Genomic DNA, 72089 nt, shown 5'->3' with positions numbered 1-72089 from the left:
GTTCTGATACTTACAACGTTTGAAGGTACCATGAGCACCATTTGGGGTGGAGGGAAAATAAACACAAAGTTACAAAATGCGTCCCCTTGTTAAGTTATGCGATAAATCATAGTTATATTACTTGTAATAGCTTGTAGCAATGGTATCAGAACTTAGATCCTAAGGTAACATACATTTTAAAATTTGTAGGTAACTACATGCTTACATGAAAACTAAGTATAAAAGAGCAACTGTTCAGCTGTGCACAATGAGCCACTCATTATTTTAGTCTCAGCTCCATAGAACAACAGAATAATGGAATTCTTGTAAAAATAAATATGCTATATAATGAAATGTCAATGCTTTTCTTTAAAAAATGTTTGCTGTACTATGTTAGGTGTTTTATTTTAACTTCTGTATGTATGATTATGGCATTATTGTTTTTGGGAAACTATAAATACACCCTATCCACTCGATCATAAATGGTAATGGAATGTGAAACCTGTGAAAGCTAGAGTCATTTCTAACATCTTAATGGAATTCAGTAATATGAATCAGACTCATGCATCAAAGCAAGGCACAAATGGCAATGACAGGGTCCAGAAAACCTTGAATAATGTGTTTAGCCAAATAGCTTAGTACTTGTATTCTTTTACATTTATCTATCAAAAAACGGATTGCGAGACCTGCTTGCATTATAGTATAACTGTGGTTTGCCTTCTTTAAGGTATATCAAAGCCTATCCATGTCAAACACATGATGACCTTCATTTAAATCTCAGCCTATGATGATACAGCAATGACTTTTACAAGTTCTAAATGCTTTGCACACAGGAGACTAGCTCAACTCACATTGAGCTCTACAGAATAATTGGTGTGTTGTAAGTAACCCAGGCTAAACAATCAACATTTTCACATTTCCCTGAATGATGAGATAGCTTGTCAACTTTATTAGAAAATAAAATTGGTAAAAACTTTTTCAAGTAACACAGTAAGGTCTACACATGCCTAACAATATAGTTAAGATACCATCACTGATAACTCCAAACCTATGTTGAATCACGTTTCTTTGAAATTTTGAATTGAACCAAAATTGTGAGCAGCCACTGATTGGGCTTCCTGCAGAATGGTATCCAAACAAATTTATGAAACTCCAGAGCTTTTTTCTAGTACAAGAACTGCTCACTTTATTTAATTGTCCCTTGACCATAGAATGGAAAGTGGCTATAGTAAAACCTTGATGATTATAACAATTTTTGTCCAATTTATAGTCTTTCTTGTTTGTGAGAGTTATATGAGAAACTTGTCATTGCTCGGATCCAAAGCTTCATAGAGCATAAACACTTTTAGAACTGCAGAAGTCTGTGCAGGTAAGCATGATGGGGCAGGGCAGGGGCGATGTAGGCAGACAACGGAATAGGAAATATTTATTTATTTAATTTTCCCTATTCTGTCATCTGTCGAATCATCCCCCTCATACCCCCCATTAGATGCTATCAAGGTGAGGTTCTTCCAATGACAGAGCACAGCTGTAGTATGGAATGTCAAGTAGAGATTATTCTAATATGTTGGATTTACAAGCCAAGCTAAACACCATCAACCACTCCATTCTTATCTCTAGACTACCTGAAGTTGGAATCAGTTTAATTGTACTTCACTGTTTTACTGTACTATTGTTTGCATGTCATTGATTCTATGTCATGATAGTAGTATCGGGGATTCAAAACATGAGTTTGGTATACCTCTTCATTAAAGTACTTTTGATTTTCACCTTTCCTCCAGATTTATACAAATCTATCTACGTGCCAAGGAAATTATATGATTGAAAAGATCAAAACGTTTAGGAGATTCTATGTAGAATGGGCATTGGAGGTTTATGAATGATTGAAAAGCAATGGTTTCATGTATTGAAGGTAAGAAGAGAGAGACTAGTTTGATGGGCCAGGAGGGCAGATTTATGAAGATGTCAGGCAACGCAGCACACACCTAAAGCTGCTGCGCTGCATTGTATGACAAGAAGAGAGCAGGAAACCACCATATCTACAGAGATATGACACTGTTCTTCTCTCTTTCTAGCACTAGTGCACAATCGAGCAGCCATGCATCACACATACACCTTTGCACTATAGTGCAAGGGTGCCTGCATGAGCCTAGCATTGGTTTTGTGGTTGAAGGGAACCATTCCAGTTAAATATACCAGTACAAAATACTGTGCTTAAACTAATTGTAAAACTTTTCCTACTTTGTATTTGTGCTCGACAGTGCAGCACACATGTAAAGTCATAAAAGAAAGGAAACATAAAAATATTTCACTATTTAATTCCAGCTTTGTGTCTGCACTATTATGTGGTGGAAAACCCTGTCTACTATTGTTAGTCAATAAGGTTTCGTGTCAAAAGGCATGGGTGGTAGCATGGGAACTGAGATGAACAAATAAGGAACTCTAAGCGTGCATAGTCACAGTATACAGGGTATGGTCTGAGTAGCATAGAATAATATATCCTCATTGTGTGGACCTTTTCACAGTTTGCTGGTATTCAATTGTGCTATTCAAAGCATGATAAGCAAGAACAATATTTATTTGACTTGCATAAAGGAAGATCAGCAGAGAAGATGCTGCAGCTCGTAGTAAGGGGAAAAGCCTGTCCATTAGAGATCAGTGGGTATTGTGAAATCACACCACCACCAAAAAAGATATACGGTAGAGAGATATGTCTTTGGACAGGGATCCTCCTGTTATAGACCGGAGGGCAGTGGTGCAAACTCTGCATGTTTTTCACCAGAAATACAGGCACAGAGAAAATATCATGAATGGAATAAACCATGCAGATAAAGGTGAGGAGGGAATAGAGCCCCAAGTACAAAACAACAGTGGTTGCCTGGAAATCCCAGGCAAAGACAGGTCAGAGTAATATACTAGCACAGAGTTTTCTGTTATACTTTCAAGATTTAAACAGTCAAGTTAAATCCCTTGGGAACCAAGTCAGGTTGACTTCTGTTGGAGTCTGGGCAACACCGCAACTGGGAGCAGATGAAGAGAATGGCAGGTGGCCTCTACTGTGAAAAGGATAGTAATCTTTGTAAAGTCCCTGAAGTCCCATCACAGGACCACACCTCACCCAAAAGTAACTCACCCCTACTGGTATAAAGCCTCAAGTCTAGCAACAATGAAATACTAAGAGTGGTTCCAGGGCACAATACTGACAAATGGTAGGATGGACAACAGGTTCATGACAGACATGGAGCAAGGGAAGTCATCCTAACACTGCTGTGATTGGGCCCAATGAGGATCCTAATACATTAAAGCACAGGCAACAGGCAAAGAAGTAGAGCTCCTCTGGAAAATCTCAGTCATGGAATTAGCAACCCGTTGTGTTTCACTGAATGGGATGTCAAGGTCCCAGCACTGTAGCACCCTAGAGCTATGCTGGAGATGAAGAGTGTTCTCCTATAGACATACAATAAATATTCCACTTAGGGGAGAATATCTATTAAAAGGAGGCATCCCAGCAGGTGACTGAAGAAATACAATAGATGGCAGTGATTGAAGAGGATTTAGTTAGGTCTGTAGGAGGAATTTGTGGACTTTCCATAGACTCCTAGTAGAGAAAAAAGGTATTGGGTCATCTTCTAGTTAAGAAATTGGCAACTTTTTAATTTAGTCAATAAAGTTGAGCAAACTAGGCAATGTCTGCACAGTGTACACTTCTAAAGTGTGTCTCCACCACCTAGCTATAAATATCTTATGTAAACTTTATATCAGAAGAATGTTCCTACACATATTTTCCAAGAATTCTTCTCTTCCACTTGTTTAAAACTTGATTGGCTATATGAGGTACATGAATTTGGCAATGTTTAGTATGAAAAGTATGCAATACAAAAGGGGATGATAGACGGAGTGCCTGAGCAAATCAAACACTCACCCCTAGTCAACTGATCTGGGTTTAATCCATCAGCATTCTTTAGCTCACTCCGCCACCCCAGTTCAGACATGGCCATATGCAAATCTGTCTGACCCTGTGCCTCATGGGAACAGTCCAGCCCGAACTGCCAAAGCCATGTCTTCCCTGGACCAGAAACAAGCATCCAGAAGTAAGAAAAGTAGGTGTACCTGAAAGCTGACCACATTATCTTTAGCTACAGCTGCATTCTAGTTAAACCTGATATAAGTTGAAATCCACAGGTTTGACATTCATGCAGAACCCCGTCTGTCATCTGATAAGGCAACAACTATAATATATGATTGAAACATACTTCGACCTTTTACTACTTCACTGCAAAAACACTTTTGGCTGACATTTATGGAATTTAATGATATCTCCTGGTAAAAAGCCAAGCTAACATAGACTTACCAGCAGTAATGTGACATTTGTTAATTTGAGGATTTCCTTTTCCTATACTGCTTTTCAGTCCATAGGCCAATAGAACAACACAACTGCCAATACTGGACAATAATTTGAAATATTTGTCCTGACCTTTATGAATAAAGCATAACAGTCCGTGTGTGATTTACGTCACTAGTTTATTGATTCATTTTTACACTAGTGGAACATTAATATTTATACATATATCATTAACTTTTTATGCATGTACAAACAGATCTAAAACAATGCAATGAAATACAAAAAGAACTTCAATATATAATACATTTAAAGTTTTACAAAACATCCAACCCACAATCTGGCCAATCCATTCATTCTTCATTCATACATACAAATATATCACAACAAAGACAAACTTTTGAACCTATTGTCAGTGATGGATTCTCTGTCCATATAGATGGTTTTGCGTCTTTTATTTTATGGTCAGCAGTCTTATTTGATTAGACTAATCCTTAGGAAACAAAGCCTTGTTATCCAAACCAACTCCCCAATTAATTCTATTTGACAATAGGCATCAAAACAGGTCGACGCGTTTCGAACCCCCGATTGCGGGGTTCTCCTCAGGACCAACACTCTGTACAAAAAACAGAAAAACATAAAAAGTGCTTATTTAACAACTGCTACTGACATCCAAGTAAACAAAAACACCAACATCTGTCTTCCAACTACCCTACCTTATTGATATTTGACGCAATCCATTAGTGTTGGTGGGTTTAACACAGGTCACACTAGACACTCTAGACAAAAAACACATAAAATACGCCCGGTCAAAAACTGTTTTAAAATGTCAGTCTAACTTACATGCCAACACACATGGCAAGCGCTCACCTTGTTAATTGTATCGGTGCATTTCTAGGGGAAAATAAGAGGGAATAAACACAATGACAAGCATTAGTCCTGCTCGCAAACCGCCTCATTGATCATATTGGGAGCGAGGGTTCGTAATTGAGCAAAGCTTACCGGGTCTGGGCGCCGCTCGAATCCAAGCCCAGTGTTTATAAGTGGCGGCGTGTATATATTGGAAACCAGTCCTGCAATGGAAGGGACCGAAGTTGTAATTAAATAACATCCTAACTCCACAGGAAAAATTAAAAAACAGAGAGGACGATAAACGGCTTACCGCAGCTTTGCTTTTTCTCTCCTCTCAACGTGTGCGCAATGTGTAACGCCGACGTTCCTTTGCTTTGCCTATACCTATTGGTTAAAATGCCGGTCACATGGCCAAGTCACTCGCTCAGCTGGGAGCGCCCTTAAAGTGACAGTGGTCGACATGCCCAATGAAACTTTATTTAAAACGCACATACCTTGTTCAAAACAAGGCTGTTGGAGCGTTGTTAATAATGACATAAAACTGGGGACTCGGGCGAGCTGCTAGTTGAATAACTCGCATATTGGTTGGTCTCTGGGTTAAATAGAACAACTATTATTGGATATTTCAAGCATTTGGTAGAAATACGAGTGAAGATGGGCAAAACAGTGTGGATTCTGCCGGAGGCTGATATCAAACTAGAAGGTGTACTTGATAAATACAAAAATACATTTAGTACACATCTTTGTTACCCATAAATGTCAATTGCATCTGATCATAAGATGCTTCTTTCATGGATTCCCTTTGAAAATCTCTGAAATCTCATTTAACCCTGTTATTGCTGTGTTGTATTTCATTATGAGTAGTGCTTCACGTTGATTCAGTTTCGCCTCTGTGTCACCACCTTGTGGATCTTTTTCAATTTTAGAGATAATTGTCCAGGGTAAGTCCTCCTCTTTATGTTTATTTGACAGCCAATGATGTACCAGCGGTGCATTCGGTGTCTCCTTTCTTAACCTAGACTTGTGTTGCGTGATGCGCTGTCGCGCCTCCTGGGTGGTCTTCCCTATATATAATTTAGGGCACGGACACATGATGCCATATACCACATTTTTTGTCTGGCAGTTTGTAAAAGCCTCATGTTTCCAGTGGATTCCATCAAATGTAAAGACTGACCCTTCAGTCGTCTGTGAACAGCACGAACGGTTCCAACATCTGTGGTGACCTACCACAGGAGGGAATCCCATCATCTCTCTCAAAGTTGTTTTTTGTGTAGACGGGGCAAGGCTGCCCTCACAATGTGGTTCGCAACGCTTTTTTCTTTTTTAAAGGCAAAAAGCGGCGACTCCCCGAAGTCACCATGCAAATCCTTCACTAGATGCCAATTTTGCATCACCAGCTTGCGTAGTTGGTTAGCATTAGGGCCAAAAGTTGTCACACAAACAATTCTTTTTTGTTCCGATCGTATTTTGTTTTGTAACAAAGTTTCTCTCGGTACCCACCAAGCTCGTTTTAATGAGTGCCTTTGCAGTTTCTTTGGGTAGCCTCTTACTTGTAATCGCTCAGCCAATTCGTTGGCATGGCGAAAATATTCCTCCTTATTTGAACAATTTCTCCTTATTCTGAGAAATTGTCCGAAGGGCAAATTTTGTTTAAGGCTTCTAGGGTGATGGCTTGCATAATGGAGTGCTTTATTGCGGTCCGTCGTTTTCTCGGAACAATGTGGTTCCCAACGTGCCATCCACTGCATATACTTTCACGTCCAGGAAAGTAATCTCTTTATTGGAAGAAGTAAAGCTCAATTTAATATCCTCCATTCTCTCGTTGATCCATCTCACAAATTCATCTAATATTTCTTGTGTGCCTGACCAAATCATAAACACATCATCGATGTATCTCATATATTTTGTGATGTGTTTGGCATATGGGTTGTTATTGTAAATACATTTATTTTCATAGAGGCCCACAAACAAAACTGCCAATTCCGACGCGAAGGGGCAGCCCATGGCCACCCCCTTGATTTGAAAAAAGAAATCTGAGTCAAATTGGAAATAGTTTTTCTGTAAAGCAAATTTGGCTAGTTGAACTATAAAAGTCGTGGGAACACTTGTAGGACGTTCCCTTTGTTCTAGAAAAAGTTTGATGGTTTCCAATGCCTGTTCCTGGGGGATCTGTGTATATAAAGAGACTACATCCATAGTCACTAGTAGTTGCCTTATTTCGTCAAATTCCAATGATGATATTTGATTTAGGAATGCCGTCGTATCTTTTAAATGTGCCGGGATCTCCTCAATAAACGGTTTAATGAAAAAATCGATGTATTTTGACACTGGCTCAATCAATGACGCACACCCCGAGACTATTGGGCGTCCCGGAAGGTCCATTTCATCCTTGTGCAATTTGGGAAGGACGTAGAACATTGGTGTCCTTGGATATTTGTTTTGAAGGAAAGCAAATTCTTTAGGTCCTAAGATTCCAGAGTCTAGACCTTCGTGTAGAATGGAAAAAAGCTCTTTTTGCAAGTCATCCATGGGATTTTTATTGATCCTCCTGTAACAGCTTGTATCATCTAACTGACGTCTGACTTCCTTTTTGTATCGGTTAATATCCCAAAGTACTACCACCCCACCTTTGTCCGCCTGTTTAATCACTAGCGTTTTATCATTTTTTTATTAAAAATTGCCTCTTTTTCCTCTTTTGATATGTTATATTTGGCATAATGTTTTTTATTTTCCAACGCTGCTATGCCCGAAAGTAATGTTTTTTCAAATGTAATTACTTCCTTAGGAATTTTAAATCCAGGTGGACAAAAGGATGATTTGGTGCGGAGTCCAGTGACCTCCATGTTCAATGGTTCAGGTACATCTTTAAAGAATGTCTTTAAGCGCATTTTCCGGCAGAATTCCAGAGTTTCCAGCAGGATCTGTGTATATAAAGAGACCACATCCATAGTCACTAGTAGTTGCCTTATTTCGTCAAATTCCAATGATGATATTTGATTTAGGAATGCCGTCGTATCTTTTAAATGTGCCGGGATCTCCTCAATAAACTGTTTAATGAAAAAATCGATGTATTTTGACACTGGCTCAATCAATGACGCACACCCCTAGACTATTGGGCGTCCCGGAGGGTCCATTTCATCCTTGTGCAATTTGGGAAGACAGATGTTGGTGTTTTTGTTTACTTGGATGTCAGTAGCAGTTGTTAAGTAAGCACTTTTTATGTTTTTCTGTTTTTTGTAGAGAGTGTTGGTTCTGAGGAGAACCCCGCAATGGGGGGTTCGAAATGCGTCGACCTGTTTTGATGCCTATTGTCAAATAGAATTAATAGGGGACTTGGTTTGGATAACAAGGCTTTGTTTCCTAAGGATTAGTCTAATCAAATAAGACTGCTGACCATAAAATAAAAGACGCAAAACCATCTATATGGACAGAGAATCCATTGCTGACAATAGGTTCAAAAGTTTGTCTTTGTAGTGATATATTTGTATGTATGAATGAAGAATAAATGGATTGGCCAGATTGTGGGTTGGATGTTTTGTAAAACTTTAAATGTAATATATATTGAAGTTATTTTTGTATTTCATTGCATTGTTTTAGATCTGTTTGTACATGCATAAAAAGTTAATGATATATGTATAAATAATAATGTTCCACTAGTGTAAAAATGAATCAATAAACTAGTGACGTAAATCTCACACGGACCGTTATGCTTTATTCATAAAGGTCAGGACAAATATTTCAAAAGTAGTGTCCAGTATTGGCAGTTGTGTTGTTCTATTGGTATATTGGGCTTAGCTTTACTGGGTCAGAGCCACAACCCTGTGTTGTTCTACTTATTTCAGTCCATAGGCAGCATTGGTATATGGAAAAGTGCCATGAATGATTGTTTCTAACGATGACCTTATAGAGATGTTCGGTGGAGGCCTGTTGGTCTTCGATAAATTTGCATTTATTTTTATGCCATTATTTGTAATGTCATTTCAAGTATTCACTGTTCACATTTAGGAAGAATAAATAAATTAACAGGGCTGCCTCCGCCATCACATCAGAGCTACGACGGACAATAAACTGCACCCTCGAAACAGGCATGTTCAAGAAGCCATCGGACCTCAGGAACTACAGACCCATCTCTCTCCTACCCTTCGCTGCCAAACTCACTGAGAGGATTCTCAACATCCAGCTCACTAGCTTCATTGAATCCAATGTGATCCTTGACACATCTCAATCCGGCTTCCCGTAGCATTCCAGCTTTCAGTCAGCCTACGGCTGCATGATACACACAAGATATACCTCACACATGGATACCACATCCATTTTGTCATAGAAGAATTTGTTCATATTGCAGGCATTTTTTTTAATTTGTACATACTGGTTCTGAGAGTGGATAGGCCTATTGTTTGAAAGAGGTTAATATAGTTCCTGTGTGATGCCAGGATTTTTACTGATCCCTGCTGTTGCAGAGGCAGCAGAGCAATACAGTAACTGGATATTCCATCATCGATTGAAAGTAGTCTACCAAAGCATACTTAAGTCTTGGGGTAATCCTAAAAGGTTGAGTCAATATACAGTACAACACAATTACCACAATTCTGATGAAGATGTGAATTTCCAGTGAAAGTTATATATTTGTAAAAACATATATATACATACAGAAATACTTCAACATGTATAGATATATGTGCAGTACATATAGTGATAGCACAATGAAAATGACACTTGCTAAGCTACAAAATAACATTCGAATACAGTTACAAAACTGGCCAATCAAGGTAAACATAATATATAATGTTCAATGTCAATGACAACAGAATACAATTGGGAAAAGTTTTAACAAAAGAATATTGGATGCTAAAATAGTAAAGTCAAATGTTCAGAAATAAAAAAGTGGGAAGATATGAAAAAAAATTGCTTTATTCGATTCAGTGATTCAAAATCATAAAAGCGTACATGTTAAAAACACTTATTACAAAATACTTCTTATGATAAAAACAAGTCCAATTCAAGATAATTAATTTTACCAGTAGAAAATGCAATATATTACACAAAAAGTAAATTGCACTCAGCTCATAGTGTTATGAAACTTTACCACAAGTTTTAAAAAACAGTTCAGTACATGAATAACATGATTTTCTTCCAGCCGTTGCAATTTAAGGAAGGCTAGCTTACAGGTTCAGATCCCCCATGTCTTAAGAATAGGTAGTAAGTATGCCCTGCGTGGTGCCTGATAAAATTTACAAAATAGCATGCAATGTATGTTTGATTGATGGGAAATATCACCGCAAGGACATACAAGCTTTGACATGGACCAATTGTTACAATCAGGGAATGTAACCAATCGAAAGAAGGTATCTAACCTAAAGCGGGTAAGCAACATGCAGGCGTAGGGACTTCTAACTAATGTTAAATATTTTTGCAGCGCTTCGTGGACGGTGATTTGCTGGTATCTAAGAGTAGTGTGTTTTTCTTTTTCGATGTTCCACCTAGAAGTGGCAAGGTGCTCCGAGGCCTTCTTTTTGAGCTGACCTCTTGAAACCATCTCCATAGTGCTTGGTCTTAGGAAAAATTCCAGATGGCCAATCTCCTTGAACATGTTTCTCACATATTGTAGCCATTTGATTTTAAAAGCTCTGTCTAGAGAAAGGCAGTCAGTTATTAGATCTCTGTTTAGAGAAATTTCTGGAGTGACCCAAACCTTATGCCAGAGAAGAATCGGAGAAATCCTAATGGTATCTGTTATGTAAGAGATACCTGCTTCTATGTGCAACATGTACGTGGATGTGGTTTTGGGCACCCCCAGTAAATAGGTAAGGAACTGATTTTCACAGCTTTGTATCGCCTGTGCTTTTTCAATGCCCCATAAACCAGCACCGTAAGTGGCGGTTGAGACGCACTTGGCTTTATAGATATAAATTAAATCTTTAGCTGGCTTCCCCCCCAGTTTACTAGCAAAGTTTCCCAGAGCGCTGATGGAGCGTAAAATAGCTAGTTGCCTTGCATTAACCACTGGTTGCCAAGAGCTTCTCCTGTCGAAATTCACCCCTAAGTAAGAGAATCTATCTGTAGTTTCGATTCTCTTATCTTCGAGGAAAATTGGACAGGGGGCCCTTTTTCTGCCATTCCCGCAGACCATTGTATAGGTTTTAGATATGTTTATTCTTAGACCACAGAGCTTCATATAGATGTTAAATTTGTTTGCGGTCCTCAAGCCCAAGTCTGGTCCTTGACATGAATGCTGCATCATCGGCGTATAATAGTAATGGAATGGGGTTCCTTGATTGTGGGGTAATCGTGCTGGAAGTCCCTACGATATAGTCCAATAGAGTTGATATATAAGGTGAATAGCAGGGGTGCCAGAATGCACCCCTGCCTAACACCCCTTTCTATGGGGAATTTGTTGGAGCACTCCCCCCTGTGGCCAAACATCACACTTGCGCCTGCGTCTCTGTAAAGTTCCTTGATGTATGTTAAAATTTGACTGTCGATCCCCATGTCGCTGAGTGTTGACCATAGGAATTCGTGATCGACACAGTCAAAAGCAGAACTTAAATCTATAAAAGAAATAAAAAGGTTCCTGCTCTTTGCCTGAGTGTATTTTGAGATAAGGAGGCCAAATTTATACATTGTTCCCTTTCCTGGGCTGAAGCCGTACTGCAAGTTGGAAAATATTTGTTTTTCCTCCCCCCAGGTTTGTATCCTATTTAAGATAATTCGGCCTACCACCTTTGCCAGTGCATCCAACAATGAGATTGGCCGGTAGCAAGTAGGGTCGTTCTTATTGCCCTTTTTGTAAATAGGTATAACTATTGCGTCAGACCAGGTGGATATGAAGCTGTGTTGATTTGCTTTGTTTAAAACATGGGTGATCATTGGGGCCCATAAATCTATCTCAGCCTTGTAGGCATCTATTGGCACGCCGTCCGGGCCCGGTGCCTTGCCCGACGAACTATCCTTTATGCCTTTAATAACTTCCTGACAGCTGAAAGTTAAAGTTAATGGGAAAGGACTAGAGTGGTTACCTTCCAGGGGGTTGTTGACCCCATCAATGGAAGCAGTTCCGTTATTACAAGAAGTAGATCTGCCGTACAACTGTTTAAAATGAGCAACCCAGAGATCACCTGTGATTGCTATATCAATGAGGTCAACTTCTTTAGTTTGTAAGAAGGGGACGTTTACCACCTTCCAGAAGGCTGTGTTATCTCTTTTAGACGATGCGTCTATCAAGGCTACCCATACCTTATTTTTTAGGGTGGCTTTTCTCATTTTTATTGTACTTTTATAACATTTTCTTGCTATACGAATTAAGTCAGAGTTTTTTGGGGTTGTCTGCAACGCCTTTTTAAGATGTGTTAGTGCTTTAGTGCACTTGCTATCAAACCACCTATGGGGATTTGAGGCCCCTTCCGATGTTTTCTTGTCAATAGGGATTTTGCTGTGGCTTGTATCTTAGAAAAGGAGTTCATAACTCTTTCTGGAGCCTCTTCTTGTGTTAGACAGATCGTTATGTCTTCGGTGTTTAGAGCAACTAATTTTTTCAGGAAGCCCAAAGGCTCCACCATCTCCCATTTAATTGTGTAACCATTTTTTGAGGCTAATCTTAACTCTGGAGTGTATAGCGTATTGGCCACAGCCCTGCCTGTCAATTTTTTGATTTTAATGCTAAAAACTATGAGGTAGTGGTCAGAGTGGGGGGCCTGACCCATTTCCCAGGTTACTAACAGCCCAGCATGTGATGCGGAAATTAATGTAAAATCAATTATAGTATTGCACCCTCTCCCATTGAAGGTAGGTTGAAGTGGTATACTCGGTCTACAAGTCTCATTTATGAAAATTAAATTAAAATAAAAGAGTATATTGTTATGGGTAGAACCGAGTTTTGTGTGATTGAAGTGGGTAGGGGAATCTTCCTCGTGATCGGATAGGCCGCACAAACCCATCGCATCGTGAGGACAGATCGTGCAGTTGAAATCTCCCACCCAGAACATGACATTTTCTCCTACCAAGTGATCATATAGGGAGATTAAGGCCAACAAAAGCTTATTAAGTATAGGCTCCCTCATGTCTGATGGTATATTATTGTAAAAATGTAATATTATCCCATTATGGGAAGGGCCCAGTCTTAACCTCAGTATCTGATAATACTCGGTCGCCAGAAACTTATTAACTTCCATTCCCCCGGTAGTGGAAACGAAAGTGTACAGACCCCCCTTATTACGGCCTTGTGGACTTGGCACTGCAGGGGTATGAAACGTTTGGTAGCCGCTAATGTGATGTGCCTCCAGAGACCATGTTTCCTGCAGGCAAATAATGTTGTGCCCGGTAACAACATCTAACCAATGTTGATAAATCACTTTATCGGCTAGGCCAGCCACGTTCCAAGAAAGAAAGCTGTAAATAAGATCTCTTTGTTTAGGGGTTTCGATTAATGGGACAGATTTTCCTTGCTTTTCTTTTAATATATGTGATGGATAAAGTTCAGGCACGTTCTGGAAGAGTAAAGATGGATCGTCCCTAGCTGCCAGAGTAACTGGTTGATTATCATGTGATGACAGTTTACCAGTGGGGGAGGATGAGACCAAAAGCTCCCCCTGTCGCTAAATCAGATCTAAACCTCCCGCACTGACTGGGATTTATTAACATTGGTGGACATGATCTTTCCAAGTTATATGCTGCGATGCTTCTCTCGGGTCAATCCAGATCATTTAAGAGAGCATTGTATCGGTTTGTTAGAAAAGGTCGCCAATATGGTAAGTTAAGACCTAACTGGGTTGTCTCTCTCAAGCGTGTTAATGGCCCTTCAGCGTTCCCATAAATCGGGTAGGTGGGACATCATTGAATCCCATTCAATGAGTGGAAGGGGTGGGAGTTATCTCTGTGGAACCTAGGGACGCCGCGCTGACCGCGGGGAACAATCAGTGCCTCGGGATAAAAATAGGTCAGGGTTCAGGACGCTATGCTACTACACCCCTGTCTCTGATACTAATCGGCAATGTGTTGAACCACCCTTCGATCTCTAAAATTAATAATAATTACATCTCCAGGGATGTCTTAAGGTCTAGATCCTACCCACGCTAATCTTCTAACAAACACTATCTCTCCATCTATATGGGGGGGCAGAGGCCTATTTTGTCTGAGCCAGTAAATGGCTTTATTTTTTAGCTCAGAATATCCTTCCTTCATTCCTTCTGTGAGTTCTGGGACGCCTGTTAGGACTACTACGTACAGGACTGCCTCTGGTGGTAAATCAATGTGGCATCCTTTAGGTCTAGTGGATTTATCTGGGGGATGAGGCTTATCTATGTCGGCGGCCTTGGTGTCTGATGGACAAATTCCTGATGTGTGGCTGTTTGATGAGATAGTAGAGGGTAAGACCACTTTCTCAGTTTTCTCACTGGGCTTATTTGAATCAGGTAAAAAATCTTTGCAAGGCCTTACATTCCCAGTTGGCATGTTGAGACCGGATGGGGTATTTTTTGTGATAGCCTTTCTTGTTGTTTGGTGTTCGCTATTGTTAGTATTCACATTGATGGCTACCAGTCCTTTTAGAAGATGTGAATTAAGGGTAGTTTCTACCACTAAGTTGTTCAATTGGTCGCCCAACCTTTTTACCCTCTCTAAAACTGGGAGAAGTAGGGATCTTACTAGATGTTCTATATCTTTCACTGTACAATGGTTCGAGAATGGTTCAAAGGATTGATTTTTAAACAAATTTTGCGTTACCTGGGGCTTTGGTTTTGGGTTTGGTGGGGGTGAATGTTTCTGTTGTGTTTCTTTAAGGAGATTGGTTAGCGGGCTTGAGCCTAGTCTGGGTGCTTTCGTTTGTCTGCCCCGGTGTAAATTTCCCCCTCTCTTCCTTTTCAGTATTGTAACTGGCCTAGCTGGTTTTTGTATGGGTATGCTCTTTTTGTTTGCAGGGGTCGCATTAGGCAGCTGTAGCAGGGAGGGTTCCTCTACAGAGAAGTCCAAGGAGGGGTCCAAATTTAAGACGTCATGATTAGGGTTCCTTAATGGCACTTGCGATAAAGGTGGAGAATTATCCTGAAAGAGCAGGGGAATACTAGTATCCCTCGATGAAAGAAGCCCTGTCCTCTGGGAGCTATGTATGGGAGGAGAGGGTATCTGTGTTAATGGGCCTAGTGAGGAATGCTTATTTTGTTGCAGCTCAAAGGACAAGCGGGACTCGATAACAGAAATGTTGTCATCCAGGTCCAAGACCGCCTTAGATAAAAAGGCATCCAGGGTGCCTCTGACCTTCCCCCCAGGTGAGTTTTTCCACCGTTACCGGGCTTCGAAGTCATTCTCAAGTTTGCCAGGTACAGTTAATCTTGGTGGATAGGGTAAAGTTACACTAACAGGGTCCAAATGCTTGAAAGATAGAAGGAATTGGTGAATTTAGATCTCAAAAGTAGGGGACAAAGAGGGGGGGCCCAGCCCAGCCTCGATCAACCTCGGACGGCCTCAGACGGCCCGACCTTTGCCCGGGCTTAGCCCAGCTAGTCCAGCGCGCGTCCCGCTAGCGCGGGAGACGCGATAACTTATATAGAGGAAGGAGATGGGCGGGAAGAGGCCCCGGCTGCAGCGGTGATTGTAGCGCTGTGCAGGCTGGTCCTCGCAGCCCCACCCGCGGTAGCAATCCTCTGTCAAGAGCCCAAATCCATCCACGTTCACAGCATCCTGGTGATTCCTCAAGTTCCAAAGTCAATACGCAGGGGTAGACACGAGAGTTGTAGAGAAGCAGCAGGGCATCCACTGAGTTACGGCTTGCGAGCGGCTCCCGCGACGCGGGGGCCGCGAGCCGTTAAGAGGCTGATGGAAGGAGGTGGGCAGGAAGAGGCCCCAGCTGCAGCGGTGATGGTAGCGCTGTGCAGGCTGGTCCTCGCAGTCCCACCCGCGGTAGCAATCCTCTGTCAAGAGCCCAAATCCATACACGTTCACACCATCCTGGTGATTCCTCAAATTCCAAAGTCAATACTCAGGGGTAGACACGAGAGTTGTGGAGAAGCAGCAGGGCATCCACTGAGTTACGGCTTGCGAGCGGCACCCCGAAGATATGCTGATCATCTGTTTTTGTTATGGTATGCAGCCTCTTGAAAATGTATATTTCGTGGCTAGGGGATTTTCTGGACTGCACACCCATGACCTCACAATCATAGGGGACTGATCTTAGTACTGAGACGAGATTTGGCAGACAGAAATCATACCCAAACTGACATGTGTGGTCTAAGCCCATAGGCACAATGGACAATGTCCCACATAGTCAAAGTCTAAACACTTGGAGCAAACAGACCCTCTTAAAGCTGTGTCAGCCTTAGGTTGGCCTTCGACCAAACCTTTTGCCTTACTCCTCCATATTTTTCTGATCTAATTTTCGTTGCCCTAAGGATTCTGTGCATTATACCACTGTTAACCAGTGCTAAAATGTGTGTGATCACTCCTTGAAACATAGCAACATTGGCTTATCCCCAATTGGGCTATTAGACTTACTGATAAGTCCCTTATGAAGTGGCACTATATGTACCCAGGGCATGTAAATCAAATTATTTCTTGCAAACCTGTCTTTGGCCTGCCATTAAAGCTTGTATGTGCAGTTTGGAACTGCCACATCGACCAGGCAAAATAAACCTTATGCCAGGCCCAAACTGTGATCTCTACCCTGCCTAGTTGTGTCATCCCAGTACTTTGTCCTTGGAAGTGAGCCTGAAGGTGCTCTGCCAAAACATTTGTGGATCCTGCAGAACCAACGTATCCCCTCTGCTATATGGAGCAACCCTGAAGAGAACGGATACATTGCCTCTGTGGAGACATTCCCATTGCAAGGACCTTGCATTCCTGCCGCTGCGCGCAGCCTCATCAGATCTGCTGCTGCTTTGTCAATTCAGGCTCTCACTTTGCAAGTTCCTTGTTGATGGCATTCTCAACAATGATACAGGACTTCACATGGTTTGTGATGTGTCCTAGACGCAGGACTTCACACTGTAAGCCCCACGTCAACGGCCTCCTCAATGATGACTCAGGACCTTGCATTGCAGCCTTGCAGCCCCCCAAAACCGATGCTGTGCGGCACATGTCCAACACGGACATCGCATTGCCTTGTCTGAGGGATGCATCATCGACACAGGACCTCGCATTGTTTCTTAACCGGGATTTAAAGCTTTGGTGTTCTATGGGCTAACTGGGTCCCTCCATTGCGGCCGACCTGAACATGTGACTTTTCCCCGTCTGGAGCGACCAGATATCCCCAGTGCCCCTATTTGTTTTTTGGCACTCTTTTCACTGAAATATTTAAACTTGCATATCTCTGATTGTACTAATTGGATTTTTTTTTGGATTTTGTTTTATTTATTACACATTATTCTATTTTTCTTACTTGTTTTTGGGTTCTCATTGTGCTGTGCACAAATACTTTACACATTTTCTCTGAGTTAAGCAGGACTGTTCGGTGCAAAGCTACCTGAGAGTTGAGTACAGGTTAATTTAGAGTTTGCATGTGACTGTGCCTGAGAATAATTGTGGTTGCTGCTTGAGTAGGGTTTCACCCCTCTCAACTAGTAATCCAGTTTCTTACACAGCCTGTATACAAGTCAACCATATTGTTATTGTTTGAACTGCAGTTGAGGTAAAAAATATTCCAGGAGAGAAAAACAAGTTCTTTATTAGAGTGGAGAAAAGATGGGTATATAATCTGTTCCCCAAAGCTGTACATTTCACAGTGAGCTGCGTATGGAAAAAGAATGTCTGAGGGTAGTGTTGGGAAAATATCTGAATTATTAGATGTTTGCTAGAAGATAGATAGCCCTTATGCACTGAAAGTGACAAACAATAAGGCATGGGATGTGTCATTCTATGGTATGGTACTAAAATACTAAGATTATGAGACCATTTAAAGATGCATATCCTAAAGCACAGCTTAATGCAATATTTTGATTTGAATTGAAACATCCTGTAGGACAGCTGATTATAGCTGATGTTTACAGTCTTTCATTTCTAACCAACATTCACAAGGGATCTGACATGTCTACCCTTCCTCAGTTAGTTACTGCATCATTCTGGCAAGCATCCCACAGAAGAGGATAGTGTTCAGTGTGTGCTTTCCCCTGAATGCCCAGAGTGTAAAAGTGGATGGAATCTTAGAGAAAGCAAAAGGTGAATCAGAGAAAATGGCTGCATGGTACCAGGCCTCTTGGAGTAGAGAGTGCACAGCTGGAGTACTATCTCACACTGCAGCTTTCTCTATCTCTCTCTCTCTCTCTCAGGTCAGTCGGCAGCAATAGCAGTAATTAATTCCCTTCCCTCCTTCTCTGGGTTTCCTGGAGCAATAGATGCCACTTTTATCTCCAAATCAAACAAGACTGAATGTTAATAAGACTACAGATGGTATAAGTGATTACAGATGGCTAGATGTGACTAGCGATGGGTAGATGTGACTAGAGATGAGTAGAATTGGTATCAGAGCTTTGAGAGTAGGGGAACCATGGGTACAGTTGATCATCACCGGATGTATGACGTTATAACGCATACTTTTACCACGCATGCCTTTACAACGCGGTATTTACAACGAATACCTTTACAACGCATAGTGCTTTGGGGTGCTGGATAGTGAATAGTTTAATTTACTATTCCAACTCCAGTCCCCGTGGACACTAGGGAAGGTGTTGGATAGTAAATTAAACGTATTCCCTATCCTTGAGCGCCCCCCAGCGCAATGCGTTGTAATGGTTGTCGTTGTAAATACCGCGTTGTAAAGGCACTGCGTTGTAAAAGTTGTGTCGTAAAGGATGTTTCCCATCATCACCACAGTAGGTTTATATGAGTATTTTTAAATGTTTTCTGTAAACCTCAGTGTAATGGTTTAAACATATTTTTATGCGCGATCACTTTTTGTACACCTGTTGATATATCACACAGACACAAGCCCACCTAAAAATTGTGCACAGAAATCAATAATTCCAGACGTTATTATTCTATTTTATCGATCAGACCATGCACTTTACTCCCAATAATGCAATTGTAAATACGAACTTCACTGTATAACTGTTAGGCCTGTCATCCTTGGTGTGGTCTCCGCACAACATTTTGCCTTCACTACTCCTGTTCTCTGAATTTTGTTTCTGTCTTCATTAGGACTCTGTGCAATTTACCACTGCTAACCAGTGCTAAAGTTCTTGGGTTCTCTCCTTAAAATGTGGCTTACACATAAATGGCATAGTTCATTTACTTAGAAGTGCCTAGCATATGGTACCACATGTACACAGGGCCTGTAATTTAAATGCTATTAGTGGGTCTGCAATATTTATTGTGCCACCCACTTAAGTAGCACTTAAACCATGGATCATGCCTGCTATTTCAACTTGCAGTGCAGTTTTAAAATTGCCAAATTGACCTGGCAAAAAAGCCTATTGCCAGGCCTAAACTTTTTGTTTTAAACCACAAAAATCACCCTTAAGGTAGGGCCTAACAATCCCATAGAGCAGGGAGAATTGTAATTGAAAGGTAGGATGTCTTTTCAAGTTTTACATGTCCTGTTAGTGAAAAGTCCTACAATCTTTTTATTACCTTGTTACATTTATTAAGTACTAACCTCTGTTTGGGAACAGATGGAAATGGTTTTCAATTTAAAATCCTATTTAATGGTAAAGTCCCGAAATAAGCCACAGTTACGAAAATGGCACTTTTTAGAAAGTCGGCATTTTCTTGTCCTCCTAACCTTTTGGTGCCTGCTGCTTATGTCCAGCATAACATGACTATGAATAGATTGGCAGATGGCCTTTGAGTACTTCTGCCAGACAGTGAGACAGAGGGAAACTAGATGTTGGCAGAATGGGTCCTCCTACCAGGATGTGTGGGGCAGAGTTGTACCCTGTCCCACTTACATTTTAAAGGGCTGCTTCCAACACACACAGAAAGGAACCTGACCCCAGTCATTTGTCAGTCCAGACTACTTGGAGCCTTTGTAAGGGAAGAAAAATCCAGAACCAGATGTGACTGTTGACAAGATGAAGCCACCCTTCGAAGGCTGGCACCAAGTATAAATATTGTATCTCCTGAACCACCTATTCAAGATACTCCTTGACCTGTGGAAGACTTAAAAAGGACTGCCTGGTATTACAGAGGACTGCCATGCTGCTTGTGGCCTGCCTTGTTCTGCAAAAGACTGCCATAATGCTTGAGGGCATTATTGCTGCTTGAAGGAGAATGGACCATCCCTGTGAAACCAGGACTACCAGAGTGACTCCAAGGGATAGTTGGCTAGCCTCCTGTGTGAGCTACAGGTATATAACAATACAACAGGCCTTGGCCTTGCACTTGGCCTCTGCTGGGGTGAATCCTAACCCCCAAAGTAGTGCCACCTCAGACCCTGGACCCTTGGAAGTAGTGTTAAATGGACTGTTCCTGCCTAACTCTAATGGTTGGGAAATTCAAACCCAATGTTATGAGGGCTATAGATAATGACATATGAGAGGATACCAAACACCCCAAGAGGGTGCAGACCTCCACTGGTGGGCAGACACCTAGGTTGGCTAGTGAGATGTTTGGGGAGAAGGTTGTCACAGTTAACATGGGGCTACCTTAGTATCCCTGGGAGTCAAGGAAATGGTGCCCAAAGCCCACATGCCTACCAATACTTCCAAGTACAAGCAATGGGACACCATCAATGGGCAAAGGGTGGAGACTTTGAAGGACACAGTAGCAAGTATGAATAGTATAAGTTGTTTTCTGGTATCCCAGAGCAGGTAATCCCTAATGTGTATCACAAGGTTGTGGTAACAGACAACTGTTTCTTTTAATTGGGAGGGGTCTCGGGTTCCTTGAGAGTAACTGTCAGTCCTGCCATACCTGAAGATTGTCTTATTGTTAATGACTTAGAGCATACTGTCTGGAAAGAAGTGGAGCTCAGGTTCCACCTGAATATGTGAGGGTTGTCTGTGCCGTTATGCCTGACCACACGGTCCCAGACTGCCCATGGGGGCAGTCAAGGCCCAGGTAGATGCTAAGAGGAGAAAGAAGGGGGCTCCCTGACCAGCAGAGGTGTACCATGTTGGATCTGGACTGCTCCAGGACCCTCCGCTACCACGATTGGGAATTCAGTCGTGATACATCGCCACTGCTATAGAAATAACAGTAACCTGGTCCTGGTGATGGCCTGAACACTGCAACAGGCTGAAACTCCATTGTCTTTTACAGCGAGAGTGTCAGCCCTATTTCCTCACGGATACCCATCTCGACTCCTATTGTATTTATTATCATTTATTGTTTGGGTATCCCAACTATGTGATTCTCACAATCATTTGTGTTATTTTGTTGTGCCCCTTCCTGTAGCTGTACATTCTTCCTCACGTGTCATTTGCACCGTCACGATTTTTCACAAGCACTTGTGCACAGTATTCCACAGGGCACATGCCATTCAATGTAAAGCAGTGTCACTCTAACATATGTTTGAATATATGAAGTTAAATATGACAAATATATGTGCATTTACTAAACTCTATTCTATGTTGTCAAACATTTCCAGTCTCCCTGGTTTCTCCTTTCACTCCCAGCAATTAATTGTGCTGCTTGAAATTGACCTTTAACTTACACCCTTAGAGACATTGTTGTATGTTACACACATACATAATCAATGCAGTGCCACTAAGTTAAGCTTTTGTGGCAAACTACCAGAGTGTTAAACACAGGTTGATTTAGTGACTTTTGTGGTTCATCAGGACAATGATTTTGATTGTTTCTTCACTATGATTTTCAAACCCCTCAATCAATAACCCCATTTCTTACTGTCATATAGAGTTACTAGTAAAAAATGGGAACAGATTTATTTCTATTTTGTATTCATGTGGTATAGAAGTGCGTAACCTGCGCCCAGGGGCGCTGAATCCATGCCACATTCTTGTAATATCTGTATTAGATACATTGAACCAGTGCTGGAAAGTAGGGGTATTGTAATGGATCCCGGTTCCAGCAAGTATTTCTGGGCCAGAACTGAGATCTGACCAACCCTGGAAAATATGCTGAATTAGTCTTGGTATCATTTCTCAAAACCAGGACACAATTCAACAGCGCCTGCATGTTGTCTGTATTCTGTTCAGTGCAGCAACCTGCAGACAGAGATGGGAAATTCTTTTTTTTCAATTTTAGTGCAGCCCAAAACGAAGGCCTGATTTAAAGGACCTTCAGCCTTTCTTTTGTTCAAGTATCCACCTGGCTGGGTGCCATCTGGAGCCTAACTCCTAGATTCCAATGCAATGGAAGGGATCAAATGCAAAAACAACAGTTGATGGACAGAATGCAGAACAATGTCATGCATTCACCCCAGTACAGAGATCTGGGCCTAAATCCATCGTTTTTTTGCACTCCACACCACCCCAGTTCAGACATGGCCATATGCAAATCAGCCTTGACCCTGTGCCTCATGGGAACAGTCCAGCCCGAACTGCCAAGCCATGTCTTTCCTGGACCGGAATCAAGCCTCCTAGGACCGGTTTCTGGCTATCAGCCGTCTTCAGCCAGGATAGCTTGACTCCAATGGTGTGGAGAGCATGGGACTCACGTCTGAGCATTCCCATCCCACTCGGGGTGACAAATGCAAATACAACAGTTGATGGACAGAATGCAGAACAATGTCATGCATTCACCCTAGTACAGAGATCTGGGCCTAAATCCATCGTTTTTAGTGCAGCCCAAAACAAAGGCCTGATTTAAAGGGCCATAAGCCTTTCTTTTGTTCAAGTATCCGCCTGGCTGGGAGCCATCTGGAGCCTAACTCCTACATTCCAATGCAATGGAAGGAAACAAAAGCACATAGCTTATCACTTCACAAGTACTTTAGCGAAACAATAACAGGTTTTTTGACTTTGTTCAACCCCCCCTACATAAGAGATGTGCATGCAATGTCATAGTGCAAAATGAGAAAAAAACAATAAGAATCTAAACCCATTACTTACAGATGCCACACAGGTCCTTGATGCCTTTGACCCCTCGACGACCATCCACGTCAGACGCCGCTGTTGGACGGACCGGACTGATTTGGAGTTTATCCGCTCCTCTACAGTAGATAGATTTAGGGAAGACGATCAGCATAATCCTTCACGACGTCAGCCATAACAGCAATCCTTACATAGTCACTATATCACAACGTTGCCATTGCCGGAGTTGTTTCAACAAAGAAGAAGGAGGTCCACATTCGAGTCATTAAGGAATACAATTTAATAGTATCTATTTGCCAATCCCAGTTTCAGCCATAAGGGATTTTTTAAAGTATCTATATCAGGACAAAGAGGATAACATTACTCATCAAGCAGCCATGTGTTATTCCACGAGTTTCTAAGTTGTGGTAACCTCCTGAAGAAGGCGTGTGATACGCCAAAACGCGTGTCAAATTTAATAATTACTACAAGAAGATCAAATTCTATATGTGTAATACTTGTATGATTTGTTGGCGTTGCTCTTTTAACATTATATGTATAATTTTTACAGACTGGACGAAGCAGAAATGTATTACTTATGTCTTTTTAACTTGTAAGGTTACTTTGAATTTATTATTGTTTTTTAACACTAGTGAGACATTTGTAGTCACCATTCAATAAAAACTATAGAATTTGTTATATCTTTTTTTCGTCTATTTCTGACTTACTCTTTTTATATTGATATATATATGTATGATTTCGTAGTTGCCTAGGAATTGATTTCCACAAATGCATTCACCCCAGTACAGAGATCTGGGCCTAAATCCATGGTTTTTAGTGCAGCCCAAAACAAAGGCCTGATTTAAAGGGCCATAAGCCTTTCTTTTGTTCAAGTATCCGCCTGGCTGGGAGCCATCTGGAGCCTAACTCCTACATTCCAATGCAATGGAAGGAAACAAAAGCACATAGCTTATCACTTCACAAGTACTTTAGCGAAACAATAACAGGTTTTTTGACTTTGTTCAACCCCCCCCTACATAAGAGATGTGCATGCAATGTCATAGTGCAAAATGAGAAAAAAACAATAAGAATCTAAACCCATTACTTACAGATGCCACACAGGTCCTTGATGCCTTTGACCCCTCGACAACCATCCACGTCAGACGCCGCTGTCGGACGGACCGGACTGATTTGGAGTTTATCCGCTCCTCTACAGTAGATAGATTTAGGGAAGACGATCAGCATAATCCTTCACGACGTCAGCCATAACAGCAATCCTTACATAGTCACTATATCACAACGTTGCCGTTGCCGGAGTTGTTTCAACAAAGAAGAAGGAGGTCCACATTCGAGTCATTAAGGAATACAATTTAATAGTATCTATTTGCCAATCCCAGTTTCAGCCATAAGGGATTTTTTAAAGTATCTATATCAGGACAAAGAGGATAACATTACTCATCAAGCAGCCATGTGTTATTCCACGAGTTTCTAAGTTGTGGTAACCTCCTGAAGAAGGCGTGTGATACGCCAAAACCCGTGTCAAATTTAATAATTACTACAAGAAGATCAAATTCTATATGTGTAATACTTGTATGATTTGTTGGCGTTGCTCTTTTAACATTGTATGTATAACTTTTTACAGACTGGACGAAGTAGAAATGTATTACTTATGTCTTTTTAACTTGTAAGGTTACTTTGAATTTATTATTGTTTTTTAACACTAGTGAGACATTTGTAGTCACCATTCAATAAAAACTATAGAATTTGTTATATCTTTTTTTCGTCTATTTCTGACTTACTCTTTTTATATTGATATATATATGTATGATTTCGTAGTTGCCTAGGAATTGATTTCCACAAATGCATTCACCCCAGTACAGAGATCTGGGCCTAAATCCATCCTTTTTTTGCTCTCCAAACCACCCCAGTTCAGACATGGCCATATGCAAATCAGCCTTGACCCTGTGCCTCATGGGAACAGTCCAGCCCGAACTGCCAAGCCATGTCTTTCCTGGACCGGAATCAAGCATCCTAGGACCGGTTTCTGGCTATCAGCCGTCTTCAGCCTGGATAGATTGACTCCAGTGGTGTGGAGAGCATGGGACTCACGTCTGAGCATACCCATCCCACTCGGGGTGACAAATGCAAAAACAACAGTTGATGGACAGAATGCAGAACAATGTCATGCATTCACCCCAGTACAGAGATCTGGTCCTAAATCCATCGTTTTTAGTGCAGCCCAAAGCGAAGGCCTGATTTAAAGGGACATCAGCCTTTCTTTTGTTCAAGTATCCGCCTGCCTGGGAGCCATCTGGAACCTAAATCCTAGATTCCAATGCAATGGAAGGGAACAAAAGCACATAGCTTATCACTTCACAAGTACTTTAGCAAAACAATAACAGGTTTTTCGACTGTGTTCAAGCCCCCCTATATAAGAGATGTGCATGCAATGTTATAGTGCAAAATGAGAAAAAAACAATAAGAATCTAAACCCATTACTTACAGATGCCACACAGGTCCTTGATGCCAGTAAATAGATCATCCTGGTACATTAGATGGATTGCAAATTATTAACTGAAAGTAACAACATGATCTCAGTGTCAAAAACAGGTAGCCCACTTACTCATATACAAAAAATACAAATCTGTGATCTGCATGTTATGTTACTAGTATTTATTTAGTGCATATACAAAGGGTCAGTTTCTTGGTGCCTAGGTAACAGAAGCATAACACGCTGCTCATGGCTTGTCCGCCATGTTTTTAAAATTTGCTTGAATCTCATATAGCTGGGGTTAGATCTGGGGTTAGATCTAATCTCAAAAGGGAAGGAGTACCAAATGCGGTGAGCGAGTACAGAGAGTCTGGAACCACCCAATTTATTTTTTTTTAAAGTGGAGATTGTGAGGTGTCTCATATGGGTGGACCTTAAATTATGTTGGGAATATATTTTTAGATTTGGGCAGAAATAAAGCCAGGACTTCTGCTGTAGAGAGATTTAAACATAATGTAGCCAGTATTAAAGATGGTTTGCTGTTCTACCGGCAGCCAATGTAGTTTTCTCATCTAGGTGTGATGTGGCAGTGTCTAGGCTGTTGGAAAATGAACCCGGCTCTAAGGTTTTGTGCTAGTTCGAGTCTTTGGATGAGTCCTTTTGAAAAACCTAGGTAGAGAGGGTTCGCGTAGTCTATGCTTGAGATGACTAAGGCGATGATGACCTGACAAGGGCTTTAAAAGTGAGAATTTTGCTGATTTTCCACAATTGCAAGAAACAGGATACGGTTACCACTCCTAATTGGGGTTTCATGGACGAATTCTTGTCAATGAGGACTCTGAGAATGTTTTCCGAGTTCTGGGCCTGGGGGTGAAAGCCCATTGCGTAGGGCCTGGATGAGGTATTCCACAGATTTTACATGTTTTTGGTTATAAAAATATCTCTCTTGTTAGAATTGAATTTTAGTTGGTTGTTGTTCATCCAGTTGTGGATGAACAACATGGTATTTTGAAAGGCTTCCTTAAATTCATTAGAGTTATCGATAATAAAGAGCAGTTGCATATCGTCCACATAATTCGAGATTCTGATATTCATTTTTTGTTAGGGAATGGACTAGGGGACGCGTATACAAGTTTAAAAGATGGGGGCACATAGAGGATCCCTGAGGTACTCCACAGGTTAGTCGAACCTTAGGTGAGCTGTAGGGAGACAGACAGACTATTTGAGAGCAGTCCTTTGAGAAGCAGATAATCCAGTTGAGTACTGTGTCATGTCAGCATGCGGCCCCGGTACGGTCAACCAACAGTTTGTGGTCGACACTGTTGAAGGCCGCTGATAGGTTGTGTAGGAACAGTATCTGGGTGATGGCCCTATTGGCTTCCTTTCACATATCATCCAAAACTGAAAGGATGACCGTGTTGGTGGAGTGGGCTGGCTAAAAGCCTGCCTGTTTGGGGTCAAGGAAGTTAGATTCCTCAAAGGTATCAAGCAACATGTGCCTCTAATACCTTTCTTAATAAGGTAGCAAGAAAATAGGTTGGTGATTTTGCATGTTACATAATGTACTTTGCAGAAGGCCCATTACCTCTCTAGGCTACTTTATGAGTCAAAACTGTGACTGTACGAAACACTTAACTCTGACAGATCTGCATTAACCACCAGACGTATCTTATCGCTATTATAATGCTCTCAAAATTTCTTGGAATACAAAGATCTCTGCAGCAGTAGTTCTTAACCCTGTAAAATATTTTTAAATGCAGCTTATTTGTGACCAATTAAGTAAACTAGAGCATATTTGCAGTCACATTGGCTTTGTTGCCAATTTCCTAGCAGCAGAAATAAAGAAATGAATGTATAAGTTGACTATCAGACAGTGCTTTTCAAGCCCCATTCGTCATCACTACATCCCCTTTGCTCTGCCACAACTTGCCTCAATTTATGGGTTCCTAGAGAATTTGTTTTCCAATTCCAGCACTTCATTACACTGAAACTTAAATGCTATCAGTTACATAGTCCTATAGTTATGAGTAGTCACATTGGAGAAAATGTGACTTAACGGGCAGAGTGGCGTCCATTGGAACTGTGGGATCCAGCTCGAGTGGTGGGCACGGTCCAACATCCATGATTCTGAAAAAAAATACCTAATCTCCATGTGTCTTTAAAAATGTTACATTACGGCGCTCATGTAAGGGTTCTAATATCCTTGGGCCAATTTCGTGCTATATAAAACTGTAAAAAATACAGCTGTTTTTAATCGTAAAAAGCTTGTCATAAATTCAGTCGTGCAATACACCCTTATTTGTTCTATTTCCGCATAACTCACGTACACCTCTTCTAATTCTGCAGTGCCTCACATATTCTGAGGAAGGAAAGCTCCGTGGAATTGATTCTGCTCAGTGTGACATTTTGATCAAAGAAATAATTATACTACTTGATGCTCCTCTACTATATTTGTTTAGACAGTCTCATTTTCCAAATCATACACTTACTTCAGGTCCACCTGTTTTTGAAATTGAAGAAACATATTTCAGGTTTTAGTTTCCTTTGGTAATCTTTCTTGACTACAAGCCTTTGGCATCAGGGACAACTATGAGCATAGAATCAAATTCGGATTTGGCTCAGTGTCTATGAAGATCTGTGTGTCTCAATTTTCAAAAGTTCAAACTCCGCAACAAAATAATGTAAAGGCAATTCTAACAAGAAATGATAGGGCCACCTGAAAGCAAGATGAAGCAGAGTTTGTTTCCAATGTAATTAACCTGTAATGAATGCATAGTAAATTAAACATTTTGAAACTAACTCTCACTCGTGCTGTTCCCTTCCTACCCTTTACAAGGCTGCAAAAAGCATTGCAGTCACAGCTCCCCCAGCTATAACTACGTTATCACACGTTCCAGAGCAAGGAAGGCGTAATCACTACTACAACAATCATTAAAAATTAAAAGCAAGTAGGGATTATGTGTGAAACCAAAACCTGTAATTGTTGAGTGATTGCATTTTAAACTGTTAGCCCATTTTCATGTATTGTTGCTAAAAGATAAATGTCTTTCAAGTGAAAATAATAGAAAGTAATCAGTGATGAATATCTCAGTTCTTGGAAAACCGTGTCCTAAATGCAGAAGAAATACAATTGCGTCGGAATGTACTTTTTTTTCTTTTCCCCACAATAAGTTTGTTCGGTTAGACTATATTTTTGTACCTAGATTTGTAATGGTCCGGGTCAAGATGCACGTTACCCCATGTATAACATCAGATCATGCCCCTGTAGTTATGGGCCTTCCTCGCTTTAACTTTGTACGGACACAATGTTCATTTACTTTTTCTAAAAAAATTGTTAATAGAGGAGGATTACATATGCCATATTCAATTATGGGCCAAACAAATTCTTGAATATAATAGGGGTACTGGTTCTCAAGCAATGGTCTGGGACTGCTTCAAGGCCGGCATAAGAGGGGAAACTTGTAGCTATGGTTGGACTCAACAGCGTAAAAGGAAAGAATTAATTGAAAATTTGATTTTAGATTCAAAAACGGCTGAGCAAGACTTAATTTCAGTAATTAGCACTAATAGTGCTGGTCAGACTGCTCAGACCAAGGTCGCTTTCTGTAAGGCAAAGATTAACGGTGTCTGGAGTGAGGACATAGCAATCCAGTACAAAATCAATAAAACTGAGCGATACGAGTATGGAGAAGCCGTGTGCAGATGCCTAGCTCAAAGACTCCGGGGCCAACAAGTGTCTCAGAGAATTGAGGGGCTGTTAGATAACCAGGGACGTTCAGTGGCCTCTATAGAGGGTATAATGGAGATATTCCAGCAATATTACAAGGAACTTTATACTTAAGATGTGGTACCCAAAGATCTGATTGAACAATACCAGTTAAGTATAGATCTACCTGAGGTGGGAGATATGATAAGAGAGGAGCTAGAGGCGCCTATCTCTATGACAGAATTACAGTCCGCACTTGAGGACTTGGTACCTGGGAAAGAGTCCGGAACTGATAAACTGCCTTTAGAGGTATATCGCATTTTGTTTCCGGTAATAAAAGATGATATGCTGGCTATTTTTATAGCGGCCTAGATAGGTAACCCCCTGTATCTTGGGACGATGCAAATATTGTTGTATTTAAGAAGAAAGATAAGCCTGCTGAACTGGCTGGCTCTTATAGGCCTATATCGTTAATAAATGCCGATGCCAATGTATACTCTAAAATTTTAGCAACCCTGCTAGTTCAAATCGTCCCTCTTTTGGTGTCCCGCCATCAACATGGTTTTTTACTTGGGAGAAGTACTGTCAATCATTTGCATAGAGTTGTTGCCGTGCTAGATTATGCTAGAGTGTTTCATAAAAATATTGGTTTAATTTTTCTAGACGCTGAAAAAGCGTTCAATCGCGTTGCCTGGGCTTTTCTCTGGGCAGTAATGCGCAAAATGGGGTTTGGGCCTCAGTTCTTGCTCACTCTCCAGACTATGTACAAGCGACCTAGGGCAAAGATCTGCACGATGGGTCATGAATCTGCCTATGTATACATCACGCGTGGCACAAGGCAAGGATGCCCATGTTCACCGCTACTGTTTGCGATGTATACTGAACCTCTGTTGCACATTCTTGAAACTTCGCAGGCCATACAATCAATGGTGGTTGGGAATTATTTTGTACGTGCGCTAGCCTATGCTGACGATGTAGCAATAGTTACATCTGATCCGGAGCAAGTGTTAATGGAAATTGAGCATGTGACTTCTGAGTTCAGGAAATCATCTGGGTATAAATTAAATCTTTCAAAAACCCAGATCGTTTGTATCCCAGGACTATGCCCCGGCGATATCTGGGGATTAAGATAAGGATGTCCTTTCAAGAAATTGTAGCCATTAACTGGGCGGACATATTGGGTTCAGTTAAAAGGCAACTCGAAAAGGTAGAATGTTTACATCTATCTTTGGTTGGGCGACGGAATGTATTGAAGATGTGCATATTACCTCGGGTTCTTTCTTTTTTTCGGACAGTACCACTAGAGCTGTCACATAAGAAATTAATGATGCTACAATCCATTACCGATAGGTTTATCTGGGGATGGAAGAAGGCCCGGCGGGCTTCAAAATATATGACGTTACCACTTTCCAGAGGGGGATTGGGGTGCCTAATTTTGTTTTCTATTATTTAGCCTGCCTTTTACAAAATATTGAAATTTTGGTAACCGGTGGTGAGTTAAGGCCATTCGAAACCCCCAATATTTATTTGATAATATTAGGGGACCGCTCGCGACATTTATTGCTTACATTTATCGAGCAGAGTTATTATAAAAAAACTAGATTTAAGACCGTACTCGCTGCATTTAAAGGGATGAGATGGGTACGCAAGGCTATCTCCCTTAATAGAATCAATTACTATACCCCTCTTGATTCTCTAGAATTACTTCCATTAATATTCTGGGATGCTAAGATGAGGACATGGCGGGATAAAGGGATTCAACGAGTTGGGGATGTTTCCAATTGTGGTACCATGCTGTCATTTATGGAGTTAAGGGACAAATATGCAATCTTGCAGAACGATTTCTTTAAATATTTGCAGTTAAGGGTTTTTCTTAAGCACCCTGAAACAACCCCCTATAGTAGTTAATGATTTATTTGAAGCTTTGTCCAAACGTGCCAGGATTGGGACACTGTATAACATCTTGCTTGCAACACAACGTGATGACATTGCAGCACACAACGCGAAATGGAGTACTAGGCTCAGTATTGCTGGCCCGTTTGTTCAAGAATCTATTGATTTGGCTTCCACAGTTATTCTGACTGCCAATTTACGGTCCCAGCATTATAAAACTTTATTTACTTTTTATCATACGCCTACTCAAATGATGAAGTGGGGCGATGCTCATGCAGGGAACTATTTTAGGTGTCATATATCGCATGCTGACATAGTGCATACATTTTATGATTGCAGTGTGTTAGCACCTTTTTTCTCAACAATTGAACAGTTTTTGTCATATCTTACTAATGTAAATGTCATGGTAACTAAAGAGATGTTGTTGCTTGGGCTATGTAGAAATGGTAATACATGTCAACAATACTATCCATATAGACTCTTTTTGTTAATGGCCATGTCAGTAGCTCGCTTATGCATCGCTTCAATGTGGCTGAAAATGGAGGCGCCTTCGTATGAAATGTGGAGAGCGAAGTTTTATAATGTTTTTTATACAGGATTTAATCTTTACCATCTTAAGGCACTGAAGAAAAAACAACCAGCGATTCAGATTTGGCAGCCCATCATACAGCATATGGAAAGTGTGTGATTTGTCAAATATTTTTTTCCTTGTTCGGATTAATAACTGTATCTTGAGTATCTTTGTTTAGCCAATTAATTCTCAGTACTGTCTTGTTTTTGCTTTGCTTTCCCTACAGCACACCGAATATTGTGTTATCTATGTAAGCTTTGAAATTTTTGTGTTTAACGCTATGAACTGAATAATAAAAAATAAAAAAAATAAAAAAGAAATACAATTGCGCAATATTAAATCCGAAACGTCTGTGCAAGGTTAAAGCTCTCCGCCAGCAGGGGCATAACTGAAATGATGCAGTCACTCTGCAGAATGTGAAGAGGGCCTCTTGATTGTTCCATGTCTCACAGATCCCGGCTCGGCGGGGTCTTGAGTACTAAAAATGTCCATGGACTCGACAATTCTCGCTCCGGTGCCCACTCGATTCACGGGTTCACACTCTGCGACTCTGGGCAATAGCTTGCTTAATCTCCACAACGGCCCCTCGCGGCGGGATGCCTGGCTTTCACCTTGCGGATACCCTGCCGGGGTTATCTCACAAGGGAATACCAGGACGGGTTCCCTAAGCAAGCGCTTAGAAACCGCTTGGTGATTTGCGCTATATAAATTCCTGTACATTTACATTTACATTTACAGATATTCATTTGCCTTCGGGTTTAATTGGACTCCACAGATGGATTGGGGCTCCTGAAAGGTCCCCCTCCCCTGCCCTGCCCCCACCACCCCCCGCAGGGGCTGCAGACCTTGTGTTATGCCCCTGTCCACTAGATCCCAAACAGAAGCAGCATTCCCATTAAAACGTTTACAATTATCATGAGACCTCTTATAGACAAGTACAACAAGGTAATGGATGGAATGCTTGAATTCATCTCCATCACTGTCAATTGCTTGGGCCTGCATCCCAGTCCATCGTTTATTCACCCACTATGCCACATCAGTTTGGAGCAAGTCATATGGAAATCAGTCTTGACCCTGCTCCAATGGGAACTGTCCAGCCTGAACTTCCAGACCATGCGCTCTCTGAACCTAAAAAGAAACAATCTAGGTTTGGTTGTGCCCTGATAAGGGCTCATCAGCCAGGCATAGATGGATTCCAGTAGCACAGGAAGCAGGGGACCCATGTCTGGGCATACCTGTCACATTTAGGACATCATCTACAACAACAACAAGGTGATGGATAGAAAGCTTTAACTAATCTCAGCCACTAGCAACTGCTCAGGGCCTCATCCTAGTTCATTGGTTTCCACCCACTGTGCCACCTCAGTTTGGACCAATCAATATGCAAATTAGTCTTGACCCTGCTCCAATTGGAAATGTCGAGCCTAAGCTGCCAGACCATGTTCTCCCTGGACCGGTAAATATGCAACCTAGGACAAGTTACTCTCTGATAAGTGCTCTTCAACCAGGAATAGGTTGATTCCTGTGGCTCTGTTAACTGAGGTGGCATGATGTGCAAAAGAATGATAAACTGGGAATGCAGCTTGGAGTAATTACCAGTGGCTGAGATTCATTCAAGCATCCCATCCATCACTATTTTGTATACCCTTATAAATAGGAGCAGGCATATCTTACTGCCCAATTCCTCGGAGACTCTAGTAAATGCAACCTTTGCTCCAATGGGTTTTTATTTATGTGCATTTGAAAACTGCATATAGGACATTGTTCTGTTGTGTTCGAACTTAAAAACAGTTCACAATCGTACACCTCATTTAGATTATGGTGTAATTCAAATGTTATCAACATTTTCATTGGTTTCTATGACTTAAAACATCCTTAAAACCAGACGTAGGTTATCTGGCTTCTGCAAGCTTTACCACAAGTACAACAAATAATTATAAAAAAAGTAAACTCTGAAAGAGTTTCTTTTCTCAATGAAAAAATGTTAATGATGCACATGAGTTTTCTCTTTGTAAATAGGGGTCATTGTAAATTTTTCCTGCCATGCATTGTGGGGTAGATAAAATGATTGACTGTCTCCCAGCCCTCAATAGGGAAGAGCAACTGTCATTGTGACCACACTGGCCCTTGGTGGATGGGCTACCAGGACAAAGGTTTACCCTGGGCAGAGGCTGTGGAGGAACCATTGGTGTAAAAGTAGAACACTTCTCCCACTCTAAATTGAACCGTGAGTTTGGTGGGGTAGGCAACTGCAGATTTACAGCCATGCTCTAAATGAGGCCAGTTTTATAAATTCATCTGACAGTTACTGGATGCATGAAACCCATGTATTATCAAACAATGGTAACCAATACTGAAAAAATTCCCACAAGACCTATATACTTTTCATTATAAACATGGTTTACATATATTTACTTTGCTCATGCACAACAATAACATAAGAACTAATGAATTTCATTTTAGTATTTTATTTCATCATTCTTTTTTCATTTGTATTTCTTGTAAATTCATAATTCTTTGTTTATTCATTTTCATTTTTCATTTCTTAAAAATATTTTTATCTTTTTTTTGGTATATATTATTTTGTGAAAAATACATGTTATAACAAATACCAACAAAGTTATTACAAAAAAGGGAAAGGAAGAAACCCTGGATTATGCAAATACAATAAATACAATGCCAATCATACACTCACATTCATTCTAATCCTATTGCCATCTACACATTCCATACAAAAATGCAGTATCTGAACAAATCTTGATGTATTCCGGCAGAAATAGAATTTTTGCCTAAATTTATAACCATAAGATGTCAATTATGGGTTCCACGCAAGGTCGACGCGCGTTTCGGTGGGTTCTGTACCACTTTCCTCAGGACCTTTTGCCATGCAGTAACTCGAGTGCATAGTCGATGTGCAGAAGCAAGACACCACATTATAAGGTGAGCAACAGGAATCGGTAAATCTCGTCTTGGGGGTCGATCGAGTGTTCCCCTATAGAAACGTTCTGGCAGTATTTTATCTATGGACGTGTATCCTGATTAGGCTGGGTCATAATATAGAGTACTTTTGATTAGGCTGGGTTATAAAATAGAGTACTTTTGAGCACAGTCACGAGCTAGTGTCCTTATTGTATTAAAAGTTGCGGGTACGAAACGCGGGTTACTTATAGGTGAATATGACAGGCAGGTTAATCTGATTATATCCTAGTGCTTGGTACTTAGGATGTGCAGTCTTGTCTATACATTACGGGCTTATTTGGATGGCAATTATTTTTGCTATCTGTATGTACGAAAAGCGGGTTGTTTTTAAAGTATGGACTCTTGGTTACACACGTTTCATCAGCATTCACATATTACAGATAGCCAGTGATAAGATGAGACGGCCAATATACGGTTGGCCACTGATAAGATGAGACTGCTAATATATATTTGCTATAGCTCTTTCTAAAAACAGATTAATAATATTAATATATGATGTGCCGGATGATAAAAGGTAGCTGAAGCTGTACAATATATATAGGGGACCCTAAATATATATGCTCGATTCTTTTACACCTATTAAGAGTATGAGCTAAACAAGAATGGCTACAGAACAACACCATAAGTGTGTTTTGTTTTGAATTTGCAGGTTGTAGGAGTGACCACAGTGAAAATTACGATCTTGCTGTAAAAAGAAGAATTTCTAATTTGCTATCAATAAAACTACTTACAAGTTTGTGTTTGAATAATAAGCTTGGTTTTCAATAATAAGATATAGCAAAAGCTTCGATCTTTACACAAGGGTGTTAAAAAACTCTTGGCTTTCCTATTGTATGTATCATCCTTTACAGGAACGTTAACAGTGTGACTCCATTTCAGTATTTTAACTGTGATGAGACATTCCCATTAGGATTGAAAGGACATTAATAAAAAGGATACCCCTGTATGGCACTATTAGAAATATAAAAGGTAGGTCCCTTAGGAATTAAAATAACATCAAGTAGAATGCAATAATAGAGCTCTTATAATCTTTTTTGCTCTCACATTTCTTAGGAATTTATATTCCTTGATGCATTCTGAGACCATTGAGATATTGAATATTGTCAACTGTATTCTAAAGAAGACTGTAAGGCACACATCTTGCGAAAGAATAGTAAGTTCAGATGTCTGTTACTTGAGTACTGAAGCATGCCACATTGGTTGCTGGCTTCTAACCATCACTTCCTCCCTTTGCTTATAAAATCCCTTTCTCCCCAAAAATGTTTGGAGTGAAGAGTAGTAACTTATAATGACAAATTGTCGGTAACTTTATGACACTCTTAGTGTTTATATCTTTTCTTTTTCCTTCACGGCTTGGTTTCACTCCACTTGGTGTTGGCTTTTGCTTAAACTCTGGATTCTAATCTATTTTGAATCACTGAGAGAACTGAATAATTCAGTCTATTATTTCACTTTAGTCAGTTTGGAGACCGTTGTATAGTTGTGTGGCCATTAGTGAGCTCAAACGTAAAAGTGTGCTAAATGGTTTTTAAAAAAAAATATGATGCTTTAATTATATGCACAACAACTTTTATGTTTTTTGTTTTAAGATTCCATGGCTTTTCTTGTGTAAAGAATGTTTGTATCTGCATAGGTCCTGAGGAAGGTGGTACAGAACCCACCGAAACGCGCGTCGACCTTGCGTGGAACCCATAATTGACATCTTATCGTTATAAATTTAGGCAAAAATTCTATTTCTGCCGGATTACATCAAGATTTGTTCAGATACTGCATTTTTGTATGGAATGTGTGGATGGCAATAGGATTAGAATGAATGTGAGTGTATGACTGGCATTGTATTTATTGTGTTTGCATAATCCAGGGTTTCTTTCTTTCCCTTTTTTGTAATAACTTTGTTGGCATTTGTTGTAACATGTATTTTTCACAAAATAATATATACCAAACAAAAGATACAAATATTTTTAAGAAATGAAAAATGAAAATGAATAAACAAAGAATGATGAATTCATAAGAAATACAAATGAAAAAAGAATGATGAAATAAAATACTAAAATGAAATTCATTAGTTCTTATGTTATTGTTGTGCATGAGCAAAGTAAATATATGTAAACCATGTTTATAATGAAAAGTATATAGGTCTTGAGGGAATGTTTTCAGTATTGGTTACTTCTTTTCCCCTCTTTTGCCTGACCTCAAAGTAAAGTCAGAGGGGTCCGCTCCTATATGTATCTACATTCACGGTTCTTTAACTGTGGGATTTTTGTGTAAAGAAGATGGTTTGTGGTTGCTAGTTTGAGCTGATTGATGGTGGCATGGTTTTTTGGTCTTCAATGGTGGAGGTTTATCTGATTTCTTTTTGATTAATTTCTTAAAGGTTACTATTTTTTCTTATCATTTCTCCTACCTTTTCTTCGTTTTCTCTCTCTTAACCTTAGATCTTTCTTTTATCTTAGGTGCTCTATTGGGTTGTATCACACCCCATTGTTTAGAAATATCACTATATCATCAAATTATATTCTATATCCTACAAAGATGGATGGTTTGCAAACGTTTGGTTTCTCGGATGAGGAGTTTTCCTCTCTGATGGGCCAAGTGATAGACAACACTACCCCAAACACTATCTCATTAGGTGATAATAGTGAGTGGCAAAATCTCCTAAACATGAAGAAGAAACTTAAAAGCATAGAATCCCATGCGTTCTACATGTTTGAATATCTCAAGGTGGGTATTATACCATCTGGACTGAGGGTCCGTAATGCACCTGCTCTATTCATTGAAATTCGCAAGTTCCTGGAGCGGTGGTCATTATTTTCTAACCGCTGCTCCAGGGACTGGATGATGTTAATCATCGAAACTGCAAGGGATTTGATGAAAAGTCTTAGTAAAGAGATCCAGGACTTAGAAGAAAAATTAAAATCATCTGATGCGGTAGATGAAGCTAAAAATAAATTGGAGAAAATCCAAGCAGAAATGAAAGACTTTGACACCTATTTGACAAATAAAAAATCTGAAAAATTACGTAAAGACATAAGATGGTTTACGAGAGAAAAAATATACCCATATTTGAATCCTCTTTATTACCAAGGAGGTACTCAATCTAATTACACACCAATGTATACTAACAGCTACAGAAGACAGTATACAACTTTTTCTGATACAGGTTCCTCTGAATCAGATAATGATAATTTTCATGATGATGGGAGGCCACAATGCAACTCTGTGTCCTTCAGAGGCAGACAACAATCACAAAATAGCCATAACCGTGTTTTTTTTTTTATCCAGGGGCCATTTCAGGGGACGCAATGTCCATTGGCAACAAGACAGAGGGGGGATCATCATCAGATGAGCCCTCAACCTCAACAGCAATATGTAAAGACCAGGAACCAGCAATATTGGTGGTAGAGGAGGATACAAATTTAATTGTATCAGTTAAGGAAGATGCCCTACATATCTATAATCTGTAATCAGTCGCCTTTAATGATGAGGAATTATCTCTATTGAGCGGAGGTCTATCTTTTGTCCCATGTACAGTGCCGAACAAATTTAAATTACATGAGGACTTATTTGCCTTCTTCAGGAAGGTGAGACTGAGAAAATACTTTGCGGACAGATTAGAGATAGCAGAAAATGAAAATCTCTCTAAATGTAAACCAGCATCTACCTTCACACCGACACTTGATATGGTGGAACCTGAAGTTCATATTTTCGAACAAAATTTTTTGAAGGATTTGCCCGTTTGGTAAAAAAACCCTAACAAACCTAGATTCAATTTATTAAAAAGCGAAAAGCTGGCTTTAAAAAGAATGGAAACCAACTCGGATATTGTGATTAAACCCTGCGATAAGGGTGGGGGTATTACTATTTTGAATAAAACAGACTATGATGCAAAAATGTTGGAAATGTTGTCCAAACCTGAGCACTACAGGTCCGCAAATATGAGAGAGATCACTAGGCTTAAAACGGTAATTAGTGAAATCACACTTAAAGCCTTAAATGACGGTGATATCTGTGAAGAGGAATTTATTTTCCTTAATAAGTAATGCCCCATCACACCTGCATTATATGGGCTTCCAAAAACCCATAAGAATGAGCAACAACCTCCAATACGACCAATCATCTCCACGATAGGCTCTAGTACAGAACATCTTTCAAAATAAGTGGACGCATTTTTGTATCCTCTGACTCAAAAATATGCGTCATATATCAAGGATACTGGAGATGTCATCTCCAAGATAGAAAATACACCGTTCAACCCTTGCACAGAAATCCTAGTGACGCTTGACATTGAGGCGTTGTATACCAACATCCCTCAGTGTCAAGCGTTACAAGCGGTGGCGACGCTTTTACAAAGATATCCTTAAACAGACCAGATGAATTTATACTGAAATGTTTGGAGGTTGTTCTTCTGAACAACTTTTTCGACTTCAATGGCTCTCTGTTCATGCAAATTAAGGGCACCAGCATGGGGGCATCTTGTGCCCCCAGTGTGGCGAACACGTACATGGGGGAATGGAAACTGAGGAATATTTTTAATGAGGATGCTCCATTTTTTGAAAATGTTTTTTATGGCGTTGTTTTATTGATGATATTTTTTTTGTGTGGTGAGGTGACGAAACTGACCTAAAGGAATACATACTTTAGTTAAATATGAGTGATCAAAACCTTAAATTCACGGCGAACTATAGTACTAGCAAGGTCGAATTCCTAGATATTCTGATTGAGGGTGATAGTGGCAACCTTCTAGTCAGCTTATATAGGAAACCGACAGTGAAGAATACTATTTTACAATATGGGAGTTTTCACCCCAATTGTCAGAAAGATTCCATCTCCTTTGGGGAATTTCTTCGCATTCGCCGCAATTGTTCCAACGTGAATGATTTTCATTTCCATGGGGAAGCCCTAAAAAAGAGACCTATGAAGCGTGGGTATCCCCATCGCTTGGTACAGCAACCTTTCAAAAGAGCAAAATATTATAACAGAGATGCTCTATTGAATGGAACTCTAAGAGAATCTCATGAAAGAATTACCTGTGTGATCAACCATTTCTCCCTCAATTTTATGCTGATGAATATCATCAATAGAAATTGGAGAATCCTGAACTCGGATGAGCATGAAACCCAGCTCCCACAACCACTAATAGGGTATCGAAGAAATCGAAACCTAAGGGGTCGATTAGTTCATACCAGGAATAAACCTAACTTGTTTGAAACTCAAACTTCTCTCACTGGTCTACCTATTATTTTTGGGAAACCACAGATGTGGCTCATGCCATGCATGTGATGCGGCTGTTGTCACGGAATCACTCTGCTATAATAACATCAATGTTAGACTTAGGTCACTCACTAACTGTAGGAGTAGTAACATCATTTATATACTGTTTTGTCCTTGTGGATTATCCTATATAGGAGAAACAAGTCGTGAATTCCGACATCGATTTAGTGAACACAAATCTGCAATAAGAACGAAAAAAGTCTCTGCACCTGTAGTCAAAATTTTTTAGAAAAACAACATCATGAAAATGAACTTAAATGGTGTATTTTGGAAAAAGTACAAACCAAAATGGTCAATTGAATGAAACAACTCGTAAAAAGTGAGAGACATTCTGGATTTTTCATCTGGACAGCATAAAACAAGGATTAAATGAGGACATATCTTGGTATGTGACAAGATAGGTGACAGGTAAATTTCTCTAATTGGGAAGTTAGTGTGTATCTATTCCCTATAAGCAACAACAACATACAATTATGGAGGGTCAAAAGGGGATTTAAAGACCACACTCTGATACAGCCCCAGCAGTTCTACAAAACAAAAAGAGTGTCAGAGGGTCTGAAATAACAAGAACAAGAGCGTTGAATGTACAGCTACAGAGGACTTACAATACCATGCTAGATATGAAATTATAAAGACAAGGGTCACCCTTATATAGAACCCAAAAAGTGATCATATGAGGATGCCCATCAGTCACCACACGGAACCGCCCTTCATCATTTGGGTTCCTTCTAAGACCACTGATGGTGTTATCAATTGTGTTTCTCATGGAGGGCTAAGATTGTGAAACCCTCTCATGATCAGATAGATTAACGTGGTCTTACTACTCAACTGTGAGGATGTTAAGGAGGGGGACTGATGTCGTAGTGCGAAAATTAGTGAAAAAAAGGGGAAAATTGTGTGTGAGATAAAATTGGATGGGGGGTGCTAGACGTGACTTTATTCTGTTGCTTTCCACTCTACCAATGTTAAAAAGTAGACAAGAACAACCCAATAAATCTTGCATTATCTGAGGAATTCCAGGGTCAACATGTATCTGCAATATTTGACAAAAGTTGTTATTGCTTTCATCAGGACCACTATACACTGTATGCTACTACGAACTGGTGCTCTTAAAGAAAAAAGTGCTCAAAATTATAAATAAATTTCAAACCCGATACTTGGATCACCTGTAACCACTAGATATCTGTATCAGTAATTTCACCCTTCCAAGTTCGAAATTGCTAGGAATAGTGAAAACATGGAGTTGTTAAATGGTAGTCTTGCAGGAAAAACATAACAAACTTGTACTTGTATAAACATACTGGATTTCAATTATATAATCCCAGTAGGCAATGACTTCTGCTCGGGCACAATCATAGAAACAACTTATATAGTGCAAAAAATCTCAACCTTGGGTCGAGTTTTCTAAATAACCAAAGGAGATTAGCATCTTACCCCACTCGGAAGATGTATGTACCTCACCCCACCTGGCCACGGCTCAGGGTAAAGGGGAAGCACCGCTCTGTAAATAGGGGCAAAAAACAGCAAAGCTGTGAATGCCACTTGTATCTCATATTTACAAACAGTCACATGAACGTGCCGGAAGCCCTCAAAATCCCCAGTTAGTATTATAGGGATTCCAATGAATTGTTATGGTGCGTTACCACCAAGGGACCTTTTATCTTAGTACTGCATATTATTACAACTCACCTCAACTAAAACTAAAAGTTAAGGCTGAACTGGGAGGGCAAGGCAAAAAGTTGCTGGTGTGTCATGTTCCCAGCGTAAACTCTAATGATGTGGCCAATTCTCCACTAACATTCAAAATCACTCGCTATTTTTAATGCCTCTCTCCGCTGTAAGTATATGCGGATACATCTTGCTCGCAGCGCAAACACACACACATAAACGTATAAACGGACCCCCTACCTCTCCGTCGGTACTTCTTTTCGGCGTCTGAGCCAATCGGGGAGGTAGGGGAGTCCGCCTCGGCTGTCATATATAACGCGAAGCGTTATTGGTCAGGCGTGTACCACGTGGGTGAATGCGTGCGGCGTGATTGGCTAGGCATCGAGCCAATCGGTCCACAGTACTCTCGTTATCAAAAAAGGTAAACGAAACGTAAACAAACAAAACGGGGACTCAGTATGTGTTTGTGTTACAAAATAGCTTAAGCAATTTGGCACAACATACATGAAATTTAGTGATGTGAAACAATATGTGTAGTACATCACTTGGTTATTCCACATAACGCCCAGCTTGTTGTGGAGACATCTTGTGCTGCTAACTTGTGCTGCTAGATTGTTATTCATTTCACCACAGTAAATGTAACTACTATAGCTAATGAATGGTGAGTGAATACCCCATATTGTTGTTGATAGGTACAAGGGTATTCCACTTGTTATGTCTAGAAAAGAGGATGTTACCGATCCTAGTGCCTACGCCTTAGAACCAATATCTAAGCAATTTGACACAGCGCACATGGAGTTTAATGATGTATAAAGATACATATAATAATATATATAAATACATCACTTGATTATTCACCATTGTGCCATGCTTTTTGTGGAGACAACTTATGTTGCTATCTAGTGCTGCTAAGTTGTTATTTATTTTACCACAATAGATGTAACCACTAGGACCAGTGAATGGTGAGTAGATGTCCTATATTGTTATCAAAGCACAAAAGGGTACTCCTTTTACTATATCTAGAAAGGAGGGTGTTACCAGTCCCTATGCCTCCACAAATGGATGGCATACCAGACAGTGATGTATATATATATGTTGGGGAATATAGACAGAGTCAAGCCAAAAAGCTGATCAAAATTTGGCTAGAATAGAAATCATAGGCTACCCCATGGTATGTCATTGTTAAGCCCAACACGATTGGTGCCCAATTCGAACACCCATTTTTGTTCTTTTAGCAAGAGGAATCTACCTATATCAGTGATGTGTGCAGGGATGTTTGGTTGCTCAATCACTGTCCACTGGAAAGCTGTGGATGGATGTCGCGCCTCCAGGAAGTGATTTGTCAGTTTTGTTGCTTGCCTCTTGCACCTAATGGTGCTCTTGTGTTCGGATATTCTCACTCTGACCTTCCGAGTGGTCATCCCCACATATTTGAGGCCACAAGGGCATGTAATCAGGTATACCAAATTTTCACTGTTACAGTTCGTGAATTTGTTTTGAATCCACAGTCGTGTTGTGCCTATATCTATTTCTGTGGATTTTTTTGTTTGTGGGCAAGAATGACACGAACCGCATGGATGGTGACCTGTCACTGGGGGTAGGTCCCATAATGTACCCAGAGCCCTGGGTTCTTTTGTACGTGGTCTAGTGTGAATCAGATGGTCCCTGAGATTGGGACCTCTTTTAAAGGAAAAAAGAGGCGTCTGTATTGTAGACTCGTCTGAATTCAAAATGGACCAATGACGTTTGACTACCCTCTTTATCTTATTGGACAAGGTCCCAAAGGTAGTGACAAAGGTTAACCTCTCAAGGGGGGGCTTTTGAATAGGTGGTTCCAACAATGCCGAACGGTTGTTATTCCTTGCTCTTCTGAGCGATCGCTGTACCAGCCTCCTTGGGTATTTCCTGGAAATCAGTTGATCTTTGAGAGCCAAAGAATGGTTTTGAAAGGCTTCAACACTAGAACAGTTCCTATGAACTCTAAGAAACTGTCCATATGGTAGGTTCTCCCGTAAGGATTTAGGATGATGGCTGTCAAAGCATAACAGGGAATTCTTTGCCAGTGGTTTTCTATAGAGTTCTGAGTGTAAACCCTCTGTAGTGGATGTGATGAATAAGTCCAAGAAAGCCAGTCTGTCTTTTCCTATCTCGATGGTAAAACAAAGGAATTCATTCCTACTGTTTAGCCAACCCAAGAACTCCAAGCAGCTCTCACTGGTGCCCCGCCATACCACAAGGACATCATCGATGTACCTTTTCCAGGTTCTGATACATCGAAGAAAAGGGTTGGTGTTAGCCAGCACGTGCTGCTGTTCAAATGAATGAACATAAAGATTTGCCAGACTGGGAGCATAAATGCTCCCCATGCTGGTACCCGATACTTGGAGGTATGTGGTGTCCTCGAATTTGAAAAAATTGTGCTTAAGGGCTAGAGTTGCACAAGCTATAATGAAACTCACAGGAGTTATGCTTTCCAGAGTCTTAGATTGTAAAAGATGCTCGATAACCTCCAGGGTTTCATCTTGGGGTATCTAAGTGTAGAGAGCCTCTACATCAAATGAAACAAGGAGATCCATAGTCGGATCAAACTCAATTTCAGGTAGAAGGCGTAGGACGTCACCCGTATCTTTTAAATACGTCGGCATTTCTTGCACCATAGGGCGCAAAAAGAAATCAACAAATGTTGATAACGGTTCAAGGATAGAACCAATGCCCGATATTATGGGGCGGCCAGGCGGTGGTCTCTGTTCCTTGTGTACCTTTGGTAAGGCGTAAAAATAAGGTGTAACAGGATGCGGCGTACACAAAAAAGAGGCTTCTTGGGATGTAATCCATCCCTCGGATAGGGCTTCCTCCGTCATGGTGGAAATGATGGTTCTTAGTTCCTCAGTTGGATCAACATCAAGGGGGCAATATGATTTCCTATCGCTGAGTTGGCGGAGGCATTCGGCACGGTAGGTACTGGTGTCCAGGAGGACAATCGCTCCCCCTTTGTCCGCTGGTTTTATTGTTAAATCATGGCATGCAGACAAAGTTCTCAAAGCTAGCTGTTCTTCTTTGGGAAAATTACAAAAGACCCGTTCCTGTTGAGAAAACAGGTCCTCTATGTTTCTCTCAAGAGCCTGCTCAAATGCCAAAACCTTAGGAGGCATGGCATGTGAGGGAGGAGTGAAAGTGGATTTTCGTTTCAATCCAGTATTGGCGTTTCGTGTTTCTTCCATATCAGATCCCTGTTTGTAAGCAAAGAAGAAATGTAATCTAACTTTGCGTAGAAATTTGGCTAGTTCAAGACGCGTTTCAAAGTGGTTGTTGGTATGTGTTGTGACAAAGCCTAATCCTCTGTTGAGGGCTTTCTCCTCAATTGGTGTCAACACGTGTTGGCTAAGATTGATCACGAGCCCGGTTCCAGGTTGGTTGGTGTTGGGTCTTTGATCTTCGTCGATGTACTTCTCAAATTCCTGGTTGAGGTTGTTGGCGGGCTGTAATGGACCTGTGGTTGCTGTTGACCTCTCTTCCTGCCTCGCGACCGTCCTCAGCCTACGCCTAAAAAAGGCTGCCCTGAGAAATTGTTAGGGAATTGAGGTGGAAAGGGTCCCATATGTGGTGGAAATGGGCCCATTTGTTGTGGTCCCATCTGTGGAGGGAACGAAGGCCCTCCGTATTGCCACGCATTTGGAGGCCACCACATCGGTGTTTGATTGTGTTGATTACCCCTCCAGTTGTTACGGTAGTTTCTCCTTCCTCTACCTCTTGGTTTGGGACCTTGATTTATAGATCCAGTGTCGCTCCCTGAGCTGTTGTCTTCGGAACTAGAAGTTCCGTAATTGGACCCATTTTTGCGTCCATTTGCTGTGTAGTCAGGAGGGACATAAGTATCACTTGTGTAGGGGTAAACTTTGTCAAATTTAAATTTCTCCAGAGCCTTTCTGAACTTCTCAATATTAACCGACAAAGTGAATTCTTTGAACTCTCTGTTGTTTTTATTGGTCTCATCTTGGTTTTTCTGAAAAGCTTTAGTGGATAGAGTGGTTTTTATGTGAGGTTCTAATAGTTGGATTTCAACCAGTATTGTGTCCGCAATTCTTTTTGATGTTTGTATGATGAGTATAAGCCAGTCCCTGGTGCATCGCCAGGCGATGAGAGACCAGCTTTTGAGAATCTCTTTATCCTTCAAGAACAACCTAGGACTTTTGATGACAATCAGTCCAGTGGGTGCACAGGTGTTACGTAGATATTGTGCCATTACTGTTCCATGTAGTGTAGTACGTGTATGGGATTTTTTGAGAGTCAGAATTTTGCCCAATTCATCTTCATTAGTAGTTATTACTGCCCGTAATGTTTCTAATAGATCCGGATGACTCGCCAGAGCAAGTTGTAAGTCATCCTCATCAAAGGAAAGGCCCGGATGTTCGGCCATGTTTGAGGGAACAAATAGCAGCGCCGGAGCACTCAACAGTGACGTCTGCATATATAAGAGAGCTTTACACCCAAAAAAAATATGTTGGCGTAATCAGACCATTAGTTGGTCTGTGTTTTGAAAGAAGACCCGCAGTCCAGCAACTGCTCAAGAAGCAACAACAACATACAATTATGGAGGGTCAAAAGGGGATTTAAAGACCACACTCTGATACAGCCCAAGCAGTACTACAAAACAAAACGAGTGTCAGAGGGTCTGAAATAACAAGAACAAGAGCGTTGAATGTACAGCTACAGAGGACTTACAATACCATGCTAGATATGAAATTATAAAGACAAGGGTCACCCTTATATAGAACCCAAAAAGTGATCATATGAGGATGCCCATCAGTCACCACACGGAACCGCCCTTCATCATTTCGGTTCCTTATAAGACCACTGATGGTGTTATCTATTGTGTTTCTCATGGAGGGCTAAGATTGTGAAACCCTCTCATGATCAGATAGATTAACGTGGTCTTACTACTCAACTGTGAGGATGTTAAGGAGAGGGAGTGATGTCGTAGTGCGAAAATTAGTGAAAAAAAGGGGAAAATTGTGTGTGAGATAAAATTGGATGGGGGGTGCTAGACGTGACTTTATTCTGTTGCTACCCACTCTACCAATGTTAAAAAGTAGACAATAACAACCCAATAAATCTTGGATTATCTGATGTATTCCAGGGTCAACATGTTTCTGCAATATTTGACAAAAGTTGTCATTGCTTTCATCAGGACCACTATACACTGTATGCTACTACGAACTGGTGCTCTTAAAGAAAAAAGTGCTCAAAATTATAAATAAATTTCAAACCCGATACTTGGATCACCTGTATCCACTAGATGTCTGTATTGGTAATTTCACCGTTCCAAGTTGGAAATTGCTAGGAATAGTGAAAACATGGAGTTGTTAAATTGTAGTCTTGTAGGAAAAACATAACAAACTTGTACTTGTAACAGTGAAAATTTGGTATACCTGATTACATGCCCTTGTGGCCTCAAATATGTGGGGATGACCACTCAGAAGGTCAGAGTGAGAATATCCGAACACAAGAGCACCATTTAGGTGCAAGAGGCAAGCAACAAAACTGACAAATCACTTCCTCGAGGCGCGACGTCCATCCACAGCTTTCCAGTGGGCAGTTATTGAGCAACCAAACATCCCAGCACACATCACTGATATAGGTAGATTCCTCTTGCTAAAAGAACAAAAATGGGTGTTCAAACTGGGCACAAATCGTGTTGGGCTTAACGATGACATACCATGGGGTAGCCTATGACTTCTATTCTAGCCAAATTTTGATCAGCTTTTTGGCTTGACTCTGTCTATATACCCCAGCATATATATATATACATCACTGTCTGGTGTGCCATTCATTTGTGAAGGCATAGGGACTGGTAACACCCTCCTTTCTAGATATAGTAAAAGGAGTACCCTTTTGTGCTTTGATAACAATATAGGGCATGTACTCACCATTCACTGGTCCTAGTGGTTACATCTAATGTGGTAAAATAAATAACAACTTAGCAGCACTAGATAGCAACATAAGTTGTCTCCACAAAAAGCATGGCTCAATGGTGAATAATCAAGTGATGTATTTATATATATTTTTATATGTATCTTTATACATCATTATACTCCATGTGCGCTGTGTCAAATTGCTTAGATATTGGTTCTAAGGCGCAGGCACTAGGATCGGTAACATCCTCTTTTCTAGACATAACAAGTGGAATACCCTTGTATCTAACAACAACAATATGGGGTATTCACTCACCATTCATTAGCTTTAGTAGTTACATTTACTGTGGTGAAATGAATAACAATCTAGCAGCACAAGTTAGCAGCACAAGATGTCTCCACAACAAGATGGGCGTTATGTGGAATAACCAAGTGATGTACTACACATATTGTTTCACATCACTAAATTTCATGTATGTTGTGCCAAATTGCTTAAGCTATTTTGTAAAACAAACACATACTGAGTCCCCGTTTTGTTTGTTTACGTTTCGTTTACCTTTTTTGATAACGAGAGTACTCTGGACCGATTGGCTCGATGCCTAGCCAATCACGCCGCACGCATTCACCCACGTGGTACACGCCTGACCAATAACGCTTCGCGTTATATATGACAGCCGAGGCGGACTCCCCTACCTCCCCGATCGGCTCAGACGCCGAAAAGAAGTACGGATGGAGAGGTAGGGGGTCCGTTTATGTGTGTGTGTTTGCGCTGCGAGCAAGATGTATTCGCATATACTTACAGCGGAGAGACGCATTGAAAATAGCGAGTGCTTTTGAATGTTAGTGGAGAATTGGCCACATCATTAGAGTTTACGCTGGGAACATGACACACCAGCAACTTTTTGCCTTGCCCTCGCAGTTCAGCCTTAACTTTTAGTTTTAGTTGAGGTGCGTTGTAATAATATGCAGTACTGAGATAAAGGGTCACTTGGTGGTAACACACCATAACAAATCATTGGAATCCCTATAATACTAACTGGGGATTTTGAGTGGAACACTAGATAGCGCTTCCGGCACGTTCATGTGACTGTTTGTAAATATGAGATACAAGTGGCATTCCCAGCTTTGCTGTTTTTTGCCCCTTTTTACAGAGCGGTGCTTCCCCTTTACCCTGAGCCGTGGCCAGGTGGGGTGAGGTCCATACATCTTCCGAGTGGGGTAGGATGCTAATCTCCTTTGGTTATTTAGAAAACTCGACCCAAGGTTGAGATTTTTTGCACTATATAAGTTGTTTCTATGATTGTGCCCGAGCAGAAGTCATTGCCTACTGGGATTATATAATTGAAACCCAGTATGTTTATACAAGTACAAGTTTGTTATGTTTTTCCTACAAGACTACAATTTAAAGACTCCATGTTTTCACTATTCCTAGCAATTTCCAACTTGGAACGGTGAAATTACCGATACAGACATCTAGTGGATACAGGTGATCCAAGTATCGGGTTTAAAATTTATTTATAATTTTGAGCACTTTTTTCTTTAAGAGCACCAGTTCGTAGTAGCATACAGTGTATAGTGGTCCTGATGAAAGCAATGACAACATTTGTCAAATATTGCAGAAACATGTTGACCCTGGAATACATCAGATAATCCAAGATTTATTGGGTTGTTCTTGTCTACTTTTTAACATTGGTAGAGTGGGTAGCAACAGAATGAAGTCACGTCTAGCACCCCCCCATCCAATTTTAACTCACACACAATTTTCCCCTTTTTTTCACTAATTTTCGCACTACGACATCAGTCCCCCTCCTTAACTTCCTCACAGTTGAGTAGTAAGACCACGTTAATCTATCTGATCATGAGAGGGTTTCACAATCTTAGCCCTCCATGAGAAACACAATAGATAACACCATCAGTGGTCTTAGAAGGAACCCAAATGATGAAGGGCGGTTCCGTGTGGTGACTGATGGGCATCCTCATATGATCACTTTTTGGGTTCTATATAAGGGTGACCCTTGTCTTTATAATTTCATATCTAGCATGGTATTGTAAGTCCTCTGTAGCTGTACATTCAACGCTCTTGTTCTTGTTATTTCAGACCCTCTGACACTCTTTTTGTTTTCTATTCCCTATAAACCTGAAAGATATAATTGTCCTTAATATGGTATGACCCTTATGACTTTCACTCATGATTCTTAAATGTACACTTCCCTGATCTGTTCTGCAAATTCCTAATAGTATGAACAGCTTCATCAAGTTTTGCAGATAACATTTCCTACATACAGTTTCTTGTAAAATAGATGATAGCATCTTTGTCTGAATCTTTGGCTTTTAAATAAACTTTCTCAAATGTGTTCATGTTGTATCATAACTTATTAACCTCTTCCTTAGTTATGTGATTATCTTGGTAGGTTGCAATCTTATAAATTCTAGAGATAATCCACATCACTTGTCTCAAATTTAGACATTGTCATCCACAACTACAAGTTGGCTATCGGACGTGTAGATAATTAATAAGTCCATCCTCTGATTCTGAAAGGCTAAGGAAGCTTGTCTTAAATTTATACATTTTCATCCATAACTACAAGATGGCTCCTGGACTTGTAGATAAATATATAGTCCATCTTCCAATTCTGAAAGGCTAGGGAAGCTCTCGGTAAAAAGACGATAGTTACCTTGTCTGCTTTTTCGGCGTCTAAATAAAGTTTTTGTATATGTTTACATCCTTTGTGCCTGCCGTGTTTTGTCATTCGACTTTGCTCGCACTGTCCTACATCTTATAAAGTCTCCTCCTTTAGGCACACTGCTATTTCGTGGAATACTTATTATTCCTTTCCAGAATTTATAGCGAATCTACATCACTTGGCCAGAACTGGGTAACTTGGCTACCGTTTGCCAACTGATAGATGGCGCCCACATTTGCGAATAAGCATATAGTCTATCTTTTATTTCTGCAACATGCAAAGTAAGGAAGTGATGCATACACCTCAGCTGTAAACAATAAGGTTTTTGGCGCCCTGGCTTGATATTTAATACGTCGGTTTTCCGCCATTCCTTCATTTTGCCATGCAGTAACTCGAGTGCATAGTCGATGTGCAGAAGCAAGACGCCACATTATAAGGTGAGCAACGGGAATCGGTAAATCTCGTCTTGGGGATCGATCAAGTGTTCCTCTCTAGTAACGTTTTGGCAGTACTTTTGATTAGGCTGGGTTATAAAATAGAGTACTTTTGAGCACAGTCACGAGCTAGTGTCCTTATTGTATTAAAAGTTGCAGGTACGAAACGCGGGTTACTTATAGGTGAATATGACAGGCAGGTTAATCTGATTATATCCTAGTGCTTGGTACTTAGGATGGGGAGTCTTGTCTATACATTACGGGCTTTTTTAAGTGGCAATTATTTTTGCTATCTGTATGTACGAAAAGCGGGTTGTTTTTAAAGTATGGACTCTTGGTTACACACGTGTCATCAGCATACACATATTACAGATAGCCAGTGATAAGATGAGACGGCAAATATACGGTTGGCCACAGATAAGATGAGACTGCTAATATATATTTGCTATAGCTCTTTCTAAAAACAGATTAATAATATTAATATATGATGTGCCGGATGACAAAAAGTAGCTGAAGCTGTACTATATATATAGGGGACCCTAAATATATATGCTCGATTCTTTTACACCTATTAAGAGTATGAGCTAAACAAGAATGGCTACAGACCAGCACCATAAGTGTGTTTTGTTTTGAATTTGCAGGTTGTAGGAGTGACCACAGTGAAAATTACGATCTTGCTGTAAAAAGAAGAATTTCTGATTTGCTATCAATAAAACTACTTACAAGTTTGTGTTTGAATAGTAAGGTTGGTTTTCAATAATAAGATATAGCAAAAGCTTCGATCTTTACACAAGGGTGTTAAAAAACTCTTGGCCGTTCCTGTTGTATGTATCATCCTTTACAGGAACGTTAACAGTGTGACTCCATTTCAGTATTTTTACTGTGATGAGACATTCCCATTAGGATTGAAAGGACATTAATAAAAAGGATACCCCTGTATGGCAACTATTAAAAATATAAAAGGTATGTCCCTTAGGAATTAAAATAACATCAAGTAGAATGCAATAATAGAGCTCTTATGACCTTTTTTGCTCTCACATTTCTTAGGAATTTATATTCCTTGATGCATTCTGAGACCATTGAGATATTGAATATTGTCAACTGTATTCTAAAGAAGACTGTAAGGCACACATCTTGTTAAAGAATAGTAAGTTCAGATGTCTGTTACTTGAGTACTGAAGCATGCCAAATTGGTTGCTGGCTTCTAAGCATCACTTCTTCCCTTTGCTTATAAAATCCCTTTCTCCCCAAAAATTTTTGGAGTGAAGAGTAGTAACTTAGAATGACAAATTGTCGGTAACTTTATGACACTCTTAGTGTTTATATATTTTCTTTTTCCTTCAAGTCTGGTTTCACTCCACTTGGTGTTGGCTTTCGCTTAAACTCTGGATTCTAATCTATTTTGAATCACTGAGAGAACTGAATAATTCAGCCTATGATTTCACTTTACTCAGTTTGTGTGGCCATTAGTGAGCTCAAATGTAAAAGTGTGCTAAATGTTTTTTTTTTTTTAAATATGATGCTTTAATTATATGCACAACAACTTTTATGTTTTTTGTTTTCAGATTCCCTGGCTTTTCTTGTGTAAAGAATGTTTGTATCTGCATAGGTCGTGAGGAAGGTGATACAGAACCCACCGAAATGCACCTCAACCTTGCGTGGAACCCATAATTGACATCTTATGGTTATAAATTTAGGCAAAAATTCTATTTCTGCCGGATTACATCAAGATTTGTTCAGATACCGCATTTTTGTATGGAATATGTGGATGGCAATAGGATTAGAATGAATGTGAGTGTATGATTGGCATTGAATTTATTGTGTTTGCATAATCCAGGGTTTCTTTCTTTCCCTTTTTTGTAATAACTTTGTTGGTATTTGTTGTAACATGTATTTTTCACAAAATAATATATACCTAAAAAAAGATAAAAATATTTTTAAGAAATGAAAAATTAAAATGAATAAACAAAGAATGATGAATTTATAAGAAATACAAATGAAAAAAGAATGATGAAATAAAATACTAAAATGAAATTCACTAGTTCTTATGTTATTTTTGTGCATGAGCAAAGTAAATATATGTAAACCATGTTTATAATGAAAAGTATAAAGGTCTTGAGGGAATTTTTTCAGTATTGGTTACTTCTTTTCCCCTCTTTTCCCTGACCTTAAAGTAAAGTCAGAGGGGTCCCCTCCTATATGTATCTATTATCAAACAATGGTAACACAACCACCGCCAATTTCTCCAGACCCAGCAATTCATATAGTTTGTGCAACCAGTCCAATTGTGTTGCGATTGCCTCTGAGACCCAGCGGGAGTGCAAAATTTGTTTGGCCGCTCCGAGCACAAAAGTAATGGTGTGCCCCATTGCAGATTTTAAAAAGAGGTACATCGAGGGTTTCGGAGTCCTAGGAAGGTGTAGCTGTGAAACCTGGGTATGTCTGTGTCAAACATTTAGTCCACTGCAGCTAGTACCTCACTTCAAAAGAAACTTATCCTGGGGCATTGCCAAAGAATATTAATGAGAGCACCAGTCTGAACGCATCACCACCAACATGCACTGTCACTGAATGTATGACGTTACAACGCATACATTTACAATGCATGCCTTTACAATGCAGTTTTTACATCGCAACATCCTTTACAAGGCATTATTTTACATAGCATGTCATTAAATGGTATGCGTTGTAATGACTTGCGATGTAATGCCTGCGTTGTAGTGACATGCATTGTAATGACATGCGTTGTACTGACATGCATTGTAATGACTGCGTTGCAATGACATGCGATGTAAAGGACGGTGCGATGAAATGACTTCTATGTAAAGGTAGTGTGATGTAATGACTGCGTTGTAAAGGTGGTTTCCCACTTTCACCGCTTGCTTCCCACTGGGCAGCCCAGCCAATGTAAAGTACCAATAAAGTGCAATTTTAAGAAACATTTCTTTGCTGGAAGTACTGAGAGGCTAAGCACAGGAGAGGTCTAGAATGTCACCCTATTCTTTATCAGTAAAAGTGCACTTGCATTCCACGTCCCACCTCCGCTGCGTGGATGTTTTTGATGGTCTCTATGGAGCAGTGAGAAAGGTGCACATATCTGAGAGGAGTCACTTATTGAAAGTGAGGCTAAGGAACCATTTCTCGAATTGGGTGAGAGGTGTACTGGCACGGGGATGAATCTGGGGCGGCGATTGTCAATGGCGGATGGCTGTGTGCTGCCAATGTGCAGTGGAAGGGAGTCTGTAAGCCAGCTGGGCCTGAGAAATGTCTATCAGGCCATTAACTAAAGAAGTCCCCTACCCTTTTGCAATTGGCCTCCTGCATGCAGTAAACACTGAGCCATGGAGCACAGGGGGAGTCTTTGATTCCTTTTTATCGATGTCTAGGATGAAATGGGAGTTGACAGTCCCCGTTGGAGCTTCACCCTATCCCAAACTTTCATGGAGGCTCGGGGTATCGGTGAAATATAGACCCTGGCTGGCTGTAGCATTTTGGAAACTACAAGACCTTTTAAATATGGATGCCTGCCACTGCTTGATCGAAAAAACATGAGTGCTTTGCATTACTAAACCGAGATCACTCCACCATATGACGCAGTTGCGCCGCCTGCTAATAGCACACTAGATTGGGAACCCAAAGTCCTCCAGGTAAGCCTGCCTCTTTGCTTCCCCCTCCTTCTTACCAGCCCATATAATTCCCAAATAAGACATTGTTATCTATCAAGTGTCCATGGGAGGGGATGGAGTGGCAAAGTTTGTATAAGATGTAGAATTTTCGGCAAAAGTGCCATCTTGATGGCTGCTAAACATCCTAGCCACAAAAGGTTGTAAACCTTCCATTTGGATCTGAGTGAGTGGTCGTCAGGAGCGCCACATAGTTGTGCTCTACAGTACATCCGGGTGTCGGGTATATCTTCTGACCCAGGTACCCTATCCCTGTGGGACCCAAGGGAACAGGAATCCAGTTTCAAGCTGAGCTTGATCAGCCTTTGAAATGGTGAGGTTCAGAATAGAGGATTTCTGGAGATTAGTTTTGAAGTAAGAGGCCCCACCAGAGGCCACCAGTTCTCTCACCATCGCTGACAGAGAGTCATGTGAGTTTGATAAAACTCGTAATACATATTCTGCATATGGCACAGCTTTGTGTTCCCTTCCCCTCATGGCTATAGCTGTAAAGTGTGTGAGTTATAACGTATCTGTTTGGCAAAGGGCTCCATATAAAAGGCAAATAGTAATGGTTACAGGGGCCACCCTGTCCAGTGCCCCTAAAAATTTGAAAGGCCTGGGACAAGATCCTGTAAGCCCTCACCATTGCCCTAGTAAAAGTATAGCTACACTGGATCCACTGATGGAACCGTGGACCAAGACCAAACTGCATCAACACCAAGCAGAGATAATGCCATACCCGATCAAAGGCCTTCTCTGCACCAATAGAGAGGAAAAAGGCCAGAGTACGGGAGTGCTGCATTTTGTCTAAAATATGACGGATGCATTTTGTGTTATAGCTGTAGTCCTCTCAAGTATTAATCCGGTCTGGATGGGGCCTGCCTGGCCTTTGCATGTAGGAAGCCCGTCTGTTTGCTAAAATGTTGTACAGATCTTATATCCACATTTAGTAACAAAATAGGTCAGTGAGAGGAGCAGTGTTTAGGATCCTTACTGGGAATGGGCATTACTGTGATCGTGGCAAGTTGCATTGTGTCTGTCAGGGTACCGGTAGTGCTAAAGGCATTGTATACCCTTGCCAGTATGGGGGCTAGCAATGGGCCAAATGTTTTCTAGAAGTATACACCATACCCATCCAGCCAGAGGTCTTAACAAATTCTAAAAGTTTTATAGCCATAAAGACTTCATTGGGGGTACTGTCTCTATCTAGAGTGGAGATATCTTTCTGAGGGATGCAGACTGGAGGGATCAGAGGCAGATAGGCATCAATGTTCTCAGGATCTAGATCCTCAGTTGAGTAGAGAGTGGCGTAAAAATGCTCAAATTCCTGGATGATCAACTCCTCCTGATGTTTTGGAGTGCCATCAGAACCCACCAGTTCATCCATCCTATGTTGCACAGTTTGGGAACGGAGGCGGTGGGCCAATAAGTGTCCCATTTTGCTCCCTCCTTTATGCGTAACAGGATATATTCTGCCCTATCTATACCTAGGGCCTTTAGTTGTTTGCGGGCAGCTATAAGTTGACACTGTGTTGCAAGCAAGTCAAATCTCTTATGCGATTCCTCTAATTCCCTGGCTTTATTCCTCAGTTGGGCCCGCAGATCGTGCCTATCTTTGTTGAGGAAGGCCGCTCCAGCAATAAATTGACCTCATACTATGGCTTTTAATGTTTCCCACAGTAGTGTTACAGGCATGGTTTGTGTGTCATTAAGAGCCACGAATAAGTTAATTGTGGCAGTGATTTCAGGGAGTTTTTTCACTAGGTGAGAAGCTTAGGATAAAGTTGCCAAGTAAGGGGGCATTTGTGGAGCTAGATGAGCATATCTGAGGATGACAGGGGAGTGGTCTGAAAGGATAGCTACCCCAATATCCACTGTTGCACTTATACTAGTGACGCAAGGGGAGTTGAGGAAGAAATCAATTCAGGCATATGTCTGGTGTGGCACAGAAAAGATGTGCAGTACTTCGCAGTTGGTGTGTTTGTCGTCACACTTCTGTCAGCCCCCCGTCGGCCAGCCACTGTTTACAGGCATGTGTAATAGCACCAGTCTGCTCCTGTCGTTGGATGGATCGTTTCAGCTGTGAATCAACTACTATGTTAAAGTCACCCCCAATATTGATCTCTGTGCCAGGGGTGATTAGAACTTGGCCTGGTGTGTCTTTAAGGAAAGCTTCCTGGCGGACTCTGGGGGCATAGAGATTCATCAGCGTGAGCTTCTGACCTTTTAGATTGATGCAAAGTGATAGGAGACTACCAGGCAACTCAGTGTGTGTTTGTGCCTCCGTTCCTGGAAAGTGAGTCGCTAGAAGGATTGCCACCCCAGCCTTCTTCCCTTGACCCGAGGAGAAGCATTAGCAGTCAAACCAGTGGCAGCATAAATGCTTCCAATCTGCTTTGAGCAGATGAGTTTCCTGTATGAGGCAAGCATCACATTTAGTATGCCTGCTGAAAGAAAGGTACTAAACAACAAAACAGGGGTGCCAATACTGCTACTCTATTTGATATCTTATTTTATCAACCAAAAGAAGTCGCCTGATCAAAAATGGGAGATGCTATTCAATAGCTGTTTTATTATACAAAATGAAATTTAGAAAGTACATTTATTTTAACTTTCGATATGTACTGTCAAAGGACAGAGCATTTTCTATACAAAATGAAGAAAGAAATGAAGAAAGTGGACACAAAACCGGGCAATAAAATCCACCATACATTCATAAGTCAATCATATCACAGTCATACCACAAACATGCACACATTCATACTGCAATACTTAACCTAAATTGAATAAAGAATAAGCTGAAAGAAAGGAGCGCATGATGCTTCATTGGTGCATTAAGACCCCTAACATTGAGACTGAGTATACTAATCATAGGTAAGTGGGTATGTGGAGTCTAGTGAAGGCCAAATGGGCCCAGAAATACACATAAATCCACTGCATGCATTGCTGTTATGTGGTGTCTGGAACCTGAGTGAGTGGGTATAGGTTGTCGGGTTGGGCAGAACAAAGAACAAGTCAATAAGTAAGTTCCCAACCTGAGAACACGAATAACCAAAGTTTGAGGGTCCATGTCTTCGTAGGTAAGTCTCTTTATTCTCCAACTCAATTTGACCAAGGGGCTCCGCCGTCAAGAAACAGCAGCAGTGAGTGGTGGAGATGATCCTTAGTTCTAGATAGTTTACAAACCAAATGAATGTGGAGCCCCCTAGGAGGGACGACTATCTTTCGTTGGTTGGACAGCATTGAGACATTCTCTGATCTTAGGCCATCAGTGTTAACTTTCTGGATCCCAAGCACTGTTGTGACATTGCAGCTGGTGTAGCAGCACTGCACTTTCTCTCCGACTCTCAGTTTTGGAAGGGTTATGAAAATTTTTCTTCATCGGGAGGATAGAACAGCATAGGTCAGCAGGAGGGGAGGCTGGACCCCACGAAGGTGATGGAGTGGGGGGTTCCCCTAGAAGTGCCACCATGTCCAGCAGTGATTGGGCTTCCTCTAAGGTTTGGATTCTCTGTGTCTTGTTGTTCCAGACACATTGCAGCTGGAAGGGGTGGCCCCACCTGTACTTAATTCCATTCCCGCATAGGAAATCTCTCAAGCGCCAAAGAGACCTATAACATTGCAATGTTATTGGGGAAAGGCCCTGATTAAGCCATATTTTTACACCCTCAAAGTCAATAGTAGTCTTGTCATACATGGCGGCCAGGATGGCCTCCTTTTGTCTATAGTAGTGTAAGCACATGAGAATATCTTACGTTTGTCCTGGGGAGCAGGATGGGATACCAGCTCTATGTGTTCAGTCGAGGATGATGTCTTGGTATGAAAGTACTGGGGCCACGTGGCAACACTGGCAGGTAACATAGTCCTCCAATTTTCCAGGTATTGCCTGCAAGGTCACTCTTTTTATGCATATATTAGAATGCTGAGATCTATTTTTGAGATCTTCTAGCTGATAATGAAGCTCCATGTTCTTGTCTTGTACCTCAAGAAGTTCTTGATGGTGCCCGTCTAATTCCTCTTCACGGGCACAGTAGGTGTGTTCAGAAGAGTCCACTTGCTGACCCAGGTCACCAAGATTTTGCCTGAGGTCCTTCACCTACATCGCTATGTCTTGCTTGAGTGTCGCAAAGTCCTCCCTGGGGGTCACAAAGAGCTTTTCCAGAAATGCCCTCGTAACAAGAGCGTCGTCCCCATGGGAACTCCCTGTTGCTGTCTCGATGAGGAAAGGTAGGTCAGAGATGCTTCTCTATTCTGGTCTGACTTCTTTGCCGGAGTATTAGCAAACATATCCTTAAGGGTGATGTCTTTTTTTGTGTTTCGTTGGGAGGTCATGGTAGGGCTACAGACAGACCCCTGCCCCAGCAGAAGATAGGATCACTGAAGTATGGAGGGGATCTGATAGCACCAGGGGTTAGGCAGAACACGCAGATTCCTGCGTCCCCCGCTAGAGTCTTGTTAAACAGGAATGGGTACAGCCAATGGAGGGCAGCACCTCAGGCATGAAAGAGATCCCCGCCACGTGTTGCATTGTCTGGATCATCTGCTTCAGGGGACAAGAGATGGGAGTGTGCCCTTCGTTGTAGCCTGTTTGTTTCTGGAAATGAACTTGACTAGAAATGCCCACTCTCCTACATCAGGGTGAAGGGCAGAGTGCAGGCAAAGAGATGAAGCCCTCTGGGGTCTTAAAAGGCTTCCAAAGTGTCACAATGGCACTGATCACAGTTGAGGTAAAGGAATCCCTTGCAGGACGGTGGACACTCGAATTCGGAGACAGGGAGCACAGTGTGGCCCAGCACTAGCTCTCTCAACAAAAAGACTCATCCAAACAAACCAAAGGACGGTCGGCTCCTCCCGGCATTCCCCCCGCTAACAGGACACCCGCCTGCTGGGGTACTTAAGTTGGTGGGGAGGCAATAAGCCAATAGTAGCCTCCCACAGTAAGTCAGCATTCAGGGGAATGCTTGGGAGGTTATGGAATCCCACTAAGCCTCACCTGCCCCACCACGTACATCTACACTCAGCTCCCTGTTGGCGTGGGAAATGTCATTCACGGGCCTCTGTCTCGGCCCTCAGATCAAGCCAACAGTGACTCCAGGTATGTCGAGGGCTGAGGGCAGAGGAGTCACCCAGCAATTTGTGCTGGGTTGCAGGGAGTTGTCTGCGGATGATCGGCCAACTGGGGATGTGCGGCCGCTCACTGCTGGATGCACCCGGGTTGAATGGACAACTCAGGCCAGGGCAGGCACCTATCTGCCAAAAGGTGCAGGCTGCAGTCAATCAGGTGGGTGCCGCTGGGTATTTCAATCCTTCGTAAAGGAGCTCCAGTCTTCCCAGCTCTGGAAGGTGACTTAACACCGTAGGTGCTGACTGCTGTTGATCGAGACATTCAGGCCCTGGGCTTTGCAGCATCTGCAATCTTGGCAAAGCCAATACCCCATGGCAGGAGGCACTGCCCAGATCAGAACAACTCACACCCTAGACTTTGATCAGATAGCATTCTGGATGTGGGCCAGGGTGAAAAGAGCCCCGGGAATACGGCATCCACCCCAGTGCAGAGCACATGCAGGGAAGCTCCGGTAGAACGCTCTCACTTGGGCGTCATCTTGACAAGCCCCCCAAGAAAACATTTAAAATACCAATTTAACATTTTTCTTTCAAAAAATTAGTCTATGTGGAGTGCGGCAAGTTGCGGTTCCCAGCTTCGAATAGATGGATGTTTGTAAATGTTGGAATTGGTGATGAAGCAACAGGGATGTCTGTGCTTTCTTTTTTTAATTTTTTTTTATATTTCTATTGGGATTTTACAGTGCAACATAAAAATAGAAAAAACATTAATGAGTTAATCCGGTCATTAAAAGAAACAGCTCTTGGGCATCAACAACAGTTCATAAATACAATCCATAGATAATAAATAGCACAGTACATCTTGTCCTACAGTTCATAATGTCGAGACATCTAAAACAGGTTGATAAAAACAGATAGAACACAATTGCAGCTCAGGCGATTACAACTTGATCTGCCTCCAATTAGTATCCGGGGCCCAAATATTTCTTCCAAAATCCCTTGACTTCCCCCCCTTTTGTTCATACAAACAAGTTTCAATGTTATGGATTCCCAGAAACCTAGAAAGACACATTTGAAAGGACGGGGCCACAACATCCTTCCATCCTGCTGAGATTAAGATCCTGAGCACAGCCACAGAAATAAAAACCAGGGCTTCTTCCTCTTTCCCCAACTTTTGATTCAAATCGATGCCCATGATCATCAGGGTAGGGGATAGATCGATCTTTTGACCTAGCAGCCCCTCCCAGAATTTCTCAATCTCATTCTTCGCAGGGGTCAAGAGACTACAATTACAAAACATATGCAATATATCTGCCTGCCCAGCCCCACACCTTGGACAGGTATCGTCATCCCTCACCCCCCAGGAAAACAATTTAGCGGGAGTGTAGTACAGATTGAACACAGTTTTGTAGTGCTGGGCCGGCAGATTTGAAACTCTGAAAATCTTTTTATTCAATTGTAAAGCCTGGTCGAGATCTACATCAGGATTCCCCAGTTTCCTAGACCAGGCTACTTCCACCTTATCAACATCATCTTTAATTTCTAAGAGAAGGAAGTTATAAAGAGTCTTAATTTTTTTACATCCTTTAGTCAATGCCTCCAAAAGCGGGCAATTATCAAGGGGTGGTGGTTTTGGTCTAAGTGCCTTCAGGGACAATAACAGTTGTCCATAAACAAACCAATGATTGCAGGGGATTACAAATCTCTTTTGTAGGGCCGTAAAGCTTACAACCTCATCTCCATTCATTACTTCTCCCAGGGTCTTAATACCCATCCCCCTCCTAGTTTTAAAGGTCCTATCTGCACCTATCCCTGAGAAGAGACTCGAGTTGTAAGTATGTAGGTATGGGTTAACCTTGGGATGCTACACTGCTTTCGACAGGCCTTCAACACCCGCCAGACACTGTCCAGAATCTTATACCTGGCTTTCTTGTAAAATCTGCGGTCCACTTCACATAGGATTAAACCCAGCACCTTCCTACCTAACAATAGCTCATATATAGAAGGGGGCTGCTGACCTTCAGGGTTTACATCATTAGAACATGCCTCTGTCTGAAAGAGTACCGACATTTGTGACAGGAGACAGGTCCAATGGTACAATCTTAAATTAGGCATGGCCAGCCCACCCCTTTCTCTTGAAAGTGACATCAAACTTGTTGACCGCCTTACTTTCCCAAATTGCCATATGAAATTTATAAAAACAGATTCTAAATGTTTAATTATTTTCTCTTCCAGGAATATCGGTATAGCCCGAAAGAGATATAGCAGCTTGGGGAACATCATCATCTTGACCGCAGTCACCCTCCCTATCAATGAAAGGTGTAGCCCATCCATCCTTCTCAGAACGGTCTCTATGGATTTAATAAGCGGTATATAATTCTCTTCAACTATTTTATCTACTGAGGCGTTAATTTTCACTCCTAAGTAAATTGCTGCATCCACAAATCTGGAATCAGTTTTTGCTATATTTTTCGTGCAGATAATCTGGGTCTTTGCTTCGTTTAATAAATAACCAGAACGAGCACCAAAATGTTTGGTAAGCTCGGACAGGACCACCATTGCCTGCTGGGGGTCGGTTGAGAAAACCGCAAGATCGTCCGCGTACGCTAATATTTTATTTTCAAATCCATTGAAAACAACCGGTCTTAACCTAGGGCAACCCAAAATAGCCTGGATGAGGGGATCAATATAAAGAGGGAAAAGAATCGGGGAGCACGGGCACCCTTGACGCGTTCCTCTCCTTATAGAAAACAGGTCAAATTTCTCACCCGTAACTGTGACTCTGGCATTGCCCTAAGTGCTCTGATGGTTTTCTGCCCGAACCCTCTTCCTGCTAAGATACCCCAGAGAAAGCTCCAGACCACACGGTCGAAAGCTTTCTCTGCGTCGAGCAGGATCATGGCCATCTCCCCTCTCGTGGCAGCATGGGCGTCAAATAGGGCTATTGCCCTGCTAGTATGATCCGTAGTGCCACGCCCGGGGACAAACCCATGCTGCCAAGGGGAAACGAGACCGCCAATAATCCTACCCAACCTCAAAGCCCAGATCTTTGAGTACAGCTTGGTATCGGCGTTGATCAATGAGATTGGTCGATATGACCCCGGGTTCTCACCAGGCTTCACTTTTTTGTGGAATATAATAATACCTGTTTCTCTCCATGAATTCGGGATCAGCCCGGTGCAAACAATCCCATTAAAAAGATCTACTAGTAGCGGGATGATTTCTGGTTCAATACGCTTATACACCTCCAATGGAATGCCGTCGGGCCGGCAGCCTTTCCTGAGGCTAAATGTAAATGTATTTGAGCTTATATAGCGCACAGCTACCCACAAAGGGTTTCCCGGCGCTTGCTTAGGGAACCCGTCCTGGTATTCCCCTGTGAGATAACCCCGGCAGGGTATCCACAAGGTGAAAGCCAGGCATCCCGCCGCGAGGGGCCGTTGTGGAGATTAAGCAAGCTATTGCCCAGAGTCGCAGAGTGTGAACCCGTGAGTCGAGAAGGCACCGGAGCGAGAATTATCGAGTCCGTGAAATTTTTGAGCCCAAGACCCGCCGAGGCGGGGAATTGAACCCTGGTCCAGGGCCGATCTCAGCTTCCGGGTCTGCCGCCTCTAACCCCTGAGCCACACTTCTCCACATAGCTAGCTCCTGTAGGGCGACCTTGATCTCCATTTCCGTGATATCCCTGTCCAACTCTTCCTGAAGTGAGTCGTCCAGGCGCGGTCCTATATCTCTGACGTCCTCCAAATGCCTTCCGTCCATAACCTCCCCGCCATACAATTTCTGATAAAAATTTCTAAACACCGCTAAGATCTCTTTAGCCTCTGTAAACTTCCTACCGCTCTCCACTATTTTTGTAATTACATTTTTTGACTTCTCTTGCCTTAAACGAAGGGCCATGGCTCTACCTGAGTGTTCTCCCGTTTCATACCTCTTAGTTCTGGTGGCCTGATATTCCCCTATTGCCTTTTGAGTAACCAATTTCTGTAATTCTGCCTTAATAGCTAATAAAACATTATGGCTGTTACTACCATCCCCACCCGAAGTGATAACCTTAATGTGCTCTTCTTCTACGGTTGCTAACCTCTCCAATAATTTTTTTCCCTCAATTCTATCTTCTGTCCTCATCTTAGCTGCGAAGCTGATTGTTTCGCCTCTAAAAGCCGTTTTAAAGGACTCCCACACTACATTACGAGATGAACTGTATCTGTTGGCAGCAAAAAAGTCATCCGTCCACCCCTTAATGTGGGCTACATATCTAGTATCTTCCAATAGTCTCCTCTCGAAGGACTAAGAGGACCTTACCCTTTCACAGAACCCTCTTTGATATGTAATTACTATAGGGTTATGGTCCAAAAGTACCATCGGTAGCCTAGATATAGAAACTCTATTAATTTCCGGAGTGGAAATAAACAGGTAATCCAATTTGGAGTATTTCTGAGCTGGGTTTGAAAAATAAGTAAAGCCAGGGTTTTGGGGCTCCTTAGTCCCCCAGACATCCACTAATCCGAGTGAATCCATGAGGGCCTTTATCGCCCTGAAGACCCTAGGTTTCCGCCCAGCATAGTGCCCCCCCATTGACCCAGCTAGCAGAGATATTTAAATCCCTGCATACTATTAATGGTGCCATCCAACCAGCTAATTCAATTTCCAAATAATTGAAGATCTCTGGGTCATCCCCATTTGAGCCATACACTGCGCACATAGTATAGCCCATTTCCAATTCTGCGATAGCCCATCTGCCACAACTATCTACCTTCGTCCTTTTCACACCTCCCAAAGATCTCCTAACCAATATGGCGACCCCCCTAATTGTTGAAGATTGAGATGAACAGGCGACCAACTCAAACCCATTTAGAGACAACAGATTCCGCTTTAACCAAGGAAGGTGAGTCTCCTGGAGACATAGCACATCGATCTTATTAAATTTGACAAAGTATGCCAATCTTTGTCTCTTCCTCCAGTCGTTCAATCCACCCACATTCATTGTACAGATTCTAATGTCTGCCATCTTTGCAATTGGTTCGACCCTCCAACAGACCATAGGCCTTATACCCGCTAATTTTCCTTAGACACCCTTTTAGTCCAGATAACACAGCCTCAAAAACAACACCAATGATGCACCATTTCCTCCCATTTTATTTTTTCACCCTTCCACACCCGCCCACCTTCCTCTCCATCCAACCCCCCCGCCCAACCTCCCTATAGCCCAACCCCCCCCTGCCCCCCCACTCAGTGAGGCGCACAGATCTGAGCTGTGCATGTGACGGACGTGCAGTGTTTGTGGTGAGGACACCAATAAACAAATCTTAACACCTAAATTAAGCCCATACAAAAAAAAAGGGAAAACAAAAACACTTATAACAGTGCACAAGGAGCACCTGTCCAGTCATCTAAAGAAGCAGCAGCTTATGCCCTATAGATAAGCCCCATAAATAGGCCTGTTTGCCCAAGCTGTCTAGATACTCCTTGGCCTTGATCTCTGAAGAGAAGTACAATGTTTTCCCCTCATTAATAATTTTTAACTGCGCTGGGTTGATTAAATACGCTTGAAGTTTCCTGTCCTGGTAGAGCTTTATCAACCCCCTAAGACGCCAGTGCCTTTCCACAGTCACGTGGCAAAAGTCTGGGCGAACAAAAAACGACACCCCATCACAGTTTCTCCTGGCATCCGGTCTTGCCCTCTCTGCGATTGCCTATCGTAGAATAAAATTGCCAAGAAATATCAGCACCTCCCTGGGTTTATCCCCTTCTTTAGCATTCCTTTGTAGTTTAAAGGGGGCACAATGGACTCTTTGTAGTTCGTTTGGCCAGTCCCATCCGGACAGCTCGGGGAAGGCTTGCTGGAAGAGCTTAAAGATAAATGTCCTGATGTCCTACCCCTCGATCACCTCCGGAATTCCCAGGACTCTCAGGTTGTTCCTTCGAACCCTATTTTCCATCTAATCCAGCTTCCATTGTAAGTCTGTAACCTGGGAATGCTGTGAGTCCACCTTAGCCACCGCTCTTGCCACATCGGCTTCTGTAGCCACCACCCTCTCTTCCAAATTTGACACTCTGTCCCCCGTGGTAGCACAAGCCCTAGAGAGTTTTCGTACCACTCCCTGCATTTTCCTCATAGCAGCCTGTGATTTACGGCTGTCTTGGCGCGTTTCTTCTCTGTGTGCTAAGATCTCTTGATGTATCGTATCAAGCAGGGACAATTGTGTCTGTTCCATCAGAGGGCTGCCTTGCAGGGGTAAAGCAGAAGAGTGGTCCCAACTTAACTCTCATCGCACATGAGCTTGACCCCAGCGGCATTTTGGGATTTCAAGGCTGTTGCCGGCTGATCATTCTCGGGGTCACTTTCTGATTCCAAAAATGAGCTACGCTCATCATCATCTTCTGACCACTCTGCCCCCGTCTGAGACAGAATAGAAGGCTTCACTCGGGACGCTCTCTTTTTCGATACTGGTTCCTCCAGTTGCCCCATCTATCGCTTCATCCGGTGCAGATCCTGGGGGTTCTACTGTGCCAGTTGGTTCAGCACTGACCACCACCCCAGTACTCTGAGCCGAATATTGTGGGACTCCCCCTAACTGCTCCACCCCTGGGAGGCTCATGAAGGTCTCCCGGTTCTCCTTACTCACAGCGTCCGAATTTACTGCCTCCACGCCACTTTCACCTTCCCTGGGGCTTACTATTTCAGACACAGACACAGTAGCCAAGTCCAAGTCACCATCTGCCTCTGAGATGTTGCCCACTTCCAGCTCCTGAGAAACTTTCTCCTTACCCGCTTTTGTGAGCAGGTCGATGATCGTAGCAGTGGCCAGTCGGGTCTTAGGAGCGTCTTGCTGCCCATTCTTTTGTTGGTCCGGCTGGGGCTGGGGCTGACTATCCCCACGCGTGTCATCAGCGGCCTCATTCTCGTTTTCTTCCCTTAGGGCTTTTTATTTCAGGTTGCTCGCCTTAGATCCCGGGTTCTGTTTCTCTCAAAGACAGACTCTTCTGCTGACTCCCTAGCTGGCTGTGAACGCTGTAAACGTCACTGGTCTCTGTGCCCAATATTGCCTTACTCCGCTGACTCCGCCGGCTCCGCATCAAGCTCCGCCCTCCTCCTGCAGCGTAGCGTCCTTGACCGGGAGCGAGTCTCTCCAATGTCCGTACCACAGCCCGCAGGAGCAATCTCGCCGATCCGCACCCGGTAAGAGCCGACAACATTACTTTGCCCTCAAATAGCCGAGCATACGACCTCCCAGCTAAAAAAAAAGATTTTAGCAGCTCCTCGCTGTGTGCTTAAACCACCATTGGGATTCTTCTTGCAGCTTCCTCACCACAGCTCTGCACCGGCCACTAAGCGGCCGCCATCTTGCCTCTGGGAGTTATTACCATTCCCCCAGGGATGTCTGTGCTTGCCAATGTGCCAGATTTACCTTGCTCTTCAGATTTGGTGCTGGTGATGCTCCTTAACAGCTGCTACAAACCGCTTGAAGTCTCTTTGCTGAGCATGCAGAAAACCTACATTGTGGAATGGAATATCTCTGTAATGTTCATTTCATTGTCTAGAATAGGGCATGGTCAAAAGTAGGGCAGCGGGTGCACTGCCAAGTGTGGTAGAATTGTGAGGGTCACACCACAGTCCAGATATAGTAGTCTTTTAATGTCCAACTAGGAGAAGAGGGGATTTTGCATAACATCTTGTGGTAACAACTGCTTCCATCTCAGCTACACATTTGTAAGTCTACTTAGCTATAGAAAGATAACAGTCTGTGGTTTTCATAAGGTGGCTGGGTGGCTTAACTGTATCATTTAAACACTCTTAGAGTTAGCATTGCCTTCCAAGGATTGCTAACACCTGCACCTCATTGACTAACATGGCAGTGTCTTCTCTGTCTAGAACATTTAGCTACTCAAGGGTTATCTTAGCAAATACTGTCCATGTCAAGTCATGCTTCTGATACATCTGGTGGACAGGTAACTGCAGAGCCCTCCAACACCACTCACTCATCTGCCCCAAATGGTCATGCTGTTGCCAACCTCAACCTAGGCCCTGTTGGGCACACATAGGAAAGTGGATTACCCCTCACCCCCATTTGATCATGAATGCCAACCTACCAAAAAACATAATGTAATACTCACTGGCACCATACCAACACATCATAAACCGTCATGCATATTCACCCCTCTCAAATATGCAGTTGTGTGATGCAACCTCTCCAGCATTTTTTTATGTGATAAATATAGTGTATAGATGTACACTATCTTTTCTGTCTTGTGCACTTTTTCCTGAAACCGTGGATATGTTTTTTGTAGATGTGACGTGTATCATAGCTGTACATATACTATAATTGCAAATTTAAAGGTATAATCACACAGGACACACGCAAGGAAAACATACCCATGTATAGTGGTGTCTAAAGGTAAGACGTTTTATATGAAACTAGCAGCCCGTCCCGACCTTGTCCGGGAGCAACAGGCTTCCCCGACCCCCGCTCGCCCCGACTTTGCCAAGCAGCCCGGGCCCCCGCCTGGCCCATCCCCCACCTGCCCGACCCCCGCCTGCCCCGACATGGGTCCCCTTACCTCAGCCGCTGCTCCTCCCACCTGTCCGCTGCTCGCACCGCCGCTGGCCTGTCCGCTGCTCCTCACATCACTGCTCCTCCCCCGCGCCATGTCTGTCGCTCCCTAACCTCAGCCGCCGCTCCTCCAGCCTGTCCGCTGCTCGCACCGCCGCTGGCCTGTCCGCTGCTCCTCACGTCACCACTCCTCCCCCGCGCCATGTCCGCCGCTCCTCATCTCGCTCCTGGACGTCGCTCCTCCCCGCGCTCCTGACGTGAGCACGCACGTCGCGGCCGGCGCTACTTCGGAGGGATTACTTTGTTTTTTACTGTAAATTTTTTAAATAACGTTTTTTTATTTTATTTATATAGCCTATAACCATCTACACACCCTGACGATTCCAACAGTGTATCGGGTGTGTGGATTGGCGCTGTGGTTCATGAGTTTACCCGCCTCAAAGGCTGAAAGTTCTTCCTTTATTATAGTAGTATAGATAAAAAAAACTGTAGTGGGAAGAAGGGCAAGGAATCTGTGGAAGTAGGAAGTATATTGGCCTGGGGAATCAACTGCTAAAATGTGAGTCGAAATACTGAGTAATAGGGCGAAGGTTGAAAGAGGTAAGCAAATAAAACCAAACTTTCTGTGAAGGTAATGGAATGGGGAAATATGAATAGTATAAATGTTCCATAAAAGGTCCAGTGCAAATTACAAAATCCAACATCCTAAGTAAAATTCAAATGTTAAAATTAAATGCCTCCTCGGGGCCACTCACTGAACTATCACAATTGTTTAATGAAAAGCGAATAAACAAAATGCTGAAAGACAATCAAATAGTTCAAAGTAATTTCCATCTTAAATCAAAACTCAACCTAGAACTACTGAAAACAAAATTTGCTCTCCCCTCCCAGATATGTTGCCCTTATCACTGTCTTTGATTGAGAAGAAGTCCTGGCCATCCTCCATATTATTCAATAGTATGGCGACTTGCATCACATCCTCCAGTGTGTGTATGCCACCAAGCAGGGCATAACTGGACATCTCCTGAGCAGTGTTACACTGTAGCAAGTGCAGGTGCAGAGGTGATGGAATGGGAGAGACTAACGAATGCAGCAGGTATGGAGGAAAGTGATGGCCTTTGGGAGGAACTGTCAGCAATTAAGGAGGGGAGCAAGCAACTCGACTCTCACAGATGGCTATCCTGCAAGCCTGTGACTCCAAGCTCAATCATGGCAAAACCTCATCCAAGGATCTGCAGGATGACAGTGTGTCCCTTGGTGAACTGGGTGATCCCCTACTTGACTGACTCCAATGACACTAATGGTTGAGAGGGAGGAAGTGCAGCACAAAAGGTGCACACTTGGTTGCTGCTGGGAAGGGTACTGTCATGGAAGGCGGCAACTGCAGTGTTATAGGGCCCTATTCCATGGACACCACTCATTCTTTCTGACCAGGAGAACCTTGTTCCTTACTTTTTTTCTGCCATGCCTGGGGGGGGGTCTCCAAACTGTACAATTCTCCTCCTGTGTGAATTCCTCCTCAAGATTTTTCGAGCTAAAGCATTTTTTTGAAGAGGTCCCATGCAAAGAAAGAGAAAGTAATTATGGTGACTAAATTTACTTAGGCCATCATATGTTTCAAATGTGACGTTGATAATGTATGTACTTCACTCTCAGTTAGACATACATAGATTCCATTATTACTCCCTGAGGAATATTCACAAGGACTTAGCTCTGATTTATCTCCACCTTAACACATCAAAAGTGGAGATAGATGTAACACCCCATTCACAAGCTGGTGCAAACTCCAGACAACGCCAGTATTCCCGCGTTAACTGCCCCAAAACTTATCTCCACGGTAGACACCTCCAACTAACCCTAATGAGATGCAGAGTAGGCGTTCCCATGCAAAAACACACAAAAAAACACGCCACCATTTCACAATAAACTGCCAGATCTGCGAAGCGAACCAAAAACAGACGATAAGCCGCGGTAGCACCATGGATTTAACACCTGCCTTTTGCTGGTGCTAAGCAGGACGACTACCCACAGCATGAAAGGGAGCCCAGCCAAGAGCCACACCTGAAGACCCACATATGCTATATAGACAATGATCATGCAGCTCTGATACCTATGAGGGCCACAACACCCACCTCTGCCATCCCCGGCCACTACCCCCTCCCACTGCCCCTGACATACACATACTGTGCACTACGCAAGAGCCACAAAAAGCGCATGATGAGGCACATTGCCAAAAAAACACACATGGGGGGCCAGAAGAATGAGTAACAGTCACACAGCACTGAAGTAACAACCAAAAACTTTATTGAAATACAACACAAAACACCAATGCGGAAGACTCCTGTCGGGTCCATCAGGGACAATCTCGACGTTACAGCCTGGAAAATAAAGCACAAAATCAGGACGTGTGTCATGCGCACATCAAAGGAGCGTGACACAGAGAAACAGAGAAGTAAAGCAAGCCAGAGAGAGAAGGAAAGGAAGGGAGAGAGAGAAAGAGAGATAAGGGAGAGAGAGTGAGAGAGAGAGAGAGAAGGAAAGGAAGGGAGAGAGAGAGAAGTGAGAGAGAGTGAGCAAGAGAGAATGAAAGGAAGGGAGAGAGAGAGAGAGAGGGAGAGAAGGGAGAGAGATTGAGAGAGAGAGAAGGAAAGGAAGGGGGAGAGAGAGAGAGAAGGGGGGAATGAGAGAGAGGGGGAGGGAGAGAAGAAAAGGAAGGGTGAGAGAGAGAGAAGGGAGAGAGAGTGAGAGAGAGAGAGAGAGAGAAGGAAAGGAAAGGAAGGGAAGGGATAGAGAGAGAGAGAGGGAGAGAAGGGAGAGAGAGTGAGAGAGAGAGAAGGAAAGGAAAGCAGGGAGAGAGAGAGTGAGGGAAGGGAGAGAGATTGAGAGAGCGAGAAGGAAAGGAAAGGAAGAGAGAGAGAGACAAGGCCGCCCCTGTGCACCCAGGCCCCACTGTTCACCTGCTGCCACTCGTGTGTCCACCAGTCGGCACACCACATGCCCGTACAAGCTCCAGGCCCAGTTCCCGCCACCATGGCATGGTCCACATGCTGCAGACCTGCCCCGCGGCCCAGCACGTCCCATACATGACACTGAGTCCTGAGTCATCAATGGCAGAGACCACATCAGTGCACACGTCATCATCGCAGGCTGCTCACCTGTTCAGCTATTTCGGTGCCACTAACCCTGTGCAATGCCAGTCAGCGCCACCTGGTGGTAGGTCCATGACGGCCGCAAGGCTTCAGGTGCCACTGACCCTGTGCGCAAGAACTCATGGGCCCTTTATGATTGAGAACCGCGGAGCGTCCATCATCCAGTCACTACCGGCAGAGGGGAATGTGACGTTGTTGGCCCCTTATATTTGCGGGGTCACATGGCCTGTGACGGATGTGCTGGATGGGTGTGGTGTGTGTGCAAACCTGCCCTCAGGGAGTGGCCGTGACATGCTGAAAACTAAACAAGTGATCTGCACACCACCAGTGTGTACGCCTGCAACAGGTAGCTATGTGGGCCCACCCTCGGAGCGAAAGCAGAGTGGTCTGGCCTGGCGTACGCCGAACCAGCGGAGGGCTTGCAACAATGACTCTGGGGCTCTGGGTGTGGTTCAGTCCATGTTCGGAAAAGAAAGTGACTAAATTGTGTGTCCCTGTTGTAGGGTCCACAGCGCCCGGAACATAATAGGCATTGTAGCACACTGTGACTGGCATCCCACTAGATGAGCATCATTGATGTAAGGAGAATCACTGTCCCTACTTTCAACCACACATTCATACATGAATGATTAAAGATATGACACAGCAGTGCGTTGCTGGATGTTTCTTGCACATCCAGTGGAGTTTTGCAGCTGGAGCGGTACAGGGAAATACCAAGCACACTTCACAATATGAGCCCGTGGAGGGCCAGCTAGAGTCCATCCGGGAATAACAAGTACTGCGGAAGAATAAGTCCGCAGTCTGGTCGCCATGTCATTGGTCATCAAACAGGATATGGCAGTCCATGTTGCGGTCCAAGGTGAGTGCACTGGAGTGTATGGGGATCAGTGGATGGTCATGGGACCATGTGTGGCACCAAGCAGAAACAGACCATGTGGCAGAATCAAATGTTAGTGCCTCTTTCTGAACTCAAACCCATCCGC

Source organism: Lissotriton vulgaris, chromosome 8, assembly GCF_964263255.1.
Source record: "Lissotriton vulgaris chromosome 8, aLisVul1.2, whole genome shotgun sequence".
In the NCBI taxonomy this organism is placed as follows: Eukaryota; Metazoa; Chordata; class Amphibia; order Caudata; family Salamandridae; genus Lissotriton; species Lissotriton vulgaris.
This window is presented reverse-complemented; position numbering follows the sequence as displayed.